Consider the following 72,089-nt stretch of genomic DNA (forward strand, 5'->3'; position numbering starts at 1 on the left):
TACATACCTTCTTCCCCTTCTTAGTTCTGATCTAACTCACCTTTGAGAGTTATTAGAGACCATTGATAAGGATGACGAGCTTCCTCTTGAAGTCTGAGCGAGTAATTAAGCGTCTTTTGGAAAAGGAGAACTCTCTTCATCTTTTACCCTTATGGTTGTGATATTATCGCTACAGCGAGACTACACCTAGAAATGCATCATCCTCTGTTGTCCTTTCGCTGTAGTGAGGAGCCTTTTATTATAGTGAGAATGCAACAGAGTCATACCATTCGCCTAGGACCTTCTTGCCACTGTGAAAATCCTTTCGCTACAGTGAGAATGCCCCTGCAGCACACACTTAGCCTATTTTTCCAACCAATCTTGTCCAATTCACAAATCAATATTCACATTTCAAATTATCACACACTTACATATTCACGTATACTCATATTCATACACATATACACATCCACGTCATCACACAAATCAAAACCATGTATCCAAACACCATATATACTCATATATACACATCCAAACAACAACTCACGTATTTATATTAATGACACATATTATTACAAAATCTACCCTTTTGAGAATGAGAACTCTTTTCGTCTTTTATCCTTTTGGGTTTCTTTTGTTTGAGTTTTCCTTTGTGGGTATGAGTTTATTTATTACGTTTGTCGTAGTTTATTTTGTTATGAGTAGCTAAATTCATTGCTAGAGCTATGACAAATCCTATTACAGACTTTGTGTGATTTTTACTTTTAATGTCGGTATTGGTTTTCCTTTAATGTTTGGCTTTTATCTTATTAAATCACATTGTGCATGTTAAGAATTGATCACCCTTAGCATCCCATAATTAGTTGCATTGTAGGGTCTTTATACTTTCTTGATCATATATCTTGCATGGTCATTGGGTGTTAATAGAACTAGTATGAGTGGGTTGCAAATATTTGGATACCAATACCGAGGTTAAACTAATTAGAATAGAAAGAAGTGTAATAGGTAAAACCATAAGTCTTGGGCTCATCTCATCCAATTTCTCTCATATGTTGCATTATTGTTAACATTAAGTCTTGCATTTAATCCATCATAATTCCTTTGTATTTAAACAATCAAATCAAGGTATTCTAGGTACTTGAAAATAATCTTTGTGGGATGATAACTTAGGAAATTTTTTTGCAAACCCTTTTATTACTTTTCAGTAGTTGGAGACATCCAGTCAATGACATAATCACCCATTAAATTTCCAAGTTGTCATCCTTGAAGAATATTATGCTGCGTAAGCCAAATATAGTGTTAGTCATCAAGTTGGGGTATATCTGAACATGGGATATGGATTAATATATTAGCATGTATATAGGATATTGATAATAATGGTTATTACCAAAAAGGTGGAAAGAACCACGCCATCATAGGTTCGCGACGGTGGGTGGTTTTTATTAACGTATATACGTGATTAAATGGTGCTTTATACCTTGTTAGTAATTATTTTATAGACAGAGGCAATCGAATTCTTCTCTTCTCATCAGCGTCATACCATGTCATAAAATTATCTCACTACAAAGGTATTGAACCGACCATACATTAAACTAGTCGTATTTGTCGTTTACGATTTAAATTACGTACATTGAATATCACTGATAAAGTAAAAAATTTATAGTGTGACCTGTTGTCTAAATCGTTGTCAAACACAAATGCAAATACTTGCATCTCTAACTTTGTCGTCGTTTACGATCTAAATTACATACATTGAATAGCATTGATAAAGTAAAAAATTTATATTGTGACCTGTTGTCTAAATAGTTCTTAAACGCAAATGCAAATACTTGCATCTCCAACTTTGTCAATCCCATATCTCTGGAGGGTATGAATCTAGACTTTACAAACTGTTAAATTTGACAACGATCTCACATTACAAAGTCATCCTTAAATGATGCATCATATAAATGTCATTTATATGATGTGTCAAAATATCAAACTATAATGTGATGTGAAATTTTACTCGTGACAGAATAAACCCATTAGGTCTATATATGACACTCATTTCTTTCATGTTTTCTCAGTCACTATTTTGGCCATAACCAATTTGACTTGTTGGACAACCCTTTTTGGGGGGGCCTTGGTGATAGGGAAGTGCTTGTCAGCATACAATTTGGATCAAAGGTCTTAACAACATACATACAAGAGACAATCAAATATGCATAAGCTAGTGATAATGCATGTCGTAAAGAGAAACATTGAAATTTTTTAATAGTGTATTAACAAACCTTGCCAAAATGTGAAGATGTGAAACCAATATTTTATGAGACTTCATTCCTTGATGAATTATACATGTTCCTTGTGTTGTCATTCACGTCTCTACACGTGTGTGTGTTTTGCAAAATAGTCAAAAGTGAATAATCTTTGTCAGTATTATCTTTTTCATACAACATTAATAATATCTGTGTGTCATTATTGTCTTCCAAATGGACCAATTGCATAGGTTGAGTGTTAGATGCAATCACAAATGACGTTTCACATGGGCTAATGAGGGGGTAACATAGTCAATTTTTCTTTATCTATCGTGCTACCCACATTTGGGTTCTTACCCTTGTTTTAGGGTCATGTTGTGTATTAAGTAGATCAATGTCAGTGTATACACGACTACCATGTTGGATTATTATCTACATCATTGTCAGTCCAATTTCTATTGTTTAAATTTTTCTGTATTGCAGACATTTTCTTCTCTAAATTCTATATTATATAGGTTAGTATTTATGTTGAAACAAAATTATTAATATTCATAAATAAGATTCTCTTTTACATAACACTTTCTACTGCTAAAAGCACCACCAATTGATACCTTATCACAACATTTCTAAACAAATGCAATGTACATGTAGCATTTGAACAGTTTTTTTTCTATGAATTCGATTACAGATAAGTCTATAATTAGGCCTTATTTTACAGCCCATATATTCATATTTGACCTTTATTTTATTTAGATTTTACACTAATTTATATATTAATTGTGTAGTTTGGTATAAAGAAGCTGCAAGTAGATTTTGGGTGCATTTTGGGCCCAACTTGATAAAAGATTAGAGCTTCGCAACAGCCAGCACGCCTAGACCCTTCCAACAAGCACGGTGGTGCTTTAAGCCCATGCACGGTCGTGCTTAAGGCCTTGCACGGTCGTACTCATCTGCGAGAAGCCCAATTATGAAGAGTTTTTAGGGTTTTCAAACCCTATTAAAAGGAAGACCTGAGGCACCATTAAGACACTGTTTTTACATCTTGGCTTTGGCTCTAGAATACATTTGATCTCGTCTCTCTTTCACGGGATCCTTGGCACATGCTTGGAAAGACTTGGAGCTTTGAGCAATCGTACTTGAAGACCGGGAACACATCTCATACTCTAGTTTGCTATTTCTTTTGATTATGGCTTTGTTTATGATTGTTTTAGTTCTTTTCTTTAGCATGAGTAACTAAGTCCATAGCTAGGGCTATGGGAACTATTGTTCATGAATTTATGAAATTTTGATATTTGAATTTAAATTTGATTTCCGTTTTGTGATTAGATTTTATCCTATTGCGCTTCTTTCTTAATCCTATTGCGCTTCTTTCTTAATCCTAATTAATTATATCGTCAGGCGACCCTACCTCGGTTAATTAATAGATCTATAGGGTAAAACGAGACAAAGGATTAGGTGGACCAAATCAATCTTTCTCTTCTAATCGTTATTAAATTAACAACTTCATAGGTTCCTTAAGCTTTCTCAAATTGATGTCTTGCATGACCATTGAGGATATTAATTTAGAGAAAAGAATATTAATATTGCATGACCATTGAGGATATTAATTTAGAGAAAAGAATATTAATATTGCATGACCATTGGGTATTAATAGTATTTGTATGAATGATTGGTAATCACAAGGAAATCGAATTTAGAGTTAAATAGAAAAATAACATAAAGGATTCAATGAGAAAACCCATATGCCCTAGGTTCCTCTCCGATAAGTTTAACCAAGACGTGCATTGTATTCCTTACTCTTAGTTTTATAATTGATTTTATAAATTCTTGTTTTTAATTAATCTCGTATCTTTGAAGTTTAAATAATTGAATTAGAAAATTCTTAGTAATTGGAAATCAATCCTTGTAGGACGATATTTCGGAAACTTAATTTAAGAACCTTTTATTACTTCTCGATAGGTACACTTGCCCTCCGAACAAGTTTTTTTCAGTTACTGTCAAATATGCCATGTGTTCCATCTTCCTTAAAGGGATCTATATCTTCACATGTTAATGCGTTAACTGATAAGTAACGCTATTAAATTCATGGAATGATCTTATCCTTAGTCATTAATAAGAAATACATACGAAGATGGGTATTGCACGGAATGTATGCCTTCACTAAGTGAGTATTGACCTTAGTAGTTTCCATGGTTAGTTGTGAAGAAAGTAAGTGTAAAGTAACATAGTTTTCACTTTAAGTACCTTGTAACAATGATTGTTGAACTATATAATGGTATGATTGTATGTTGTGACAGTGTGTCTTTACTGTTTGCATTGTCATTTAGAAATTTAACTTAAATTTATGTTACTAATGATTATTGTAGATGAAACTGTTTATCATTACCAATGATGCACTGTATCTAATATGATATCAACAGCAAATATATTTCATTAATTGCAATTTCATTTGACATGAAAAATATGATGCTTAATTTCTAGTTATGTATATTCAAACTGTTGTAATTAGTATTATGTTATAGAACAAACTCCTTCATTTGTAGGGGTCAAAATTAACAAGTCTTTCCAATCTGCGATTTTTTAGAAAGTGGTATTATTGGCAGACACTGTTGCATTTACATTTGTCGCAAAACATTTTTTCTTTGGAGGAAATTGTAAGTCTTTCACAAAATCTACCATCGTCGTATGTTAATACATTTGTATTGGTTTCTTGAATACAATATTTACACACATAGTAGAACAAAATATAACTACTATAAATATGATAAATACAAGTTAATGCGTTCAATAACAACAACAACAAAGTTGATGAAGCCATATTCAAAATAACATATTGAACAACAACTAATTTGCTAATTTTGTGTACAGTGATTTGAATGCAGTATTGGTCTTCCATACTTACTTATTGGATGCTAACATCATACCTAATAACATCCCTTACACGAACTTCATGTCATGGGCAAATAGTCTTGTTATGTGTTAATTAACATCGACCAATGTTTCACTATAAAACTCTATCGCATTGGAAAAATAATTAGGTGAAATAGGGACTTCCCCTTCCAGTATGTTAGGATTTTGTTTTTTTACACCTTAAAAGAGTTGAGGTATGTTTTCAAGTGTTTTCTGCGTTGGATTAGCAAAAATGGAACTAGTTTTGCTTAGTAATGTCAACATTGGGGAATGACTTGAAGCAAGAGCCACTATAGCGTAGGACTTGTTGTTAACATTTAGCCCAAGTATCGTATATTCCTGATTTATGTCCTACTTATACAAAGTAGAATTTATTTCTTCTTTCTACATGACACCATGGTCCTTGGTGACTTCTTTCACCTTGTCTGTCATTAGAATGCTTTTGTGGTTCTATAACATACATTCAATTATGACGCCGGTTACATATTATTATTATTTTGTTTATATATTTTAACATTATAACTCATAATTGTACCAACTACACCATTTTCACAACCTAACATTTGCAGTCAGTGTTAATAGTAAAAATTAGAAAATTTGACTAAACTTTTTGTATTATTTCACTGTTTAAACCATTTTGCTAATATGTATACAAGGTAAAAATATGAAGAAATTACTATATCGAATATAAACACATATTTGTATTACTAAAACCAATAATAATATAAATAAATTTTTGTAACCCATTATCAAATAAACCCTACATAGTTATTAAATGAAGCAATATTAGCAGTCAGTTATAAATGTACGGAAAATATCTTACAAAATAAGGTACCAATATTAACCATTTGTTACGCGTAATGACAACATCACGACTCCCAACTTCTGAATGTCGCAGGTTGTTAAAATCATATTTAATTTGATTGGGAATGTGAAATAGATGAAATGTTGGTGTCGCAACTGGGTAGTCGTAACAGTACGATGAAAATATTTTAAGAAAAAAATCAAAGGAGTAGCCACTAAAGTTTATTTTAAGAAAACCTTAGAAAAATTTTAAAATAATATGATCTTTGGGGCCAAAAATGAGTTCGGGAGTCATTTATGTGTAAGGAAAGTATTAGCATCCTACAATGTCTGTTTAAAGACGGTTACCTTAAATTTATTATGTAATTTTTTTATTTTAAAAAATATTTATTTAACCCCTAAATTGTTATTACTTTTATTTTTATTGTAGAATAATAAAAATTATTTGTTCAAATATTAATTGATATCGTAAAAGAGAAAAAATTATTTTGAAAATTATTTTAACTTGACGGGTCTGGTTCCGCTTCTACGTATACCTAGGTGCAATGAAAAACCCAAAGCCACGTAGTTCTGTCATGAAAATTATAAAGTTGGTTGATTAAAATTAAATTTAGTAAAAAAAAGTTTATTTTAAGATTAAAATTAATTTCATAAAATTCTAATGTTTAGGATACAAGATAATGCGATTATACATTTATCCTATGATAAATAATATAAAAGGCGAAGGTAGATCACAACTCTACATTGCAAATCGTTAAACATAATTTAATAATTTTAATAGAATGTTATTATTTGTAAATGAAAAAGTTTGAATTTATATTTAATTTATTATTAATATTAAAAAAGAATTTAAGATAACATAAGCTATACATAAATCCCTTACAATTTAGTGGACAATTGAAGACAATGTAAATTATACATCGATATTGCAAAAATTTGTATGACAAAATGAAGAAATAATTGGTTACTTAATTTATCAAAATATAAAAATAATCTCATTTAATGAAAGAAATAAATATATTTAAATTGATTAAAGAAAATATTTATTTAATAAAAGATTAAAATTTTATTTAATAAATTTATATTACATAAAACTCAAGACAACATTAGTACACAAAAGCCTTAATGATTGAAAGTGTATAAAGGTAGAGACACTACACAATAATATTATAAATCGTTGCATTAATATAATTAAAATATTCTAAATAATAAACTTTAATTAAATAAATAAAAAACATATAATTAATTAATTTCAGAAGTCAAAAAAATGTATTTTATTTATTTAGTGTATAAACCTAAGGTAATGTTGGTACATATAGGTTTAGATAATTTATAATGCATAAAGGTAGAGATGCTACACATTAGTATTGTAAATTGTTGTATTTATTTTATGTATTTGTTTATCATATTTGCTATATAATTTTTAAAATAAAATATAAATTATCAATCAGGAAATAAAATAAAAATAAGATAAAATAAAATAAATTTATTATGACATAAATATCATAAATGAATATGATACTTAAAATTTATTTTTATTATTATTATTATTATTATTATTATTATTATTATTAATAATAATAATAATAATAATAAAAATAAAAATAAAAATAACAAAAATTAAATTTCACAAAAATAAATAAATTAAATATGAAAATAAAGAATAAACAGTGTAAGAAAGAAATGAAAGAAAAATAAAAAATATCCCATAATCATCTTTATTATTGTTATAATAATAGTATTTAATAGATTATGATTAAAATATGTTTGTAAAAGCTAGTCCCCAGCCCGTATTTGGATTATTACAAAATGCTATCTTTGAGAATCACTAAGAATGCTATTAAGTTTTAAAGTGGCAAGAGTCTACTGCGATTTCGCTACATCATCTAATAGTCCTATCAACATGTTTTCTATATTATAATAATAAAAAAAAAAGTAAAGAAACCAAAGATTTATCAAGTAATCCATCAAATCCTATGTCTATGTGCAACTTTATTAGCTAGGGCAACAGTTTTGGTATATACATAAAAGAATAAATGCGAAGCATTAGTTATATGAAGTTAGAAACGGAAGAAATTTTAAAATATCTTATGGATTGGACATCCAAAAAGAAGTTACAAAAGATCCACTATTTCCATATATTTTGTAAAGATTTTGAAACAAGGAAGGTAAGAGTGCAGCAACAAATGGAAGAAATATTTACTTGATCTTCATACAATGAGATTAGGTACATATTGTTAGCTTCTCTTAGATTTTTCTTCCTCACCCAACTTTTTTAAATCTTCAATCCTTCTCTTCTAACTTAACGAGCTCTTGTCTAGAAAAAAAATAAAAATAAAACTCTCTTTGGTTTGTTGGTTTAGTTAGTTTTCATTCTACTAGAGACTGGAGGCCTAGAGTGAAGCATTACATATTATGATAATGCAATATTATTCATACATCCAAGAAGGAACCTATGCTGACAACAATATATTCTGATATGAACTGAAGTCTTACTGGGTAAGTATGAATTTATCCATTTTGGTCATTTTGCTTGATATAATTACAATAAATCCATATATAAGAAACATAACATACCACACATTTATACAAATTATGACATTTGTGAAATTGTTGAAATAGTTTATTCTTTTTATTTATATTGACATTTACAAATGGCACAGTATTGAGTTTATATATTTTTTAATTTGTAAACTAATGTTATATATTTAAAATGGTATTCTAATTTTGTAAGATGTTATAATTATCAATGCTGAGTTTTATAAGAAATAGCATAATGATCTTTTGGACAAAGAGATAAAGCTTAAGATCCATTGGGGACTATAATTCATGTCACAGTTTATAAAGGAGGCACCGTCAGCTATATGAAAAATGAAAGAAGGTTAATAGGGAAAATGTATGGTCTTGATGGTGTATTTTTTGTGACATGTACTTACGTGGGTGATAACTTTTTGATATAATAATTACAACACTCAAGATATCCAAATTGAATATGATCACAATGTTCCCCCTATTGTTTCGGTTGAAGGTTCATATGTCTTGATGTGGCAACGAAAAGTTTCAAAATCTTTGACATCTGCCAATAATGTTCTAGTAAGTTTCCTTTTTCGTCATTCCAATTACATTTCGCTTATCATATTTTGATTAAATAAGTTTTGTCATCCACTAATTATATTTGTAACCTCTCCATGTTAAGTATATTTGTGAGGTGATGCTCCCAGAAGAAAAACACATTATTTTGAAATGTCAGGATAGTTTGGTGAGATATTGTGATGTATGTTTTTGGGAAGACAAGAAGCTTAAAAGTATTAGGGCATAGGTTGGTACAATTTTTGCAAAGCACTAAATTTTAAAATTAGAGATGAAATTTCATTTTGGTACTGTGGAGTCTAAGAAAATCGTTTCACATCATTAATTATTAAAATTGTAGCAATGTTTAAACAATATTAAAATCACTTCACATCATTAATTATTAAAATTGTTTCACATTTAAAATTATTAATTATACAAAAAAAAAAACTCATTAATAATAACTATAGCTATATTATTTAAAAAATTTGTATAAATTGCAAGTGCAAAATCGTTTCACATTTAAACACTAAAGCATTGTTAAATTTCCTAAACCAGTTCATTGTAAAAAAAAAATATGTAATTGTTTAAGTAAAAAAAAACCATTAAACAACAAAAATTTAAATCATGGATTTAGTACAACAGAGACATCAGGTACTTCAAGTTCATCTTGAACTTCATAGTGTCAAAATGAAATTTCATCTCCAATTTTAAAATTTAGTGCTTTGCAGAAATCATACTAACCTATGCCCTAATACCTTACGCTTCTTCTCTTCCCAAAAACATACATCATAAGATCTCACCAAACTATTTTGACCTTTCAAAATAATGTGTTTTTGTTCTGGGAACATCACCTCACGAACATACTTAACATGAAACGGCTACAAATATAATTACACAAATAAATTAAATTTAAAAGTCTATTAAAATATAATTAGTGGATGACAAAACTTATTTAATCAACATATGATAAGCGAAATGTGATAGACAAAAAAGGAGATGTACTAGAACATTATTGGCAGATGCCAAAGATTTTGAAACTTTTCATTGCCACATCAAGACATACAAAACTTCAACCGAAACAATAGGAGGACACTGTGATCATATTCAATTTGGACGTCCTGAGTGTTAGTGATTATTATATCAAACAGTTATCACCCACGTAAGTACATGTCACAAAAAATACACTATCAAGGCCATAGATTTTTCCTATCAACCTTTTTCTATTTTTCATATAACCGACGACGTCTTTTTCATAATGTATGGCATGAATTACAGTCTCCAATGAATCTTAAGTTTTATCTCTTTGTCCAAAAGATCATTACGTCATTTCTTATAAAACTCACCATTGATAATTATATCATCTTACAAAATTAGAATACCATTTTAAATATATAACATTGGTTTACAAATTAAAAAATATATAAACTCAATATTGTGTCATTTTTAAATGTCAATATAAATAAAAAGAATAAACTATTTCAACAATTTCACAAATGTCATAATTTGTATAAATGTGTAGTACGTTACGTTTCTTATATATGGATTTGCTGTAATTATATCAAGCAAAATGACCAAAATGAACAAATTCATACTTACTTGTAAGACTTCAATTCATATCAGAATGCATTGTTGTTCGCATTGATTCCTTCTTGGATGTATAAATAATATTGCATTATCATAATCTGTAATGCTTCACTCCAGTCTCTAGTAGAATGAAAATTGTTTCAAATATCTATTCATTTTTTCTAATGGTTCACCCTGTTAATGAACGCTTCAAATGTTGTTTTAATATTTTATGCGTTAGGGACTTAATGGAATCCCCTTCAATTATGCACTTTATCTAATATAATTAATTTACATGTATGAAAAGACACATTATGTAAATGCTTAAATGTAGACTTTACACTTTGCACAGTTTCCATGACTCGTCACTACATTATTTCACTTATTTATGTATAAGGAACAGAGATATTTGTCTGTCAATCATCATGACTCATGGAATTAGGCGCATACATGAACGGATTTACGATTTCAAACAATGATATGCCAACCCACTCAGTCACCATATTAAAGGCAATCAAGACAATCGTTTGGTCATTTTATGACTCACATGACATGTCACGTTGGTCATATCTTCCTCCAACAAACATCTTTCAAAGGCAATATTGCTTGGGGCACTAGGTCAGGCCCACTCCCCTTTCCCTTGAAAAAATATTATTGATATTCATAATTTGTATGAGTATATATATTACTGCTCAAAGGCTTATTAAGCCAATGCTTCCTTCATAACAACATGTCATTTGGGGTCATGGTTTGATGTATATTGGTGATTTTGACAACACAAATGGTCAACATTTTCATAATCATAATTTAGTATATTCACACTATTCCATATAAATAAATTACTTGACATATGGGATGAACAAATCTAAAACAAATTCAACAAGAAAAGATCATTACACATTAATCTCTTTTCAGGCCCACGCATAATGTTACACAATTTGTCCAATTACATCATTCTTGGACTAATGAATTATTTTAACATGCATAATTATGTTTCTTTACTTCTTCATGCCAAATCTTAGAACATTCCTAGCATTGATGCCAACCACTATGCAAAAATCATGCCATTTATACTTCAGATATCACTTTAGTCTTTCACTCCAATATACCTGAACTTCAAACAAACCCATATCTATATGCTGAAATGTGACCTTTTATAGCTTCTGAGGTAAAGTTTCAGAATAAAATTTGGTAAGGAAAACCTTTCCACAATAAATTTAGCTATTTGTCATTACAATAACATTAACACTAACATATTTTTATGCTAAAACATTTTTCAAACTAACATAAACAACTTACAAAAAAGTTGTTGCACTGAAATACAGAAACACGTTTCTAAAATAAAATTTGTTATCCCCAATTTTATCAACCAAAATATCACCAAAAGCACTCATTGCAAGTTCTGCTTCCTCTATACATTGAGATAAAGTTTCATAAAATACGTTTTGTTTTGGGCAATGTCTTTTAGTTAGGAAGCTATCATACACTCTCATTTGAAAGTGCACTCCTCCTATATAATAAAATTTCAACCAACCTCTATTCTCCAAATCATATACTCTACCCAATGTTTCCCATCCATGTCTAAGCCACAATTTTGTTCAGCTCTCATTACATCTACTTTTATACTTGTACCAATTAGGTCATTTAGAGAAATAATTTGAGGAATCTCATCAAACTCTGGAAAAAATGGCTGGAATTTTTGGAAGATACTATAACCAAAATTTATATTGCAAACTAGTCAAATACCTTTATTTTTCACATTGTATATTTAAAATGTACACCATTCATTACTTTTACCTAACCAACTAACCTCTCCCGAATGAAATGACAAATAAAACTATGGTGATTTAGGTCTTGATGTACCCTCACCAGCAGCAACATCCAATCTATCACATACTGGTCAAATGCTCTATAGACAGATGCCATTAAAATGCACTACACACAATATCCACAAAATAGTGTACAATAAATACATACATAGACATTAAAAAATATAATATAAGGTAAGTAAATATTACTTCAATACATCTCAATTAAATTAAACATTCGCAATTAACAACAATAACCTAAGTAAACCAATGTGCATATATGATCCTTGTCATTGCATAAACCAACAATTATCATTCTACTTTTACACTTGTAATAAAGCCCACAACCATACGCATAACATACAAGGTTTAGTCCCACTATTACATAAACTTAACAATTATGGTGATAATCAATAGTTAACATAAATGAATGTAACTACAAATATTACATTTAACACATACATGTCCAATATCAGTTCTTTACACAAAATCAACACTATAAACCATAACTGCATAAACATGGAACAAATATTTATGTTTTGCACCGGTTCAAATTTTTCTACAAAAAAGATAAACGAATGTTTAGTCATCCACATCAAATTTTTTCTTTACCCAATAACATAGTAACTAAAACAAAACAGAAGTCATTCAAACCAAACACCTATATTAGCAATTTTACAATGTTACGCCACATGTTATTATTGGAATATAATCGAATCATTAATTAGAATGCAAATGTCATACCTATATAACATATCATACATTTCACAAAGTGTTAATCAAATTAACCCCAAAATATGTTAACATATGTAACAAAACCATCCCAATGGTTATGTGCACAATGATTTATGTACAATACAAACCAACTTTACACACTTTTACAAAAACTTGGACTTTGGTTCTCCACGAGGAAGAACAAATTAACCAAACGTTGTAGCTAGGATGACAGACAGTAAAAAGAAAACATTGCCTGATTTTTTCGCTGCAGTGAGAAAATGACTCGCTGTAGCGAGAATATCGCAAGTTAAGGATATTTAAGGATTTTTAACCTAGAAAACTTATATTACTATCCAAGTTTTGATCTCTCCTCCGTTCTCTCTGATCTTTCATCCTCTTTTCTAAAAAAAAACCTCTGCTAAACTTTAATCTTTTTTCGAATTCGAGCTTGGAAGTTCAACCAATCGACCCCAAGTAAGTTCTTAGAGCTTAATTCTCCCATTTTGTTTGTTTTTTTTGTTTCTCACTTCTCAAAATGATCTCTTCTGTGATACCTATGATAAGCTTAGTTCTTTCACCAAAATCTCTCATAACTCGTCTCTCAAAACTTCATTTTAAGGTAAAGAGAGTTATATTTTGTCATTTTAAGTATAGTTGATATTTGTACTCATGAGAGTACTTTTGTATGTTTTCTTGTATGTAAATGTATGATTGAATGATATGTAGGTATTGTGAAAAGTTATAATGATGCATATATGGTTGATTTGGGATGATTGTATTATATGTTTGTTGTATATGATAAGGACTTAGTCTAGAAATATTTTGAGCAAGTATGATTCTTTAGTGGAATGATATTAGATTGTTGTGAAAGGTCAATGAAGTATGTTTGGCTAACCTTGTGTGTTAGTACTATATTCTAGTAGTATACGTGTTTTGGACTTGACACGAAAAAGAGTATGGAATAAGTATAAAGTGCTAAATGGATCTAGTGTGAATAGTTATAGAGATACATTAGAAGTATAGAGGCCAGAGATGATGGGAAATATGGAAAAACGTAGGGTTGTGAGCAACATTTGCGTATGTGTACACACTCTTTCTGAGATGGCTCCATACTCATTTTCTTACTATACTTCTTACTATACCTTTGCTAAGGGGCCATTATTGTATATATTGTATCTATGTGCATAGACTAATCAACGACTATTTACCTAGCTGTGTAAGACCTCAAGAAGTGCTGAAGGCATATCTGTGATCACAGTATACTGAGAGTGCATATTTAGAAGGAGAGTATGATAGAATATGTACATGATTGTGTAAAAATTGCTAATGTATTACTTTTGTGGTTAGTGTGGTTATGTTTTCTTTTATTCCATAATTACAAGTATGTTGTAATTTAATAATGTAATTTTGTTATGTTTGATGATAAGCCAAATGCTCATCCTTACTAAATATTTTAGGGAACAAAGATGACGGCACCACAAAGACAACTTAGATTAGTAGATTATCTTGTTAGTGGTAGAATGAATTATGAATTTAGGGAGTACCATAGTTAGCACAGCCTTTCTTGGAAATTCCATGATGCCCGATTCGGGTAGTTCACAAGGGTTGTGTATTTTAACTTTAATATGGATTGTAAGGATAATAATATATGAACTGTAGAGATAAATTTAAATTATGATGTCCCTTTCGAGTTCACTTTAAATAGTCATATTTATCACATCCTTAGTTTTTATATCTATCGAGGAACAGTTAGATCCCAAAGAGTTGTAAATAATGTCTTTACTTTTCACGATCATGACCTTTTTAGGAGACTCACTCAGCATACTTTTTAGAGATTTTCAAGTATAAAAGTCGTGGGGAATCCTAGTGATACCTACCTCATAGAGAATGAAGAATTGACTACTGAGGATCTGACAAAGATAAATGGCTGGCACGATATTGATGACTAGGACCGAATCTTCAGTGTATGGGATCGGGACTACTCTTAGGACTTAGTTTATTTTGGTTATGTAAATATTTATTCTAAGCCCTACAACTTTTTTATTAACAACTTGTAAATTATTATACTATTTTTATGTAAATAGAATTTAGTATTTGTATATTCTTTAAATATCTCAGTATAATGTAATTATTAAGTCACGGTTTACTTTTTACATTTTACTCCCTTGGTTAATTTTGTGAGTGAATTCATCCACCAAAAAGTTTTAATCTCTTCTCAATTTTATATTGTCTATTTTGATTGAAATTTATTTTATGTCCTCCTAAAATACGTAATTTATAATGTATTTGAGAAGTCAAAATTTATGGTGTTACTTTCCTCCTTCTACTTCTTCCACACAATATGCAATAACTATCAAGAAGGTGGACAATTTTATGCAACTTATTTATACTGCATGTCAGCTGAAACACCATGCACATATAAAACAAATAAATCTAAATCCCACTATAGCAATTTTGTATCAAATTACATTGATGTTCTTTACTAAATACATTCTCAAATCGAGAGACAAGACTATCAACATCGGTTCGTTTCACCATTTTATCTCCTAGATCCCAAAAAAAAATATGTCATTTAATTTCTATTAGTTTTAAAGCAAACTTACGTCTCAAAAAAAGAATAGTAATAGCTAAAGGAGAATAAGTATGCTTTCAAAGCTCAGTTGAAAATAATAAATTTAAAAAACTCCTACATAATCATAACGAGAAAACTTCCCGTTTCCCCGTTTTCTTCTTATTTTTCTTTCTTCTGCTCTATCTGAAATTCCTAAAGAAATCGTTGTTTTTCTCTCCCAAAAATTACATATTTTATAACCTTCAATATAGTAAACAATCAACATCTCTTGAATTACACGACCATCTAACAAAAAACAAAATCAAAGAATAAAAAAAGGTGAAAAATATTAAAAACGATATCAACCCTATTTTTACTTTGTCGCTAGAGTGAAAATGCATGACGTTAAAGCTGAGACACCTTATGTTGGGATAATGCCACTTCTGATTGTGATGCATTGTGAGAGTTGATTTTAATCGGTTTGATTTTTAGAACTTTAAAATTATGGTTTGAACCTTCAGAGAAAACTTAGAAATAAACTTTGCTGAAATTACAGTTGAATTTAATTTATATACCCAACGATCTAAAGATTCTTTTATATTATCCTCTAATTATAAATTGTCATGTGAGTATTTTTCTATTTTTATAATAATAGTTTCTATATTATAAATAGAGTCAACTATTTAAGAAATGAAACATTGATGAAAGGTACTTATTTTTATAGTTTATAATTAAAATTAACTAAAAATTATGTGTAAATTATAATTTTTCTTGCTACATTAATAATTTTACTTTTTACTTACACTTTTTTTATTTTGTTTTAAAATTTAGAAATTAAAATTATTATTTACGTTTCTCTTATTATTTTACATAAATTTTTATATTATTTATGATATTTATTTTTATATTTATAAAAATAATATTAAAATTTTCTAATTTTTTGAATTAAAAGTTTACTTTTAGGAATTTTGTCTTTTGAATTTATGGATATTGATATATTTTGATTATTGACATTTAATTTTAAAAAAATGACACTATACGATAAATATATTAGTTTAAAATAAATTATATTTTAAAATTATTTAATTTTATTATTTTAATATATATTATTTCTAGTTATATGGTTAAATCAAAATATAAATAAATATTATTTATATAGAATAAAAGTATATTTTAACCTTAATTTTAGGTGAATGGTATTATAAAAATGTATAAACACTATTGTAGTTTCGGTATAAAATCTGTATTTTTTTAATTTGGCCCTTATACAAAATTATAAATAAGTCTCTAAATGATTTTTTTTTTTTTTTTTGGAAATAAAAGGATGGTGTCTATCATCACTGTAGTTCATGATATATAGCAACACATATACGTATGTTTTTACATGTACATTAAAAAATTATTTCACATTCTCTTTCTTTAATTTTCCATAACAAGTAAAATTTAAAAAAATTTAATTGTGTAAACATCATATTCTTATAATAATCAACATTAAATTAATTATAATAACATTATTTTAAACCAACATATCACTCTTTATAAGTAGTTGTAAATCATTGTAATTTCTTTCAACTTATTTTGATGATAAATTTCACTTTAAAATTTATGTATAACACTTTTTTTTTTATTCAAACACGTAACATACTTTTTATATTACATAACACATTTATTTTGATTCTTATAATTTTTTAATAAATATTAAAATAAAATAATTTATTTATTATGATAAAAAAAATATGACATATTTGTTTGGGCTTTAAAGCCCTGTTTATTAAAAAAAAATTATGTCATATTTAGGAACTAAAATAAAAAAATTATAAATATGAGATAATAGTGTTACAATGAAAGAAATATAATAACAAAGACAATTTTTAAAATAAATCTTTTATTAGCTGATTTCTTCATAATATTTTTTGTTTTGATGAATATTTTTTATTTTATAATAATATTATTTCAAAGTGAAAAATCACATTTTTACTTACAAAACTGCAATATATGACCATTCAGGTACCCAACAAAAATAAAAATAATAATCAAAATTGTTACTTACGTAATTACAATTACAAATATAGATATAAATATCACCAAATACATAAATTGATTAGTAGAAGGTTTTCTAACTTAACCTATAAACTAACTTTCGAGTTCTAATAAACATAAAAGTAAATATTATATCTATCAGTAATCATCTTTAACCACAAACATCTTACGTTACATCTAATAAAATATTTAAACTTGCAAAATTAGTATTAAGTCATTATTTCCATTTTAAGTCAATATTTAAACTTACGTTAATACTTATTTTAATGTGGCAATTATGTTATATATTTAATTTTACATAAGAAAAAAGTTAATAATAACGGTATAGTGTTTACGATTCAGATTTTTGAATTTTTCTCAATTAAATGAGTTATTTTAAAATTTTAATAATTTGATTCTTTTGTTAATTATTTATTAGTTACAATTTCTCAAATTCTATTTCTATAGTAAAAATATTATAACTATTTTGTGTATTTACCCATCTTCATAGTAACTTGCATAGTTTTCATTTTAAAAATAAGAGTATATTGTGTATGAAAGAAGATAAGAAACGTAGGAGTAAATTCATTGAATAATGTTTTATTTTTTATTTTATGTGTAGATATCATTGTGTTGGAAATTTTAATTTTTGCAAACTGGCATGCATATATTTTTTTAGGAAAATAAATTTATCAATAATTATTTAATGTAGTTGACTTTTTTAGCATTTTTTAATTTGATTTTATAATATTTTTTCTAAAGGAAACATTTAACTTATGAAAAATTATGCAACAATATTAAAAATCTTGACAATCAATTTCACAAGCGTTAATAATTAAACAACAACCATATTATATCACACTCATATTTCATTAAGAAAAACAAAATAAATAGAAAGAATGGTGAGAGGAAAAATGAGTGGAAATTATCATATCGAATTAAATTAGTCAATACTCTAATTATATTCATAATTGTAAGGAGTCAGAATCTATTTTACACTAGGTATTAAAATTAAATATATTATTTAATAATTTTATGAAATACAAAATTAATCAATTTAGCTATTAAATTATTTTACATTATCTTTATGATTATGTATATTAAATTTTATATAATTTTGACATTTGTTATCTAAAATTAATAGTATATTTTTAAAATATATCTGATAAAATAAAGTAGTATGGTAAAATATTATTAATTTTGTTTTTATATGAAATTTTATAAAATTTATCTTTTTTAAGGAATTTTATAAATATTAAGTTTTGTAAATAAAGCATTTAAAAGATGATTTTTGGTATGAATTATTTGAATTAATTGCCCAAGCATGAGTCTGATTCTGATATGGCAATTGGGGCGCAGAAAATAGTAGAAATCCACGTGGAGGCATAGCATGATTGATATCGTCGGCGTCAAGAGAGTGGTGGAACACTCGATGAACATAAACATGTTGTAACCATAAACTCGATTCATGATTGGGACACAAACGCACTTTCATTCTCATTCAACGTTTCAGAGACGCATTGATAGTAAAAATGGGAGGACTCAGTGCACCCTCTGATTATTCCGAAGAGCCTCCTCGTCACCCTTCTCTTCTCATCAACGCCAAGGCAAGCCTCTCTATCTTTCTTCTCTCTTTCCCTTCCCCATTTCCCCTAAACGCTGCGTTTTATTCTCTCAGGAACCCTTCAATGCCGAGCCTCCTCGTTCTATCTTGACTCTCTCCTACGTTACTCCCTCCGATTTCTTCTATAAGAGGAATCACGGCCCAATTCCCATCGTTCAAGACATTAACAGGTCCCTCTCTTTCTCATCTTTCCCTGACAACGCTTTTATTCATCCTCATACAATCAAATAATTTAAGTTTCAAGTCATGAATATATTGAATCTTGTAGTGATGATGACGATGATGATGATAATAATAATGATGATTTTTAATAAGAAAAAAGGTTTAACTTGCTCTGTGTCGTGTTTGGTTGCGAGGAACAGATACTCCGTGTTCATATCCGGGTTGGTGGAGCATCCCAGACAGCTTTTCATGAAAGATATCTGGTTAGTGCTTGTTTGCAACTTTCCCAGATTGCCAATCGTTACTCTTGTGCACTAGTCCAATAATTCAGCTAGGTTTTGCTGATATTCAAGGGTGAATGTTGAGTTGAAGGGATAGTCGAATGAGTCCGTAATTATAAACTGTTAGTTAAACGACTCGTGGAGTGATGGAGACTATAATATACCCAAGGTTCATGATATGAATGTATTCCTTGGGTCAAGTTTGTCAGTATGGGTGATTTTTGATGAACAACTTAGGCATTTATTCAATAAACTCTTATTACCTAAGAATTTATGAAAAATTTGATCATGAAGCTTATTAGAATAAGCTAAAGAGATTTCTAAACACCCTCTATGTCATGAAACTTTAAATTAATTTGACCAACAAAATATGTGTTTGAGAACCAACTTGACAACTAAATTCTTATTCAGAGAACATGGGCGTAATCGTCAATTTGCCATCTTTTGGCAAGTATATGACATACGCATTATACTTGTTTAATTATTTTCTCATCGAGGTTGGATAAGTCAAAGTGGTAGCAAGAGTTAATTACAATGCCAACCTGTTCTGGAAAATAACTCTGGCTATTTAGTATTTTTCTTGTTATACAAGGGACACTGACTGTGTTATTTGGTGACAGGACGCTTCCAAAGTATAATGTCACTGCCACTTTGCAGGTGTGTTCTCTTGCAAAATTTGGACTTAATTGGAGCCAAGGTTGTTTTGGCTTTTTTCTGTTGATGATGGGATGGTTAAATTCTGCAAATGAATTATCTCAGTGTGCAGGTAATCGAAGGACTGCTATGAGCAAGACCAAAACGGTGAAGGGAGTTGGCTGGGATGTTTCTGCTATTGGAAATGGTTAGTATTGTCAATTTTGTTGGAATAATGTGATCAAGGACTGAAGGAGCTTTTGTTTTTTATGTTTCACCTTGAGTAGATGATGGACTTTACTTTTTTTTTGGGGGGGGGGGGGGAGAATTGAAGTACAAGTAACGAGAAATTTGGATGCCCCTTGATGCTTACCTACAAAATAAGATTTTTAATAGGTCTCATATTCTAATCACTGTTTCATTATATTTGCCTTTCTCAGCTGTTTGGGGTGGTGCCAAATTGTCTGATGTTCTTGAACTTGTTGGAATTCAAAAGTTGACTAGTGTCACTCAATTTGGTGGAAGACATGTTGAGTTTGTAAGCGTTGATAAGTGTAAGGTGATGATTGTGGCTTGTATTTTTATTTTAGAGATCTTGGATTCTTTTTGATTATTTGTAGCATATCCTTTGTTCAAAAGTATTCTGTTGATTCCTTTTAATGTTAAAAAAATAGGAGGAGAATGGAGGCCCATACAAGGCTTCAATACCACTTAGCCAGGCCACAAATCCTGAAGCAGATGTTCTACTTGCTTATGAAATGAATGGAGAAGTAAGTGAACTTGACTTCTTGTTTGCTATCTTCTTGCAGTGATAAACTTTCAAAGTTTTTCTATCTTGGTTTTCATTCATTTTATGTATTTTAATAAGGGTTAGGATCCATTGATACCAAATGTTAAGCTTGTATACTTACACCTCTTAAATAACTTTTTACGGAATACAAAATTAATCAATCCAACTATTGAATTATCTTATACTATTTTCATGGTCATATATATATATATATATAGGGAAGAATCTTCTCACACTGGTGTAACCCTAAAAACTCTTACACTCGATCTGAGCACTTCATTTAACTTATATCTAACGGTCAGTGAAGTAATAAATTATAACCCATTAGATGTAAGTTAACTGAAGGGCGTAGATTGAGTGTAAGAGTTTTTACACCGGTGTGAGAAGATCTTTCTCCATATATATGTGTGTGTGTGTGTAATGAAATTTCATGCAATTTGAACATTTGTAGGTATGTTATCCAAAAGAATTTCATGATCATAATATGCCATCAATCCTCACACATAACTTAGCTATAAAATGATCTATCAGAAAAATTCCAACCAATGTTCTATGACTGAATAATGACATAAGCATACATATATTATGGTTTTTAGTGATACCTTTTTCCTGTCTTCTTTCTACAAGCAAGATACTATAATTTCCAAATTAGCACCATTAGAACTGTTTTCAGAGTTGAATATGGGAATTTAGGTACTCAACTTGTATGGGGATAGAGATCAAAGTTGTTACCCAAGTATTAGGACACGGATGAGTGCTACAGTACCCTACTTAGATCCTATCCAATGTCATCACTATGCAAGAAGCTTGTAATTTAATAGCCTAGTTATTTTCATTTGCTGTTCTTGCAAATAATTATGAACATGTTAATATGTCACCTTGTTTTCACTTTGTTCTGTTTTCACTATTTTTTGTACAAAGATTTGAAACTAAGAAGCAAAGTGAAAACAAAATAGCATTCTTGGTAGTTATTTGTGAATATAGAAAACATTTTGTCAAATCTAACTGTCCCAAAAATTTTGGGTTTCTCTTCTTCTTGAGGCCCCTACATGAGTTGAAAATTTCATCAAAGGACTCTGGATAAACCCATTGCTTGTCGAAATTGCTAAAATGTAATCTCAAATCTGTTAAGTGACAAAAAAAATGGTTATTCCTGTTGAACTTTCAAAACACATGAACATCTGAAAAAAAAAAAAAAAAAATAGCCCATGAGGCTGCAATAGATAACTTATTTTAATTCTATTAAACATTACATGTGAAAGGTATGTACTTACTACAATGATTGATGTCGATAATGGTAGAACGAAAAGGACTTACATATGGTCTTTCCTGTTTGGGAAAAGGCACAAGATGGGGTGTATAGAGAGGTTTTATTGAAGGTCTTAGAGAAGAAAGGGTCTGTATTGCTTACATTTGAGCAATCAAGGGGGCTGTAACACCGTAATTTCATTATAAATAAATTCCTTGATTGTTTTGTTCCCAAATTCTAAATTCCAAATAGATAATTAAGTAGATAATTATTAAGTACATAATTTAGAACTTCCGAAACCAACCAAACACAAATGAATATTGGTAAATAAGCCCACACTGGAGCAAAGCAAGGATTTGAATCAATACCGATTACAGAGACCTTTGAGAACTTTGGGAAAACCCTTAAACCTCAAGACCATGATTCAATTAACTAAGTGAAGACCCCATTAGGCATTAGAATTTATTAGAACTCAAATACATTGATTAGAAGACCTTAACTAAAATCCATTACTAGAGAAACTCTGAAATAAGCCTATAGATGATCAAATTGCAAGGAAAGATTACTTGCAAGAAATTAACCTAAGTACTCATGCAAAGTTATCTCCTAATACTTAGAAAGCCTAGAAGAAATAAGCCATAATTAGACTCCAATTATATTAGACAAAAAATTAAGGAAAAGAGCCAATTGGAACTATAGAATCTTCCAAGAATTTTGGCAAAATTAGAATGACTAATTTACCTATGAAACCGCACGGTTTTTAGCCATAAAAAGGGGCTTGTTGGCCTGAATTTTCCTATTAGAGAGCACCTAGAAAATGGCCAAAAACCAGCAAAGAAAGACCATTGGAAAAGGAATCTTCTAAGTCACAAAAGTAAGGCTTAAAAACCATGGCCTCTCATGGTTAAATCTTTCCAGCCCAGAAAAAGTTAACCATGGTAGCCAAAAAGATGAACATCCAAGGAGATGCATGAGTAGTATTTATTATACCTTTGTCATCCAATCATAAACACTTTTAATCTCTATCATTCCTTTGTGCTAAAAACTATCCATTGTACTATTAGTGGGTATTTACAATTGGATGTCATTTTTTGGCTTTATTTGGTGAGATATATTATGATGTTATATTATTGTATTCAGTAATATTCCATTTCCTTTCTCCAGCCTCTTAATAGGGATCATGGATATCCATTACGTGTGGTTGTTCCTGGTGTCATTGGAGCCCGGTCTGTTAAATGGCTTGAAGATATCAATATCATTGCAGAAGAATGCCAGGTCTAATATATACTACTATAGAACGGTTTGAAATACCAAAATTTCCCTTTTCAAAACACCATAGAACTTCACATTGTCATGTATCAGGGTTTCTTCATGCAAAAGGACTATAAAATGTTTCCACCATCTGTGAATTGGGATAATATCGATTGGTCAACCAGGAGACCCCAAATGGATTTCCCTGTTCAGGTATTTTGATTATTGTACTCTTTCTGCCTTACCTAACTTTTGAGCAATATAGTTTTTTTAAAGAAATTTTTGAACATTTAATTTATTGTTAGCTGAGCACCAAGCAGAATAAGTTTATATTTTTTTTAAGCAAGCCTTTTGTCACTGATTTCTTCTTTGTGGCAGTGTGTTATATGTTCTCTGGAAGACGTGAGTACAATAAAGCCTGGGAAGGTTAGTTTTTTAACATGTGTGTAAGAGGGCTATTCATGAATGTGTGAATTACATGAATGTGTGCCTGTTATTCACTATGAAATGCAATAACATGTATATTTTGCTTTCATTTTCTTCTTATCTCGATCATCTTTACATGGCTTGCACGTTTGGAACTCTGACTAAGCTTTTCAAGTTTTTAATTGTCATTGTATGTGGGCATTTGCTTCAAAATATATTGATGTTCCCAAATCTATTTTCAGTACTGAGATAATTATTTTTATTTTCCTCAGAAGTATATTGAAATAACATTTAAGTTTTCTGAAATTGAATAGACATCCTTTCCGTGCAGAAATGAAATGTTCAATAGAAACCTATCGAAATTTTGCATTTGTTCTTACCAATTGATGGGTTGTCAGTCCTTTCTTTTTCTCAACTCTTTGTCCAAGTGCAAACCATTGATATTAGATTTCCAAATTTACTTGCCAGGGAAGTATACATTATGCCTTTGTTTACCAATATAAAACAAGCAACTGAAACAAAACTACCTTACATCTATCGAATGGGTAATTAACTTAAATCCTACTCTTCCATATCTTATGCAGGTAAAAATTAGTGGATATGCAGCATCTGGAGGGGGCAGAGGCATTGAGAGAGTAGATGTTTCTGTTGACGGAGGCAAAACTTGGATGGAAGCCTCAAGATTTCAGAAAAGCAATGTTCCCTATTTATCAGAGCATGCCAGCAGTGACAAATGGGCATGGGTGCTATTTGAGGTCGCAGCTGATATTCTTCACAGCACTGAGATTATTGCAAAAGCGGTATGTCATGTATTTTCTGGTCGTCATGATTCGAGTATCTTGCCTAATGAGCTCGTAAACCTGTTCTGATGGCTAGCATGTACTGATATATCATGCAAGATCATGATGATAAGATATGGGTCATTCAAATTATACAGTGGTTAACTTAAAAGTGTTACCAATTCCAGATTAACTGCATTGTGAATGGAATTGCTAAAAAAATATAATATGAAACCATTCATGTGTCTTCACCTAACAGCTTAAGATTTTGGATTGTTATTTTAAGACACAGTATCAAAAAGCCTCTATGACCAAATAGTTTAGAATTCAATCTTTTTAATTCTCATTCTTCTAATAAAAGTTGAATTTAAGCATAAGATAACTGAGCATATGTATTATCTACACTTCAAGCCCTAAAGGTTTTGGCATGAGGGGGCATCAGAAATACTATACAAAATCATTCATGTGTCTCTTTACCTAACAGTTTAAGCTTCTGAGATAGTTGGTTCATGACAATCCAATCTTGATGTTGGCGCTCTTGTAAATATCCATTCTTACACACTCCAAATGCTCAATCTTGAGCATAAAAAGGGGTTGTTCAGATGTGCATCAGCAAAGAATATGGCCAAAGTAGCCCTTAAAAGACTTGGATATCTCCTCCCTCCCACTCCTCTTTCCTGAGCTAACTTTTGAAGTGGAATCATACCCAATCTAATTCTAATTGGAATGAAATATTATGTCCACTTTTCGGTGAATGTGTAGCATCTAATGGCATTTGACCCTTGACAACCTTTTAAATCCATATATAGATCACATAATATATGAAAGCTAAAACATTTTGAGGAGAAGAAATTGACACGATAGGGAACTCAAATATGTTCCATTTGAGTTTGGAGAGCCTGATGCATAAACTGAATCCTTGTGATTTGGAACAAACAGTAGAAAAATGAAATTATTAAAGTAAGAATTGCTTCTTCTTTTTTCACGATTGTTATGATCAGAGAATGAGAAGAAATGACAATCTTATTCATTATTAATATATACTTAGCTTTGACATATTTTGGCTTAATTTCAGTTCATATGACTTGGTGAATTGGATAATTGACTTAAAGTCGATGTTACATGGCTTAAATTTCTTGCTGGAGACATTCTTAATTTTTCCACTTTCACTGCCTTAAAAATTATAAAACAACTTTTACTCAAATTTATTTCCTTTCAATCCTCCACCTATAATTATTTCATATCAAAAGAGCAATTTATATCCCAGTGGGTTCATTTACATCTCTTTATAATTAGTGCTTTTGACTAATTTGCAGGTAGATTCTGCTGCAAATGTCCAACCTGAAAAGGTTGAAGACATTTGGAACCTCAGAGGCATATTAAACACTTCGTGGCATAGAGTAAAAGTTCAAGCCAGTCACTCAAACTTATAAAAGTATACCAAATTTCCAGTCAAGTTTTGTGATTCTCCCCGTCCAACATAATGGTTGGGTGAATGTTGACGCTTCTCTTACTGAAGAGTGAACACGGAATAGGCACTGCGATTAGCTGTACAAAACGTCTTAATGAACATCAGAAGGGCTATAACTTGCAAGTTTCACACGAATTGTCTGTAACGTTGTATCTTCAAATAATTGCTTTCAGATATTAAACTCAAGTGTGTGGCACTTCCAATTTCACTAATCGTATCATTTTTATCCTCCCACCTTTAGCTGAAACATTTAGGCATTTTATTTTAAAAAAATGTCGACACCAGTTTCGTTAAAAATAAATAAAATGTTGATTTTTTAAAGAAAACTATATTTATTATATACAAATTGTAATAAATATTCAAGAAAAAAAAATATTGCTTTCAAGTATTTAAAATTACTCATAAATGAGTGAGGTTAATAAATTTGATTTATTTTTATTAGGGTAAAGTTTGAAGCATATAAAATTTAATTTTTGACTAAATTCAATGAAATCACGTAATTCACGTAGCTGACATTGCTGAGTGAGATAGTTTGGTTGTTGTAAAAGGAAGACAAGGAATGTTTTAATTTAACAAGTCTTGTTTGAATTCCATTATCAATTTCATGAGTTTTACCTATAATTTGGTAGTGTCTAAAAAATTACATAAAAATTCTTGTAGTATATTAAATAATATATTAGTAGAATTTTTTGGTTTTCGTGAGAAATAAGAGGAAAGTACTTTAAGTAAGGATGAAATCATTAGCAAACAATAAACTCATTGGGGGAGTCCACAAGAAAATTTATTGACAATGCAAATATTTAGATATAATGATAATAATCATTTGAGCAAGTAATTCCAAAACAAATGTATATTTTGGGAGCATAGAAGGGTCCGAAAAAGAAAGGTTAGATGGTGACTCTCCTGAAATGTAATCTTCAACATATGCTTCTATTGCATCATTAGCCATATCCGCACCTTGATAATCTCCTTTCTTTAACAATTCTCGATTGTATTTAAGATCACCAAGAGCATCCTCACTATAACTAAAATGTCTCAAATATGATTTGTAATGGTTTCGTGTTGTTTGATTATTTGCATTTTGAGAAATAAGCACATTAATTTTATTATATTGGTAATATTAAAACGTGCCACGTTAATGGTGTATTGCGTAAGGTCATAAAAGTTTGCATTAGGCTGTGAGCTTAGAAGAGTAATAAAATGAAGGATTATTGATTTGCTTACAAATAACAAATTCTTACTCTGGTGGGATTGCATAAGCTGATGCTACAAATAAAAACAACAGTGTCATAATTGTAACCTATTATTTCTCCTCCCTTTTTATAACTCTCATTTAAAATTCATAACATTAATACTATTTAATGTGCACATAGAATAAAATATTAAAAAAACTAATAACAAAACCCCATAATAATAATAAATTTGGATATTTTTATTAATTAGTTATATATATAAAACAAGTTTGGGCATATGATTTAAATGTCTCAACTTAAAAAAGAATGTTAAAAATACTAATAAACAAATAAAGAGCATTTATTTATTATTTACATAATGTTATTTGTAATAAATTGTAAAAAGAAAAATTTATAATTATTTTCTCGTCATTATAAATAGAATCCTCAACTCAACGGTGCATCATAGACGCACTGATTTCTCTCATCGTCTCTCGATTCCTTCTGTTTCAACAACTCTAATAACATGTTTTCCCTTCTTAACAACTACTCATCTAACAACTTCTTAGCCATGAACTTATTCACCCAATCCTCTGCAACAATATTAAAAAAACATCACTATGGCCATTTACTATATAACAAATAAGAGCTAGCAATTACAACTCAATGAACTGAAACATGCAAAATCCGACTGATATACGATCTTCCAAAAAAATGTTTTGAAGGATCAATTTCAAAAAACACCCCTGATGAAACAAGTTTTTGCCTTTCAAATCAAAACGTTTTATTTGCAAATGATATGATCTTCTAAAACTTGTATGAATTTTTTACTTTTGTACAAATATCATACATTAGTCTTAAAACAAAAAAATCAAAGCCATAATGTAGAAAACTCGATTGGTGCCTCCTTATTTATAATGCTAACAAAAATAATGGCAAAATGTAAAAGCAAACCTGAATTAAATTACTTTCTAGTGACAAGGAAATGAGAATCACACAACATACTTGTACACGTTAACTTAGATGAGACTAAAATAACAACCACCAAACTTTATCCTCCTGCTGTATAAGGACAATTAGAAGGCACAGGGAAGGGGAAAAAAAGAAAGAAAATCTCTACATAGAGGGATAGAAGCAAAGTTGTGGAAAATAAAACTCCACAAGATGTATTGCTTTACTTCATCGATTGGAGACATCTTACTTGAAAGAAAGACAGACACATAAACCCCCCCAACCCCTAAAAACAAAATGCTAATCACTCGAGTAATCATCATCATCCTCTTCATGATCGGCAACAACTTTCTCTATAAACCTCTTGCGGACTCCTTCAATGACAGCTTTTCTTGATTGCTCATCCCTATTGTGGCCATCATTAAGAACAGGGTCTGATTGGCACAGGACTAATGCAACACCTGATATTTAAGATAGGTAGAGTCATTAGATAACAAGGGAGCAGATTTAGAAAAGAGTTTCTATTACAACTTCCTAAGAATTAATCATAATTTTGAGGACTAAGGCTTGAGCAATATGCCCTTCATACTAAAACAATGCAAATAAGGGTGGCATTCTGAGGCATATTTACCTTCAGGAGTACATCTTCGCCCAAAACTATGCAAACCCACATAATTTCCTTTGACTGCTCCATTGTTGTACACCAACAAAGTGGGAAGATTACGATCCGGGTAGTTGGGAATGCAGTCAGTGGATATTATCTTGACAAATTTTGTTGCAGGATATCTTACAGCCAGTTCTTCAATGCTTTGCATCATTAGTGCACATTCAGGAATCCTGTCACAAAAATCACAATAGACATAATACATCACTAAGAAATTAAATAGATTTTGGAAAATTAAAGAAATTGCTAAAGCATACCCTTCTTTGTAAAGGATGACAACCACCCAAACATCAGATGGAGCCTGTGAAACCTCTCGAACGAAATCAGATCCCGATATGGGAATCACTGATCCAAACCTTATGACTTTAGCTGCCTCTTGCATCTCAGCTAACCTCTTCTTCCTATCATAAACAAGTGAAATAAATAGTATCTAATTTTGCTTTCCCTTAATCTTATAACTCATTTACTCCCTCTTCTCAAGCAAACTCACTAACTCAGAATGAACTAGTCATCAGAAATTGAATGGAACAAAAGGGCTTTTAAACATTAATTCGCTCCAAAACCTTAAAATTTACAACAAATCCCAACCAATCCGTGTTAAGAACAAAGAAAATGAACAAAAGAATACAGACAACTAACGACACAAAGTATACGACCCAGAACAATACATAGAGCCCCATGAGAAATGAACAAAGTTACAAAAAAATAATTAAAATTCACTTATTTTCAATCACCTTGGAGGCAAACAAAAACAACCCACAAAATACAAGGGTGAATTTCGAGGAACACCTGTATTCTTGGAGAAAACGATCATCGTCAAGGTCAAGATCGTCTTCTAGCTCCTCGAGTTCATCCGGGTTTTTGGAATCGAGCCAGGCTTTGTCTTTAGGTTGGGTATCGGAATCAGATGCAGGGGTGAAAGGAGGGGGCTTGAATGCGGCTTCCTTCGGAGGCAAATTTCCAAGCTTTCTTTGTATATCATCCCATTGAGTAGATGCTCCTTCTACATCTTTGTACACAAAGTGATAATCCCCCATTCTCCTCTTTCTTTCTCAACGAATCCAAAATTATGATCAAACAACCATCTCTTAACCATCCCACAAATAAAATCCTGGAGTAACATGCTATTTTTTAACTTTTTTAAAAAATAAATATTAACCGATGTATATACAGAGAACAAAAATTTATTTTGAAATGTCATTAATGCATTCTGATTATTTCAATACAACTTTAATGGAATATTTAATAAAAAACTATTTACTAATTTTTTTATAATGAAAAAAATAAAAGAAATGCATTTGAGTACTCGAAACATGTTAGTGTTGCTTTTTAATTTAATACTCGGTAAAGGAAGAAAATGTAGTATTTGGGTGATTCTAGAGATTTGCAATTGATGTAATATTAATATTTTCTCGTGCTTGGTTCCTTTGGGATTTGAATTCTCTCTGGTAGTATCTGAATTGGACATTCAATTTGATTTTTGATTAAGGAAAAATAGATTCACTTAAGAAAAAATAAAACTAAATTCTCTCACAACTGCAGAGAATCTGGATGGGTTTGCTGTGCTTAGATACTTTCACTTATGTTAAAAATACTCATATCATTACACTCTCTTCTTCAATCACAATCTTACCTTCACTTTACGTGGCTCCGTCTAAACTGTATAACGTCAAATCCTGCCACAACAAATAACATTGGATTCTTGAAATGAGGATTATAAAGGTGATGGCTAAAGGCTTCATTATCTGAATGATTTCTGCATTGGCATAGAGTGTTTTATTTTTTTTTATTGGGTAGGAAATGCGTAAGCTTGAATTTTAGGTTTCTCATTCTCTTTTATAAATTGCACAAATCTTTCTATTATGCTATAAATTATGCATTGGTATCTCCATGGATATGTTTGGTATAGATCCAAACTAAAGTCATTTATACACTGATATTATATAGGTTTCTTGTTGGAAAAAATATCAAATATAAGAGTAATACATAAAAGTGAAATGGATCTCTTTTTTACTTTAATTCTATGTAACTTTTTTACTATATAATTAGTGTCTCTCTGGTCATATGATAGATATATTGTTCATTAAAACTTATCATATTTTATATTTTGTAAATTTGGTAAAATGAGTCCTAATGTATTTTGATGTATATTTGATAAAATTAGTCCACTTTAAACTCTTCAAAACCATATATTTATTAATATTATTTCATGTTTCCTTTTTAACTTGTTTAATTTTCATGGATTTGTTTTCGAAATTTTTTTGTATAAAGTAAAATAAATGAAATGTTCTATAGTTACACGTTTTATACTCGACTAAAATAACTTATTTATTTTTAATTAATAATTTATTTTTTATGATTTTGAATAAAATAAGGACGTTACATTTGTTAAAGGTACAAAATATAAATTTATATATAGAAGGTGAGTTTTTATTTAATAAAATATATAAGATTTAGTTAAGTTTGACAGTGTTGTTTTTTTACTTGTAGCATCATCTTATGCAATCTGAGCAGAGCAAGTGAATGCTATTTGTAAGCAAACCAATAATCCTTCATTTTGTATCAGGCTTCTTAGTTCACAGCCTAATGCAGACTTCTATACCCTTACCCAGTACACCATTAACGTCGCATGCATCAACATTACCAACACAATAAAATTGATTAATGTGCTTATTTCTCAAAGTGCAAGCAATGAAACAGCACGAAACCATTACAAATCATGTTTGGAGCATTTTAGTTATGGTGAGGGTGCCCTTGATGATCTTGAGTATAGTCAAAAGTTGTTAAAGAAAGGAGATTATCAAGGTGTGAGTATTGTTGCTGATGCAATAGAAGCAGATGTTAAAGATTGCATTTTAGGTAGGGATGGCAATGGGTAAAGTACCCGATGGGCACCCGCAAAATTTACCCACAATGGGTAGGGTATTTACCCGCTTTACGGGTACGGGTATGGGTGTGGGTAAAAACCCGCAAATTTTAATGGGGATGGGTGCAGGTATGGGTATCTAAGTACCCACCCCGCCCCATACCCGCATATATATATATATGCTTGAACTTTATTCTACAATTATGAATTGAATTTTTGTATTATTATATTACTTATGTGAAGTTATATAAGATTAATATAAAAATATATTTAATAATAAAGTAAACCAAAAAATTTATTTTGGTTTATATTTTTAATAGAAAAATTTATTTACTATTTTATATCATTTAATTCGGCTAACACAATTTAATTATTACATAGTTAATATGAGATTGACTTTTTTTAAAATATTATTTATATATGACACACATAAAATATTTTTGTTAATAAAATTATATTGATGTTTTAATCATAAAGTGAATGATAAATAATAAATATATTATAAATATTTTATAAATTTTACAATCACCTACTATTACCGTAAACTTATTATTTATTAATAATATTTAAATTTTATTTTTATATTTTAATTTAAAATAATATTTTTCTATGTAACATATGTATTACAAGCACAACTATAATTTATTGAATCTAAATAATATTATTCTTACTATTTATTCACATTCAAAGAAGTTTTTGAAAAGATATAAATATAAAAAATTATTGTTAATTTTTATTTGTTAATTTTTTTAAGATAAAAAAGTATAATTTTTTTAATATACACGTATATTTCTTTATTATAAAATTTTATTGTAACTATTTATCTTTTATTCAAATTCTTTTTTTTTAAATTTATATACATTAGAAATATTTAATTCACTAAAATAATTTTTCAAAAATTTATATTTTTGATAAAATACTTTCGTATAGTATATGAGTTAAAAAATACTAGTATTAATATATATATATATATATATATATATATATATTATATTATATTATTTTAATTAAATCTATTATTTTTCTTACAATTTAAAATTCAAAAGTTAAAAAAAATATTTTATGTATCAACTTTCTATTGTTAGTATTGAACTTCTCTACTCTAACTCTATTTTCATTCTCAATGTCTGTCTCACTAAAACTTAATAACTATGAAATGTTATTCATTAGAGTTAGTTGTTAATGCCGTCACAAGAGGTTACTAAGTGATCCCACAGAAGGACAACCATTGTACAGATCTATTTTGTTATCGTTCTGACATTACTAAGCAATCAAATCTCACACAAGATAGGATTATCACTGACAAATAACTTGTGTGTTTAGTTTTGCTTATTATTTCTAAAAATTTTAATTTAGAAAATTATTATATTAAGATACATTTAACATTTATGATATTTAAATATTTGTTTTTTTATCTATATTTGTACTTTGTTCGACAACTACATATTGAATTTTTGTATTATTATGTTACTTATGTGAAATTATATAAACATATTTTTTTTTATAAATATTTTTTTCTCAAACAAACGCGGGTAATGGGTACAAGACGGGTATGCGGGTACCAAGAGGGTACGGGTATGAGGATTAATGTTCATACCCACGCGGGTATGGGGCTGGGTACGGGTATTTTTTTAAAACGCGGGTATGGGGATGGGTACTGTAGTACCCTACCCATACCCATCCCTAATTTCAGGAGTCACCATCTGACCCTCTGTTTCCATACTCTTCCATGCTCTCAAAATATGCATCTGTTGTGCAATTTTTTGTGTAACAGTTTTGATATATTCAAGAGGTGCATTATTTGTGATAACTTTGAATTTTAATATTAATGTTTATTTTTAATTTTATTATTAAAAATTGATAACTGATAGAATTAAGGAAAAGTCTTGAAATTTAAATAAAGTTTATTATAAAAATAAAAAATTTAATTTTAATTAATGTTAATATGAAAGAAAAATACGTTTATAAAGTTATTTCTTTGTTCAAATAATTAATAATTTTATTAGTAATAATATTAATATATACTAATTAATTTTAAAATTTAAATTAATTTAAACATTACCATCAAAGTTTTATAAAGTTTCTTTTCTTTATTTTATATTATTAGTAATAATATTAATTTATCCTAATTAATATTATACTTTAAATTAATTTAAACATTATCATAAAAATTTTATAAAGTTGTTTTTCTTTATTTTATATTATTAGTAATAATATTAATTTATACTAATTAATTTTAAACTTTAAATTAATTTAAATATTATCATAACAATTTTATAAAGTTATTTTTCTTTATTTTATATTATTAGTAATACTGTTAATTTATACTAATTAATTTTAAACTTTAAATTAATTTAAACATTATCATAAAAAATTTATAAAGTCATTATTCTTTATTTTATAATTAATAATTATAATATTATATTATGATATATTAACTTATCTATGTCTTTCATTGTATTTTTTAAATCTTAAAGAGAAAAAAATTGTATTTTATTTGATATATATATATAAGAAAAAGTATAGGTTGTTTGTTCAAAATAAAATTCTTCTAAAATAGTATCTACTATTTCAATGCTTTCTGAAATATGACCTAGAAAGATAGATTGAAAGATAATGATTACAAAACTTTTATTTAGAATACCATACAGTCATTCAATCTAAAAGAAAAATTATTCTCAGTGTTGTATCAAGTAGAATTGTTGTTTTATTAATAAAAAAATTTTGTTATATTTTTTATTTAATTTATTTTTTAAAATAAGTATTTTAATAACAATATAAATAAATTTGTGTAACACACAAATATATTTATTAATTTATAACTAAATTATTACTATTACTAAAATTTACAATATTTAAAGTCATATATAAATTAATTTTAACTATTATATTTATTTTTTATAAAATTTTTTAAAATAATTAAAATTTTTGTTTAATATTTTTTATATTAAAAATAATTATTATAGTGTATTCTATAATTCTTTTTGAAAACTTTACAATAATAATAAAAATTTTAAAATAGAGCTTTAATAAAAATAAAAAATAATTGTCGAGAGAAATTATAAAATAATAGTTTTTTGAAAATATTTTAATAATATAAAAAATCATCGAATTATATATACAATAAAAAATAATTTAAATAAAAAATAACAAATAATTTAAATTAAATATTAAATCATCTTTTATATTATATGCTTCTTAATTAAGCTTAACACAATTATTTCATATTTAATGTTTAGTTCAAATTATTTACTATTTTTATTTAAATTATTTTATTGTATATATAATTCAAAGATTTTCTTTATTATTAGAAAGTTTTCAAAATGAAATACTATCTATTACCTCAAAATTTTTATTTTATTATAACTCTTTCAAAAAAAAAATTATTATTATAAAGTTTTCAAAAAGAATTATAGATTATGCTCTAATAATTAGAAAATATTATTATTTTTGTTTAAAGTATTCTATTTTGATTTAATTTAATTTTTTATTTTATTTCTGATTATACATGGTTAGAGTAATTATAGAAAAATTTTCTCGTATTAAGCATAATTAGGATACATATAATATAAAATATGATTTAATATTTAATTTAAATTATTTTTTAATTTTTATTTAAATTATTTTATTGTATCTCTAATTCAAAGATTTTTTTATTATTAAAAAATTTTCAAAAAGAATTATAGAATATACTATGATAATTAGTAAATATTATTATTTTTGTTTAAAGTATTCTATTTTAATTTAATATTATTTTTATTTTATTTCTGATTATGTATTCGTATAGTAATTATAAGAAAAAACTCTCTCATCATAAACCTAATTAATATAATTAAACAATGAATCCCAAAACTCACTATTCTCACTATGCACTCTCAATGAATTCGACAACAACAAAAAATAAAAAAACTTTCTTGTTCAAGCTACATTTATTTCATTCCACCAGTAAGAATGTTCTCTTTTTTTTTCACACTTTTCAGTTGGTGTTGTTTCAAATTCCAACACAAAACCTTCTTTATTCTTTGATAATGTTGTTAAAATCTTCAATATTGCATTACCCACACCAACTGAGATTAGAGTTGGGTTAGGAAACAAGTAAGATAGGTGGTAGGGAGTCGTATGGAGGTTAGAGAAGAAGTGGATAGTAGAGAGAAAGGAGAGAAGAGAGACTTATTTGTAAATATATAAAATATATTTAGAAATTTATTTGTAAATATTAATAAAAATATTAAATAATTAAATAATTTAATAATATAGACTAAATCTTAATTTCTTAATATTTTAAGAATTAAATTCTAATAAAAGATTTTATAAGGACTAATCACATATTAAATTTATTAATGTCATGTTATAATTTTAATAAAAATACTATTAATTATTTTCCATCGTATTTTTCTAAGAACATATTAAACAATTGATACATTTATTATTTTAAAAAGATAAAAATCATTTAATATTTTTCATATAATCAATTGGAAAATCTGTAGTAAATAGTAAGATGAATTAAAAATATTCAAATTAATTATTATTATTATAATGGGATTTCGTTATTAATTTTTTTAAATAAACATTAAATAGCATTTATATGTATGAATTAGATCCAAATCCTATGTTTTCAATTGAGAGCTATAAAATGGGTTTAGTGTTGAATACATCAAACCAACCTTGAAACAAAACAAAAGAAGCAAAGGAAGAAGAATCAATGGGTTACAAATTCTCTTCCCTTGTAACAACGTTGTTTTTACTTGTAGCATCATCCTATGCAATCTCAAAAGAGGAAGTGAATGCTATTTGTAAGGAAACCAATAATCCTTCATTTTGTGTTACTCTTCTAAGCCCACATCTTAATGCGACCTTCTATGAACTTATAGAACACACCATTGATGGGGAACGTCTCAGCATTACCAACACAATAAAATTAATCAATGCTCTTATTTCTCAAAGTGCAAAGAATCCGACAGCTCAGAAACATTACAAAGTATGTTTAGAACATTTGAGTAAGGATGCCCTCAGCGATCTTGAGCGTAGCCAAGAGTTGTTAAAGAAGGGAGATTATCAAAATGTGGGTGTGGCTGCTCTTGCAATAGTATTAGATGTTGAAGATTGTCGCGTAGGAGGGTCACCTTTTCTAGACCCTTCCATGCTCCCAAAATATTTATCTGCTGTCGATCTCTTTGCTCAAATGATTATTTCTATATCTAAATATTTGCATCGTTAATAAATTTTCTTTAATTTTCTTGTGTACTCTCTCCCCAGTTTATTGTTTGCTAATGATTTCATTCTTGCTTAATTATAAACGTACCATCAATATATTATGTTTATATCAATATATTAATTTATATCTTTTATTTTATATAAATATCAATTTTAAATATATTTTTTAAAATATAAAATTTATCTTTCTTTTTCTTTCTTCCTTTAAAAACTTCCTATTTCTAAATAACCTCTTAGTTTTAACTTTGGGCTTACCTTAAAGTTGTGGTTAAGATATATAAAAATAATGCTCACAAAAAACTCTTTATAGTACACTTTTTATTATTAAATAAAATTTATTGTAAATTATAAAAATTATATAATTTTTTCTCTTTCTCATTTTTAAATTAATTTTTTTATTTTCAATCAATTTTAATCAACAATAAAAAGTATATTAAAAAATGCATTGATAGCCTTCTTAATTCTAATATTATAATATAAAGGATGTTAATTGTCATACTGTAATAGACAAAAATTTACTGTCGTATTCTTTTTCTACGACTATTATACAAAATTTAAAAGAAAACAATAAATATCAAGTAACATATAATAAAATAATGGAACAAAATATTTCATCATTAAATAATAAATATAAATTTTATTATTCTCTTTAACTTAAACAAATTACATTTGACTATTATTTGTGTTATTTAAATCTTTATCTATATAAAAGTAGATGAGTTTTGGAAAAAAATTTGTCTTCACAACTGTACTAATGTTAATATATTAATACATTTATTCTTATAATAACAAATATTAATGGTTTAATTTAAATAAGTTAAATGTATTTATTTCTAATTTGCAGTTTTAATATATTTAAAAGGTACAATGTTTAAGGCAGTTTTAAATTTTAATATTCACGGTTTAGTAGTCTTGCAATGTTTAAGGCAATTTTGAATTATTTATTCTTTATATATATAAAAATAGATGAGTTTTGGAGAAAAATTTGTTTCCACATTTATGTTAATATTAACATATTAATGCATTTATTTGTGCAATAATAAATATTAATAATCTAATTTAAATTAGTTAAATGTATTTATCTCTAATTTACAGTTTTAATATATATATATATATATATATATATAAATATATAAATAGATGAATTTTAGAAAAAAATTTGCGTTTACAATTACATTAATATTAACATATTAATGTGTTTATTCTTGCAATAAAAATATTAATAATTTAATTTAAATCATATTTTTATTTTCAATAAATTTTTGTCAACGGTAAATAGTGTGCTAGAGGTTGATTATCACACTCTAATATACAAAATTTTAAGGTCATATTTTTTTTACTCAACTGTTATAGAAAATTCATAAGAAAGCAATAAAATTTCTAAATGATTATATTTTTTATAATTTTTAAAATTATTAAAAAATAGTAATAAAATATAAAAATTAAAAAGTTAGAAATTAGATATTGTGTACATATATAATAATAGAACAAAATTTTTATCATTAAATAATAAATATAAATTTTATGATTCTCTTTAACTTTAATAAATATTATATTTGACTATTATTTATGTTTATTAAGTTATTATACTAAATAATTTTTAATCCTACAAAAATAAATTTGCGTGAAATACGCTTCACTTAACATTATGTAATATTTAATATTGTTTAGAAAGCGCATTTTCATTTTATATTTTACTTGTCTAGCATAATATATTAAAAATTTAAGTTTCTTAATTTATGCTTCAGGATACATATAAATAAATTTTAAAAAAATATTAAAAATAAAATATTTATTACTTAAAAATTATTAAATAATTTTTACAATAATTTAAATACTTTTAATAATTTATAATATTTCTTAATTCTTTATTATGAATGTATGTGTTAGAATCATTAAACTTTTTACTCAATTTTATCCAGGTTCTATTTAAATAAAATAAATAAAAAATAAATAAAATATCATAAAATAAAATAAAAAGTAGATAAAATTTTAAATTTTAGATCTATACAAGGTTAGGATTTTAAATTTTAAATATGTAAACATTTAGGTTAGTGGAGAGAAAAATGATTAGTGGGTAGATTTTAAGGGAAGTGGAGGAGACTGTTGAGAAAAATTTGAGATGTGGCTATCGAGAAATAAAGAATTATGGGAAGGTGGAACATTTTTTTTAAATAAAAAATAAATAAATAATCCTATTAAATAGGATCTAGGATTATGGAGTGTGGCTATAAATAGAAAGTTTAGGTTTTTAGAGGGGGAGACACTTTTGTTTTTTACGGGAACTAATAGATAGAATCAAACACTCTCGGAGAGCACAAGAAACAAAAAGAGAAAAAAAAGAGAGAATTTGAGAGACAAAAAGAGCACAATGAGACAAAGAGGAGAGGGAAGAAGCCGACAGAGTCAATAACATATTAGAGATTGAAGGAGGGAGCTCCAATAAAGAAACCCTAAGCCACTGTGAGAAAATCGACAAAATAAATAGAGACTTATTTCATCTTTTTCTTAATTCTTCTTCTTTGTATGCTTTTTTTCTTTTTTTGGCTTCCATGATTCTCACTCATACATACACAAAATAAATTAAAAATCTAATATTGTGAAATCTTAAAAAAATTTCTCCGTTTATTCCTTTCTTTTTAATAAATTTAATTTTATCATACTCTAAAAAATCTAATTTGTGAAAAAATTTACACTTTTTTGTCCCAAAAGTCATAAAATCTCTTATGCTAAATAGTCATTCTTTTTGCAAATTCAAAAAGAAGGCCTATTGTCACGACCCCCTTTTTATAAGGAACCGAGAACATTGTTTCTACATTACATACTTATTTAAGATAAATAAATAATAGAGAATATAAGTATAAAATTCACTTCTCATTCAAAATAAAATAAAGTTTCTTACAACAAATATCCAATAAAACAACATAATATTACATTTAGTTCATAATATTTAAAATACTCAAAATTATACTACGTAGCTCCCTCTATATAAGGTCTCAAAAGGAAAAAGGACTTTGATGCAACATTACTTGACTCCAGCTTCTAACATTTCTTCGCTGGCCCCTCAGCCTGTGAAGTAGATGCAACACCTGCTACATCTGCTCACGTACCACCGTACGATTATCGCAGTACACACACACAACGACAGAGAAAGAAATGCAAGGGTGAGCTTACAAAAATAAAATAAAATCATATATATATAGCAAAATATTTCTCACAGCAATAACCCCATGCATTTCCAGCCCATCTAATGCACAGCATGAAAATGGTTCCAACTGGTTTCACAGCCTAAGTAATCCAGAAGGAACCGAGCCAGTCCGGGAGCAACCCATTCCGGTATCTAGATCCAGACAGCACAGCACAGCACAGCACAGCAGCACAGCAGCTCAGCATGAACTTACCGTTACACGTCTACCCACCTAAACATGTAACTCAGCTCTATAATGATGCAAAATATATATCTCATCATGATGCACACCGCTAAAGTTATTTTAACAGCTCAACTAAGGCAACTTTATAATAGATCAGCCAAAATCTCAGCATTTTAAATCAATTAACAGCAGTTACAGCTGATAAAACGAATTTCACTACTCGTTATGCACAAAGATTGTCGTTAATCCTTATCAAATATGCAAAGAAATGAATGTAGTATTAGGGTGTTGTCCTAGGTCGTCTTCAAGAAATTTTTGGTTGGGAACATACATCGAACAAGTGTAAACATATATTTTAAAGTAAGTAAATTGGGGGGAGGTTTGTCAATTTCCAGATTTTAATCAAGAGCAAGATGTAAACTAGTGAAATTCAATCAATTAAGAAGAGTAATCCCTAGTCAATCAATGAGTTCTATCCCTATTCTTTCAAATGATTAAATAATCCCCTATTTTTCCCCTGAATTAAGTTAATCTATCAAGCGTAAATTAACTTTAGCATCCCAATTAAAATTAAGCATCTTAATGGGCTCCAATCTCTATCCCTAAGATTAAACAATCTCAAAGATTAATCAAAATTAAGCAATTTTCGATTAGAATTTCGTTGGGTAATTTAGGGTTCATTAAGCAATGTTCCCCTCATGTAAATTTCATTTCATTCAGAGATTGGGGCTAATAAATCTAAGGAAAGAAAGAGTAATATTGCCATTAAACCCAAGAATTCAAGAACCATGTGAATTAACTAGGAATTACAAGAGAATTTAGCCCTCCATATGGATGGGCTTCACAAATGAATGAAAGAAATACAGAAACGTAAGCAACATTAATGTAAATTCAATGAGAATCAAAGGAAAATTGGAAATTAAAACCTATAATGGATCCATGGCTGTCACCCAAGGCTCCAAAGCTCTGGAAAGAAAAATGTTCTAATTTGGCAAAGAGAATCCAAGAAAAATAAATGTTCCAGTCCCCGTACCCTAATTCCTAAAATCTATTTATAGTGGAGGACATGTTAGCAAAGTGTCAACTTTTGCCTTTGAAAGTGTCCACTTTGGGCCTTGAAAGTATCCACGCGCATATTTACCTAAACTTGCCAATTCTCTGGAGTTACCACTATTGGGCTTGAAAGTGGCTACTTTGGATGCGCGTAGCCACTATGAAAGGCAATAGTGGCCACGCACAACATGTTTCCAAAAGTGGCGTCCTAGAGCTTCTGGAGTTGTTACTATTGAACTTGAAAGTGGCTACTTTGGATGCGCGTAGCCACTTTGAAAGGCAATAGTGGCCACGCGCAAAATGCTTCCAAAGAGCTTTTGGAGTTGCCACTTTTTCACTTGAAAGTAGTTACTTTGGAACCTTTAATGCCCAGACTTGCTGTAGTTGCCACTTTTGCTCCTAAAAGTGGCTACTTTGGGGGCAACTTTCATCCAAGGGCCAAGATATCTCATAATTAACTTGGGGACTCTGCAAAATTATAAAGACAATTAAAATTGCAATCTATATCTATGTAATTAAATGCAAATTAACCAAAAATTAATAAATCTATGATATTTACTCAAAATGTGATTTCTATATTATTTGCACTATCTAAGTCCATTTTTTTCTACCAAGGAGCACCAAAAAGGCAAGTAAAAATATAATAAAAAGTGGATTCATCAACAGCTTAGAAAATAGCTTTTATTCAATAGATCTAACAAAATCATATCAAAACATCTTGAAATAGCATATTAAACCGTTCAAAACGTAGTTCATAGGTTAAAGTAAACTCCATTTACCTCAGAACGATGATTCATACTAGACCTACTGAATATTACTTGTTTTATAACAAGTTTCACCGAAGATTTGGCTTTAGGACGGAGTTTCTCCTAAAAACATCATAAACTTCTATGAGAAAGAGAAGGAGAAGAGAAACAAACGGTAAATCTAACTTCAAACTCAAAAAGAAACTTACTTCAAATCCCTCATAATAGACGTAGAATCTCAGATTTGGCAAGAAATCTAAGTTTATGAGGGTTTAATATGAGAGAAAATGGTAGTATACGACCTTAGAACCTTTGAGAATCTTGAAGAGAAATGAAGAAATGAAAATTTCATGTGAAGCTCCCTTTTTATAAAAAATTTTCAAAATTTACTGTTCATCGCGCGGAAACACTGTTCATCGTCTTACTGTTTACGCCAGAAATACTGTTCATAGGCAGTTTTACTATTCATTCAGCACTGTTCATACGGTACTGTTCACCTTTTTTTTTAATATAATTTCAAACTCCATCTATATCTATTCCAGTACCAAATAATCCTTCAAGTAACATTGAACAAGTATAAAATATTATAAATTACTCAATAATAAATCACTAGCCTGATACCTATTTCCTTTTTTTTTTTTTAATTCCCTTCTTGCAATGATAAACCCTACATTTTTTTTAAACAAAAAAAACCTAATTCTTCCCCTAAAATTCATTCTTTTTGAAAAAAAAAAATCCTAATTTTCCTCCCAAAATCCTTCCCCCCTTTCTTAAAAACCATTCTTTTTGAAAACTCTAATTTTTTCCTAATATCCTTTCTTTAAAAAAAAAAAATCATCCTTTTGCGAAACCATAACAAACCCTAATTTATTTTCCAACATCCTTTTCTTTTTTTTCCTAACAAAAAAAATCTTTTTTTCTTACTTTAAAAAATCTTTTTGAGAAATCCTAAACCCTAATTTTTTTTAAACGCTTGAAAATCATCATTTTTCACAAATCTTTTAAAAAAATAATTTCTTTGGAAACATTACAAAAAATAATCCCTAAATTAAGAGTTGTTTCCCCGTTACTTTTATTTGTGTTTGTTCTTTCTTTTTCATTTATTTCATGTGTTATTCTTTATTTCCTCTTTTCATGTAAAAAATTAAACCTTTGTATATTTTTAAATCCACACAACTGCCCCAAACAATTTTAATAGAATGATGGACCTATCTTCAACATTGTTTGGATCGTAAGAGTTTATTGAATAGCTTGTGCTAACTTGAACCCTGTGCAAGGGTATATTTAATAATAACAAAGTAAAAATTAAATTTTTAAAAAAAATCTTTGCAACTTACCCAAAATCCATTTCCAAAAAAGTTTCAATAAAAATAATAGTAATAAAAAATAAAAAATTTCAAAAAAATCCTTGCAACTTCTACAACTTATCTTAAACCTAATTTAAAAAAAAAACCAAAATTGTTATGTTTATTTAAAAAAATAAAATAAAATATCAAGATAAAATATTTTAAGATTGTTTTCTCTAATTTCAAAAAATATAAAAAAGAAAACAATAATATTCTATAATTAATCTTTTCTCTCAATTCAAATTAATTTTTTTAATTATGTTTTCTTTTTTAAAAATAAAAAATATAAAAAATAATTTTTACTTTAAGGAAAATAAAAAAATAAGTTTAATTTTATTTTAATTTATTTGATACGAAAATGCAAAAAGAGGCAATAATATTCTATAACTAATTCTCTCTCTCAATTCAATTTTTTTTTTATGTTTCTTTATTTAAAAATAAAAAAATATAAAAACTAATTTTTAATTTAAGGAAAATTTAAAAATAAATTTATTTTCTTAAATTTATTTAATATGAAAATGCAAAAAAAATATTCTATAAATAATCCTTTTTCTCAATTCAAATTAATTTTTTTTAATTATGTCTCTTTATTTAAATTTAAGAAAATATAAAAAATGAACTTTTAATTTATGGAAAATAAAAAAAATCAAGTCAAGTTTTATTTAATACAAAAATGCAAAAAAAAAAAAGGAAATAGTATTCTATAAATAATCCTTTCTCTCAATTCAAATTATTTTTTTAATTATGTTTCTTTATTTAAAAAATATAAAAATGAATTTTTACTTTAAGGAAAATAAAAAATAAGTTTATATTTTATTAAAATTTATTTAATATGAAAATGAAAAAAATAATAATATTTTATTAATAATCCATTCTTCCAATTCAAATTAAATTTTTTTATCTTTTTATTTAAAAAATATACAAAAATGAATTTTTACTTTAAAGAAATATGATATCAAGCTAGTTTTTGTTATAAATTTCTTTACTACAAAATATAAAAAAAAGAATAATATTTTATAAACAATTCATTTCTCAATTCAAATTAATTTTTATTTGTTTCTCTTAAAAAATAAGAAAAATGAAATTAATATGTTTCTTTTATAAAATACCAAGATAAATTCTTTTTAAACATATTTCTTTAATACAAAAATGCAAAAAAAAAAACATTTTCATAAATAATTCATTCCTTTAATTTAAAACATTTTAATTGTATTTCTTTATAAAAAAATATAAAATTAAAGCCTTTTAAAATTTGTAAGAATTAGAGTGAAATAAATATTTTTAAAGAAAATAATTTTTGCACTATTAATTAAGGTAACTGTTTTAATCAACAGACATTATAGGGTGCTAACACCTTCTTTACGTGTAAATGACTCCTGAATCCAAATCGGGTTTCAAAGATTATTTCTATTAAAAGTTTTTTCAATATTTTCTTTAATAAACTTTGGTGGCGACTCTCTGTCATCGTTGTCCTGTTGTGTCCTCGGTTGCGATAAATGGCAACTCCACTAGGGAGTTTTTGAGAGTGAAGCTTAATTGTGCAATATTTTCAACTATTTTACATATTTATTTCACACATCATCTTGTTTGTATATTCCTTTTATTTCATTTATTGTTTAGTTTATTTTGTAAATATCTTGTTATCATTCATTCTCCTGATATATCATGAAATTAATAATAGATGACCCTTGTACACTTTGTTATTTGTTTGTTGATGTTCAATGGTTAATAGGGTAAAGGTTTGTATGCTCTTTACACACTAATGAATCCATATTTTATTAAATTTTTACTAGTATTTTTAGTGTTCTTTAATAGAAAAAAGCAAACTTAGAAATTATAAATAAGATGAAAATTCTATTTAGGTCAATTATCATAGGTTTTTTTTATTTTTGGTTAATTTACATTGATTTACATAGATATAATTTACAATTTTAATTATTTGAATAATTGTGTAGGAATTTCTAGACTTATTCCATGAATTTTTAGCCTTTAAGAAAATTTGAGTTGAAAGTGGTCATTTTTTGAAGTGATAGTGGACACTACAGCAAGCTAGATTCAAAGGGCAGACCAAAGTGATTACTTTCAGAAATGATAGTAGACACTTCAGAGAGCCCAAATTGCAACAATACTGTACGTAGCTACTTTCAAATCCATAGTAGCTACGCACGCTGCGCGTAGCCACTATCACCTGCCATAGTGACAACTCAAGAGAAGAATGACAGGACTGGGAGGTTATGCATAGTTACTATCGTTTTCATAGTAGCTACTATGGATGATGACCGCTTCTGTATAAATGAATTTTTGGAAATTAGGGTTAGAGTTTTTTACACTTTTAACTTTTTGTCATTTTGGGAATACTTGGAGAGCTTAAGTCGGCCTTGGATGACAGTCAAGGGTCTAACCTAGTGTTTAAAAGTACAAAAAGAGAAAACTAGTGCTTGGTGGAATAGTTATTACATCTATTTTTACCTATATTGTGTACTTTTAAGTTTATATTTTAGATTTTAAGAATTGTACTATTTTATGTTTTAAGGATGATATTTTTAATTTAAATTATATATTTTGAGAATTAAATTTTTTTTGTTAGTATTCGTTTGTTTTCATCTAATTTATGAAAAATAGTTCATAACATAATATTAAAGATGAATGATAAATTAAACATAAAAATAAATATACTGTGTCATAATTTTTAAAAAAATATTTAGTTATTATTTGATTATATAATCTTTAAAAATTTATTTAATAATTATTTTTATATTTTTAGTTAACACAATTATTTTTAAAAAATTATTAAATAAAATTTTAAATTATTTTTTAAAAATTTAAATCTTACATCTACCCTGTAAACTTTAATTTCAACTTAGAATTCTAATTCTTTGAATAGGCCAAACATTAAATTATAATTTTGAAACAACTTCAATTATAATAAAACTAGAATTAAAATTTTAAATTTTAATTCTAATTTTATACACCAAACAAACCCTTAAAATTTTCATTATCTTCTAATAAACTAAACTCAATTTCACTTATTAAATCTATATTATTTTCTATTAAATTAGATCATTTTTATTAAATTCATAAAATAATATAAATAATTTATACAAGTGTTATTATAAATATAAAATTTCTAATAGATATAGAAGACATGAATTGTTACAAGTGCATGTCTCTGCGATAAAATACTAATTGGAGTAGCCTCGCGGTTGTTGAAAGATGTGGTAGGATGAGATGTGAGGAGGGATAGTTTAGGAATTTTGTTTGCTAGGTATGCGTTTTCAACAAAATTCATTAGCGATTCGATGATAAATTAATGGAACAAAATAAAAATAGAAAAATAAAATTACACAAATAAAAATTAGGAAATAAAATCAAACAATCCTATAAATAAAGGAAAAAATAGTAATTAAACCAAAATAAAATTTAATCATAACAGATAAATCAATTTGTACATATCACCGAACCTTTAAAAATTATATTGAGTTGTGACAGATTTTCTTATAAGAAATTGCAAAAAAAATGTACATTTTTATAGCGTATGGCTTTGGACACATTAAAAATATACATTCAGTTTTGCTATATCTTATTACCTTTTCCATTATCCAAACTTTTTATTACTAAATAAAGTTGATATTAAATAAAAAAATGTGTTTATATTTTTTTTAAAGAATTTATTAATCTCAACTTTTAAGACTGGGTTTAATCATTTAAAAATAAAAAAATATTAAAAAATACATTTATTTTACTAAAATTATGAAAGTATAATAAATATTTTTAATAAAATTTTATTATTATTAATTAATTATCCTCAATTTTAAAGATTAAGATTAATATTTTTTTTATGTACGCCAAGGATACAAAATAAGAATATATATATATATATATATATATAATATTTTACAAAATTTATATATTAATATCATAAAATGTTGTAATTATAAATAAAATTATTATTTATCAAATTTATTGTGTACTCTAAACACGTTTACACACGTTAGGAAAACGGATACACTTATTGTATTGAAAATATAAAACTATTAAATAATTTATTTATTTAATAAATAAGAAAAATTATCAAAATAAAAAAACAAGAGGATTTATAATTATTTAAATAAGTTTTTATTATGGAATTCAATATTAGTATTTTAATATTTTATTCTATGAGAGCATTGAATACCATTAAATAATATTAAATATATTTTAAAAATAAAAAGAAAAAATATTAAATTATTTCTATACAATAAATATTTTCCTTTGCTAAAAACTTATTTTTTTTATTCCTTTAATTTATAAGATAGGTAAACAATTATTTTTTACTTCTCTAAATAAATATGCATTGATTATAATTGTTTTGACGGTGGTCAAACATGCAAGTGTCTATTTTTGCAAATAAACAAGCTATTCAAACATAACATAATTTAATTTATGAGAATGAATTAAATTTTTACTTCAAATTAATCAATTGATCAAAACTATATAATGGATCCATTTGTCGTTGAATATATCAAAACCAACCATAAAAAATAGAGAAGAAGGTCAAAGAAGGAGTTAGAGATAATGAGTTACAATTTCTCTTCTCTTGTGATAGTGTTTCTTTTATTTGTAGTATCTTCGTACGCAATCCCAGCACAACAAGTGAATGATATTTGTAGGCAAAGTAAAAATCCTTCATTTTGTGTTACTTTTCTTAACTCAAAGCCTAATGCAAACTTGTATACCCTTACCCAATACACCATTGAGGTGGTAAGTGTTAATGTTACCAACACAATCAAATTAATCAACAAGCTTATCTCTCAAAGTGCAAATGATTCAGAGGCCAAAAGGCATTACCAATCATGTTTAGTACATTTTGGTTATAATGAGGGTGCTCTTGGTGATGTTGATACAGCTCAAGAATTGTTGAAGAAGAAAGATTATAGAGGCGTGAATGTGGCTGCTTCTTCTATATTGACAGATGTTGAAGATTGTATTTCAGGAGAGTCACCATCTGATCCTCCTTTTCCAGACCCTTCCATACTTCCAAAATATGCATATGTTGTTGACTTGTTTGCTGAGATTATTCTTATTTTATGTAAATATTTAATTCGTTGATAAATCTTCTATAATTTTTACCTATATAAAAAAATTTCTTATTAATGTTCTTTATTCTGATTTGCTCTAATTTTCCTATATATTATTTCATACACTTTTAAATACATTTTTTTATAAAATTATGAAATAATAAGTAAAATCAATTAAATAGGTAGTACAATTTGTGCAAGTAAAACTTATTAAATAAAAATAAGATTCACATAATTTCAAGATTCTTAATTAATTTTTTATTATATATTAAAAATAAATTTAATCAATCTAAACATTATGAAGATCATTTGAGTATATATAATACAACAATAACTATTTACTTATATTTTAGTTTATACGTCATTTTATTTTTATTTTTTTAATTTTAATTACTTATATTTAATCTTTTAAAATTTTTAAATTTTTAAATCTTGTCTCTCATATTTAGGAATAAAAATAGGATGAGTTAAGTTAAGCTTTGCATAAATAAGTACGGTCTATTTAATAATTTTGAAGCCTAAACTTGGTCTATTACCTGTTATAGGCTTTTTATTAAGTCTAACCTTTTTAAAAGCTTGATATTAACTTTTTTTAGTTGTCTATTTTGTATTGAAACATTCAATAAGCCATTAAAGTTATTTATAAATAAGTTGTTAAATCATGTAAATAAGTATGTCATATTGAAACATTTAATATGACTCTCTCTCTCTTTTTTATAAGATATATAGTAAAGACATTCTTTGACTCTAACAAAAAAGATTAGAATTTTAATTTAAGATTTTATTATTTTAAAATTTAATTAATTTAATATATTATTATAAATTTTAAATAGGCTTAATAGGATTTTTTTTAAGCTCAAAACTGATCTATTTAATTAATTAAACTTTTTAAAAAGCTTAAATTAAGTCTAGTAATTAAATAGGCTAAATTGAAATAGACTTTAAAAAGGTTAGGCCAGAGGCCCTACCAGGTAGCTTGATTTATTTCTATCCCTACTCACACCACAATTTTATAGATTCAATAATTAATAAAAATATAATAATCATATAATATATCATTAATTTTTATAAATTTAATATATATATATATATTAATTAAATCAAATAAAAAATATTTATTAATTTATATAAACTAATAACATATCAAATTTCCATTATATTTTTGTTAATTATAAGATAAATTTTGGAATGTAAAATTTAATTTGAACAATTAAAAATTAAAAGGATTAAATGCAAGTAATTAAATTACAAGAACTAAAAATATACATAAATTTAAATATAGAAATCAAAAGTACAATTGAGTAACACGTGGATCATGATCAATTATTAAGAAGTTGTTTCACTGTATCTTTTGTGAATGTATCTTTATAAAAAATTGAATTATTAATTATTATTTAAACAGTATGAAATTTTGTAAACCTATAATACACTTCATAAGAATTTTAACTCGGACAATTTACTTGATAAAATTTATTTTTGGTAAATATTTAGTGAATGTATCTTTATACTAAGTTTTACGTCTATTATCATTTGATCTCATCATCATGTATGTATGAAATAATCGTTAGTGACTCCTTGAAACTAGAGCCGTCAACTAAAACCCCAGCCCATAATAGACTCCATTCAACCCACATAGCCTCACACATTGTAACATGATCTTCTTCTTTTTTTTCTTTTTTCGCAAAATTTAAAGAACCTGGTTCACAAAAATTGGTTCATCTTTTTCATTGAAAAATTAATCTTATTGTTTGGAATCTTCATTGAGTCACTTTCTTTTGCCATTCAATTTACTCATATACAAATGAGTGTGAAAATATACACATGTTAAATTTTATTGTTACCCTGTCAAACAATCATTGAAATTGAGATACACGCATGTACCTAGAGTCACCCAAGTCTCATAAAAAAAAAAAAAAAAAAGGTCATCAAAATCCATCATTGAAAAATTTGTCTTAGTTTAAATAATTAACCTTGTAACATTATTGTTCATCTCCACATTCTTAACTAGTTTTAGTGATTTTTGAAATCCAAGAGTGTGTTGTGGGTATCCTTTTATCACTTCACGAAAGTGTCAAGCTCTAACTTTATGCATCAGTGATTGAGATGTTTACTTTGGTAATAAATTCAAACTTTGATTTGTTTTTATTCTTGGATCTAAATGTTTAACGTGAAATTAGATGATTGAAGGATATTGTTATTGTTAGATGGCTTTGATGGAGAAAAGCAAAGGATTTATATGCAGTTATATTTCCCAGTTGGCCCCCAAAGGTTAGCATAAGGTGCTAGAAATAGGGGTAATATTCTTATTCCAAATTCATGTTAATTGGCAAGGAATTTTTCTTCATCTAGAATAAACATAAATGAACATGAAACTAAGTCCTTTAAGTTGCATTTACGTGGCTAAAATAATGAGAAGTATGGAAAAGGAGATATAAGATAGAATTACCCTATCATATTTTTCTCTGAAAATTACATAAAATATCAAGAATAAAAGCTCAACTCTTAGCTCCAACTTAGGACCCCTAGGATTTAATTGAGGTTAAGTTCAATATATAAATGCGAATTTATAAAGCGTGAGAAGTAAAAAAGGGAAAATATATGAGCAAGAATTGAAAGGCATTTTACTATAAAACAAGAGAAAGAAAAATACAAATTAACAAAGTATAAAAGAAAGAATTTTCTTTCGTCTTTTGATAAGAAAAACTTGATGCATATATAGAGATTACTACATATTAGGCCCTTAGTGTTAAACTGCTAATTGTGATATTGAGTGTAATTACTATGATTAATTACCGTGATTGTGATTAACTACAGTAATTACAGTGACTATGATTACAATATATTCTGAAATATCATAAATATATTTCACATTATCCCTGTTGTGTGTACAAGTTTTGGATACCCAACTTGCTAAGTATTGAAACAAATGGTGGACGATTCAAAACTTTGCTAAAGATGTCTTGCTAGTTGTGTACGAGTAGGAAGGAATATATAAATGTTATAAGCTCCCATGGAGAATTTCACTCTGAATAAAATACAATCGACCTTGATATGTTTGTGTACATTCATGGAATACTAGGTTCCTTGAAATGTATAGCACAACCTGCATTGATCATCACGGTAATTAAAGATGCAAGGTCAAAGACTCAGACAATGTCATTTACCCACTGTCGCGTGAGTTTTAAATGAATTGTGAAAGAATATGAACTAAATAGGATAATTTGCATGAGAGATGTGAATGATGCAAAGATAAATAAGCAAACACACTTGCATCACCAGGATTCTAATTATCTTGTTAAAAGACAAAGAATAGTTTCCACAACTTGACTCACTATATACAATTTTATTAGGTTACAACACAGCTCTAAAAAAGATTTGACTGTGAATGAACAAGGCTTGTGTGAAAATTCACAAGATAACACATATTAAAGCTCCTTCCCATGCCACATGTCATTTTTTTTTCTAAGTTTTTATTTTTAAATTTTTTTAAAAATTATTACTTTACCTTTTGTATGCCTATCTTTTAAATTTATTTGTATATTTCTATATTTACTGTTATTTTTTTAAAATATAGATAATAAAATAATTTTTAATAAATAAAATTCTTATTACAGATATTAAATAGAAAATTTTTGAAAATATATTAATATAATACCTATTGAATACTTTTTTACTTTGATATAAAATTTTCCTTCTAAGTCGTAAAAAAATTATATTAATATAATATTTATTTAATATCATTTCGTGTATTTAGATGAAAAAATGAAAATTTTATGAAAAAAAAATGTTAATAGCTACACTTAATAATAAAAACTATTTATTTTCATAATTGTAATTAATGAATAGAAGAAAAATTATTTTATAAATAAATATTTATTCAATTTAAATTTTAAAACCTATTTAAATCATTATTTTTTTATGACGAAGATAGCTCTGATTACATTCTTTGGCAGGTTTTTCTTGGAATCCTACCAAACATCTTCATTTTAGTGTTGAAAAAAAATTATTTTGCTAATTAGACTTTCAAATGTCAATATATAATTGAAATGATGAAGGACAATCAAAATGCATTATTTTTATTTCAATTTCAAATTTCAATAAGGTTGACATGCTTAAATTTGTGTATAATTTTTTTAATTTTAATTTTTATTATTTTTAATGAGCTGTAACTGGGAGTTTTGAATTGTTACAGTGAGTTATAAATTATTATATATGTGATTTTTAAAAAGCTGAAAAGATAATTTTCTCCTATGCAACAGGTAATATCTTATATTTTGTATTCATACATTATAATAATAGAAATCTCTCAATCTACCCATAGATATAGGTTACACTAACTGAACTATGTTAATATTTGAGTGTTTCGTTTCTTCTTTCTAATACTTTTTTTTTTCATTTATGTCATTGCAATTGGTATTAATAGTGTACTTTTTCAAGGACCAGTTTTAATAATTGTATTATTTTTACATAAATTCAGTATTGAAAAATTCAATAGGTGAATGATTTTGCTCTATGGAAATTGAAGATGAATGTGATTTTGGTGCATTAGGATGGGTAGAGGCATTTAATGGTGAAGAAGGTTCTACGAGAAGTGGTTGATGAAAAGACACTTTGAGAATGTGAAATAAACTTGAAGAAAGATTATAAAAGAATCTTTAATCAATTAATTGCATCAAAAGTAGTATCTATATATCTTGGAGATGTCTAACAATGTGTCAGGAAAGATCATCTTGATAATTGTAATTGAATTATCATGGACCTTTAAGGTATCAGGGTTAAAATTGATGATGAAGACTAAACTATTATCCTATTATGCTTTTTGTCAAAATTGTTTGAGAACTTTATTGATACTATGTTGTATGACAAATATAATATAGTTGTTAATGATTTGAAAGACTATATTTAGTTAAGGAACAAAATTGAAGGAACAAAATTGGAGAATCTTTAGTTTTATCATAGATGATAGAGATCTATTGAAAGTTAACGCGAAAGATGGTATACAGTCTAATGAATTGAAGAACGAAGTCTCTAGTTCTAATATAAATGGTGCAAGTCTTATAGTTAGTAGAAACAAAATCATGAAAAGACAAAATAGTAAATAATTTGGAAAATTTTAAATCAAGGTGAAAAATTATACATATGTCTTGAATTTGTATATAACTTTTTTTTTGTTGAATATTGAATTTCAACCATGATTGTTTTAACGAGTTGTAATAGAGAGTTATAGGTTGTTATAGTGAGTTTTGAATCATTATATTAATGAGCTTTAAAATTTTGAAAATGTACTTTTCTCTTAAAAATCTTTAACACACATGTATACGTAGGTTACATTCACCGAACCATATTAATATTTGTGTATTTCACTTCTTCTTCCTATTACTTTTCTTTTCCATTTTTATCATAACAAATAACTTTGAATTATTAGGAACATTGTTTAATGTAACTTTTTTAGTTGTATATTTACATTATATGTATATGTATGACTTGTATTGATTTTCTAAAGTTTCATAACAATTCAAAATCATTTAGTTTGACACATATAGTCTAATACCAAATGCTTAAAAAAAAATGTTCATTGATGAATTTAACTAAAATTATAGTTTTCGAATCTTGATTCTCTTTGTAGCAGCTTAAATGAACTTAGTCTGTTCAGCAATGAGTATTCTGAAATTAAAACGCATCTATCTTAATTTATGACATAGAAAGGAACTCAAGTAACTAAATGCAAAGCCTAAACAAAATAAGGCATAGACTTTAATGGACTAATTTTTTGGATTGAACTCTCTTCATGTGCTTAGGAAAGTGGACGAAAGTCTTGTATTATTTAGACATTAAATGAAAGACTTAATATTAAAATAAATTAAATGGTTAGAATATATATTAAATGACATCTAGTGTTAATGAATCTTTTATATATATATATATATATAAACAAAATTTAATATTTATATCACTTAATAAATTTTTATAATATAAAATTTATCATTTTCACCGTTAAATCATTCTATATTTTTTATTATGTGTATCACGTAATTTTGAACATTTATAAAGATGGTGTTTAATATGTGATATTTGCTTTTATTTTAAAAATATATTATTTATTAAAATAAATAATACAATAAAATGTTTGATAATTTGATTTCATTATTTTTTAAAAATTAATATACTTTAGCAGAATTTTTAAAATAATAGTTAAATTATTTAAAATATTTTATAAAAAATTATTAAGTGACATAAATATAAAATTTGACAAGTAATGTCAATAAATTCTTTTTTTTGTTATACTAAATAGGGCTTAACAGCCCAAAAAACCAAACAAGATTACAGTCCGAGGATGTCAAAGACAGACATATAATCTTAACAAAGGAATTAAGGTAGAAGGAGCCTTATCAAAATAGGGAAAAAAACTTCCCCATAATCTACCTTAACTTTTGCCAACCAGTCAGCAAATTGATTGATTTCTCTAAGGACATGGTTAAACCTAATGAATTTGATGCCTTTTAGCATTTACCTAATCTCCCTTACTATAGAGAAACACAAATGATTGTTATTGGAGTAATTTACAATTAAAGAAATTGTCTCTCTAGAATCACATTCAACCTAAATTAGCTGAATATTCTGCGAAATAACAAGCTTGAGGCCCCAGTAGATACCCCAGAGTTTACAATTAAAGAGATATAAAAAGCTAAGGAATTATAGAAACCAGCCACAAAACTGCCCTGACTATCACTAATGAGCCCACCATAGCTAACTAATCCAAAAGAAAAGGAGACAGCTTCATCCATATTAACCTTAAGTTGATTGTTAATAGGAGGGTGCCATTTAACAAAACTTTAGGTGTCCATAATATTTGCACTAGCTTTTTTATGTTCCCTGTCACAAGAAAGATAAAATTCAAAATCATATAGAATTTTATAGACTAATGAAACAATATTAATAGGAGAATTTTGGAAAATATAGTTATTCCTATTTCTCCATAAATTCCAAATTACAAAACCAAACAGATTATTCCAAAGAGGATAAGAGGAAAAATTTTGTTTAGTCAAGTCGAAACCCAACCAGCTATTTAGGCGGCTTGTGCTAAAGAAGGGGATCCAAAAATTAGAGGGAGAAGTTGGTCCTATACTTTTTTTAGCAAAACTACAGTCCCGAAGGACATGGATAACAGTTTCAGCATCCTTCCTACATCTAGAACAGAGAGAGGAATCAGCCATGCCTCGTAGGCACCTCTCATCATTAGTTAAAAGCTTTCCATGGCCTACTTTTCACAAAAAAAATAGAAACTTTAGGTAGACCTTTCTAGTCCCAGATAAGTTTAAAAATATCATTATGTCTTTCCCTAGGTTCCTTAGCATTATTTATTGAGTGATAAGTAGATTTTATAGAAAAAAATGCCATTGCTTGAGAGTTTCTAGAAAAAGAGGTCCTGAACTCCTATCCAAACAAGGAGAAAGCTGAGCAATAGAATCACAGATAGAAGTAGGAAGGATAGATCTAATATTAGGCCAATTCCACTTCCCTTAGGTGGTAATCATGGCCAGAGGCTCATTCAAAACCTGCTCGGCAATGAGTTTTAAAGCATAATTGGAGAGATTGTGATGATCTTGAACCCAATTATCCTCCCAAAACCAAATGGTCATCTGATCCCCAATAATTCATCTGAGACTTTTAGAAAAAAAAAAAAAAAAGAGGCCAAATTGAAAGCACACTCTTCCATAAATGAGAATGGTTTTAAGAATTTCCATAAATGAACCTTCAACCTCAATGACTTTGGTGTGGACCTTGATGCTCACCCTACTGGGGATGTTCATGGTCTCCGATGATAGAATAGTCTTAATGATTCCTTATCTTTTTCTCTCTCCCACACACACACAATTTCAAGTTTTGTGCGTTCCCCCTCCCTTTTCCCATAACCACTCTACCTCCACCCCTTCCCTTCCTCCTCCTCACATCCCTCCCCCTCCACCCCACACCCACAACCACAACCATAACCTCTTCCCTTCCTCCTCTTTATACTCCTACTTCTTCCCTTTTTCCCTTTCTCTTCTCCCACCCCACACTCCTACACTCTCATCTTTACCACCCTTTCTCCTAAACCGCAACCCCTCCCCCTCCCCTAAACTGTTACCCCACCTCGCAACCTCTCTTTTCAAGCTATCTCACCTTACCACACCACTCGACCCAATCCTAACTCCAACTCCCACCCTCACACAATACTTATTATTAAGATGGAGATAAAGATTTAAAGTGGTTAAATAATGTTGGCATGGGGAATGCCAAGAAGCAAGTGTAAGGAAATAAGAAGTCGGTCAAATAATGATAATATTGTGAAGAATGATGATGGCATGCCACATAGGCCTCGAGATAGACACGTTGAGTGTTGAGCTGACTTTCTGTCAGCTAGCTCATCACTTAACAAAGAAAGAGTTAAGGGTATGGACTAAATTCTAATTTTTCAATTTTACAGGAACTAAATCCGAATAAAATTTTTATAAAGACTTATCACAAAATAATCAACATTTATAGCGACAAAAAATATAATTAAGTCATATATATGTATATATATAAAGATTATTTTGATTTATAACTTAATTAAATGACTGTTTAGATGTAATTTAAAGAATTTATTATATATTGTAATTTTTTAATATTTAAATTGATATAAAATTATTTTTCAAATTACTAAATCCATGTCTTTATATTTCTTTTATAGATTTCATTATAATTTATTTTCTAAAATAAAAAATAAATAAAAAATATTTCAAATTATCATTAAACTATTTTAAATTATTAAAAATATTTGAATAAAATAGTATATAGTTTATAAGCTTTATATCAATTTATAATAATATAATTTGTAAATCCAATCAACTGGAATAAAGAGAATAAAGTACAAGTTGATTCACTTAATTTAAATTGAATAAATTGATGTTGAGTCCTTCTTTACTTAAGTTGTTGATTTATTAGAGTTTTTATAAAAAAAAATATTGCATTTAAAGTTTTGTTAGTCACACACTTTATTTAATATTTTATCATTATTTTAATTATCTTAATTAAACTTGTATTAAATTTAACTAAACCTAGATCTATTAATGAAATTTTTTTTTAAATGTATGATTATTCATATAATTTTTTTATATACTCAATCATGTATCAAATTTCTATCGTTATGCTTAAGAGCCGTAACTATTTTATAAATTAAATCATTTTTAAAATTATTTAAATCTTACACAAAATTACATTAAAGAAAGTATTATTTTTTTAAAAAGAAAATATTAATACCAACTATCTTATACTACTATAAACACACTGTTTATAAACAAATTTTACACATAGTAAGTTAAAAAATTTAAAATTTTTTATTTTCTCAAAAAATCCATTTGCAAACGGCCTGTCATTTGACTCGTAACATCACAAATTGACATTATAGAGGGAAAACATGTCTATAATTTGAAATTGAGGCTCAAAATATTGAGTAAGAATTATATATAAAAAAATTTGTCTATATTTTAGAACATATTTCTAACCTTTCATATAGTTATTTACAGACTACAGAAGTTTCATTAAACCAGTTTTACAAATAGAAAAATTCATCTATAAGGTGACAAATAGATCGAAATCACGTCTTCCCTTCTTCTTCCTCCTTATTTTCCATTATTCCATGTCTCTCTCTCATCTCTCCCTCTCTCTATCATCAATTCTTTGCTCATTTTTAGTGGTTGAAGCATCCATTTAAAAAACAAATTGCACCCTTGTGTTCCTAGTTCGATACTCTAACTTTTAATTGATTTAATTTTTAATGTAAAATAAAGATTTATGATTTCTAAGATAGAATTGTAGAATTGGAGATTGTATGACTGGGAGATGGGCGTAAAGATCCTTCTCTGAACCTAATTATTATTTGTTGTGTGACTGTTTGTGTTTGCAGAAATTGTAAAATATATATGTTGTGGAGTTATAAGGAGATGCATTCTAGAACTGTTTTAGGATTGTGATGCGTATATTTATGATTTATTTATTAATATATTTTTATATAATATAGATTATATGTGAAAGAAATGCTTACTTTTTGTATTAGGTGTTAACATACGTAATTAAGGAAATATTTATACATTATGGGAGATTCTGCTAAAATTTATATTAGAAATTTATTTAATATAAAATAAAATATGTTCATATAGTAGTATGTATTTGTATTTAGTTTGATTAAAGTATGGTAGGTAAAGGTAAGAAAGGTATTGCTCAACGTCCTGCTCATAGTAGCACTTCTTTGCAATGCGAACCTCCCAGGTTGGGGGGAGGGAAGAACAATTCATCATTGTGCCTAACCCTAGGTATGTGCCTCCTTGCATCAAATACAATGAGTTTCACAATATCCATCGTTGACTATGTCTGCCTCACTATCTCCTTTACATAGCGCACATAGTCCATATAGTATGACTATGTTCAAAGGTTGGAGGCTGCATCTATTGAGAATCCAGAGTTTATTAATGATGACACAATGTGGTCAGAGACAGTAGGTAGCTTTTATAAAGACCGTATTATGGCATGGGGAGCCACTTTGTGGACTCGATGTCGCTTGCATCTATCACTAGAGATACCCCTTTTCTTGCACCTAAGGTAGTTGAGGACATGGTTCACACTTAAGTCCATGCTCTTAATAAAGACTCCAGAAGCAAAATGAGGAGACATGGAAGACCAAGAGAGTACATGAAAAAAGAAGTAAACAAAAAAAATAGAGAAGAAGATAGAGAAAAAGGTAGCATCAATGATGCAGAGGGATTTGCAGCATATCCAAATGCAACAGATGCATGCATGCTTCGAGCTCATGAGAGCGAGCAACTCCACATCTCTTCCTCCTCCTCGACCAACTTTAGCACCATCAGTATTTGGACTGATGTGACATTCATCCTCCTCCTCTAGTGATGATGATGACATTGTTCTTGACGATGATCACACTAAGTATTTGTGATAGATATTGTTATTTTATTTTTTACTTTATTACTTTGGATGTTTACTTCTTGAATTGTAATGATATTTTAATTTAACATTTTTAAAATAAATTTTTAAATTTTAATTTTTGATTTTATAATTTTCTTTATGCTTACAAATTATTATGATAATTAGGAATAATTATACAAGTAAGCAAAAGAAAAAAAAACAAAATTAAATATTACAAATAGAAAAAAAATTATCTATAAGTTACAGATGAAAAAATTCACTTGTAAATTACAAACAGAAAAATTTATTTGTATTGATTTACTAAAAAAAAAATTACAAACAAGTCTATTCTATTTGTAAATATGAAATTTGTTGGTAATCTTTCAAAAATTTTCCAATAAATCCTTCTATAATTTACATGTTTTTGGTAATGTTATTCTCTTCCATTCCTTTTTATTTTTACATAATTTTAAAAAAGCAACATTTTAAGTTTTATAATTAATACTAGTCTCTTTTAAAATATGTTCTACATATTTATCATCTTATATAAAATTTTTCTCATATTATTTTATTTGTAAGGTTAAATTAGCGTATTTAATATTTTTATTAAAAATATTATTTAAACTCTAAATAATTGATCAAATTTTTAATTCTAAATAATTTACATACATTATAATTTATTTATTTTTTTCTCTTTACAAAAAAAAAAGCAATGTTATTTAATTTTAATTTTTTCCTTTTTCTAACTAATTTACCTCTTTTTACATTTATTAATATTATTAATTTTTAACTCTTAATATTAAAAAAAAGTTTCTTATAAATTAATGTGAAGGTAGGTTATGAATTTTTTTATTTAATTTCATTATTTTTTGAATTTTGCAAATAATTAATTATTCATCTTATAATAAATGTGCAAAATAATTTTAAATTTTATAAAAAATAAAAATATTAAATATTTTCTAAAATTTCTAAAATAAAAAAAACACTAAAATTTTCTAAAATAGTAACAAGTAAAAAAGAACATAAAAAATTAACTCATTGAAATCAAAGTGATATTTACTTAAAAATAAGTTTATTTTAACATATATAAAATGGAACATAATTTATTCATACTAATATAAGTCTAAAAACTCTTATATTTAATTTAAATTTTTTATTTTATTTACATATAATTAGTATTTTATATATTATTATATATAAATTAAATAAAAAAAATAAAAAATAAATCAAATATAAGAAATATTTAGATTTAAATTAGCATGAGAAAGATCTTTCCGTACAAAATTATTATTTTCACCCTAAGAAGAGCTTAACCTCTAATACCCTATTCCCTTTGTGTCTCCTCGTTGGTAAGTAGTCACGGAACTGAGAGGAAGGTAGATTTTACCTTCAAAAACCCAAAACCCTAAAACTAAAAAGCAAACAAAAATCTGAGAAAATCATGGACTTGCAACAGAGCGAGTTCGATCGCCTCGTGTTCTTCGAGCATGCTCGTAAGACTGCAGAAGCCGAATACGTCAAGAACCCTCTCGATGCCGATGTTCGTTTTCTTTTCTTCTCACTCTCAATACTTTCTTTCCTAGGATCGCTCCATTATTATTTTCCCAATTGATCTATTTTTATTATTTTACTTATGTTAATGTATATTGCAAATTTTGAAATAATTATACGTTTTATTATGTAATCTCTGCAGAACTTAACAAGATGGGGAGGAGCTTTATTGGAGTTGTCTCAGTTTCAGAGCTTTTCCGAATCAAAAAAGATGACTCAAGGTGCTACTAATTCTGTATGGTTTGGGGTTATTTGTTTGTTTGTTTAAAAAGTTTTTTTCTTTTTAAATAATGATTTCTGGGTTTTTTGTTTGAGCTTGGGATTGGTGAATTAGAGGTGATTATTTTTATTTATTTTTTAGACTCATGGAAGGTGTAGAGAATGGTGAGTTGATCATGTAATGATGTGGTGGTCATTCCTAAACATTTGATTTTGAATTTTCTTGTGTTCTGTGGATTTGAAGAGGCTGTTTCAAAGCTTGAGGAGGCGCTTGTGGTGAATCCCAAGAAGCATGACACACTTTGGTGCCTGGGAAATGCTTACACTTCGCAAGCGTTTTTGATTCCGGATCAGGAGGAGGCAAAAGTTTATTTTGATAAGGCAGCTGTTTACTTTCAGCAAGCTGTTGATGAGGTACAGTTTTTGGTTTGGAGTCAATGCAGTCATGGTGATTTGTTGTGGGAAGTATTGTAAGACAAATGTGTAACAGAGTAGTTTTGTTTTATATAGGATCCTTCAAATGAACTTTACCGCAAATCATTGGAAGTGACTGCCAAGGTATGTTATGCATTGTAATGGTTTTGTATCATATTGTGTAAATGACCCCTTGTTATCTGTTTTTTTTATTTTTATTTTTTTTGTTAGGAAGCTACAATATAGAAACGGCTGTTGCAATTATGTTTGGTATGGTCATCATATGCTTTTTCTTCTGTTTTGTGTATCAGTTGGGAAAACTACAAGTGATATTTGGATTTTCAAATTTTTCTTGTACTTTATCTTTTTTTTATCTCAATGCTTTTACAACACTGAGTTTTGAGCCCTGCAAATTCTGTGCGGTGATTTGTAAAATGGTTCTGATATCTGTATTTTTGTACGGATTATGAAACTGCCTTCACTTGTGGATTGCGAATACCACCTTGCTAGTCAGAATTGCATCAATTTTGATTCTATTCATGCAATTTGATCTGCTTCAAAAAGCTGCCATTATAGATCACACAGAATTGTTTTGGGATGAGAGTCATATCAACATTGTAATCACAGTTTTCCTGTTATATGCACAAATCTTGAACAACAGGGTTGTGTCTCTTACACAAGTTGGGTCCTTAGCATCCAAATTTTGAAAACTGACCGTTATATACATATACATGCACAAGGAAAGAATGTGTGTCAAACTTTTTGATCGGCCTCCATGTTAAGAAGGTTGCCTTATTCTCTGTCATGGTGAATCATGCCCATGGCCACGATTACAGTCAATAGCAGACCATTATGTGGTTTTGGTGGCTGCTATCTCACTCTGCCTGAAAAACCTCAAAATGCCCCTAATTTTTATTGTTCCCTTCCATTTTCTTAGTTTTTTGGTTATTTTGGTCTCAAAATAGGGTTTGAAGAACTCAGACCATCCTCTCCCTTGTATCATTTTTACTTCCTCTGTTTGCCTCTTTCTTCTGCCTTCTGGGCATTTTCTGGCCAAGGTCACCACTTCTTATTCTTTATCACTTTCTTTGAATACTTTTAACGTGTTGAAATTGTTGCTAATGTTATTGGAGCTGGTGAACCTGCAACCTTCACTAGGCAGCAAACAAGATTGAAAAAAGCTGCTGCTAGCACTAGGAAGGGAAAGGGAGTTGTACAAGATGAAGAGGAAGATGATGTAGAAAACTAGAAACTTTGAGGAGGAAGAACGCATCTACAAATCTAGTTGTGAGGGAATGACAATGAAAAGACTGAGAATTATCTTGAAGATACATATTCTGATTAGAGAAATACTTTTATTGAATGTTTAAGATATGGAAAGTTTGAACGTTTAGTTGTTACAATGACTTTGGAATTTTGATTACTAAGTATGAAATATGAATTTTTTTTTTCTTGGGTATTTTAAATATTTTCTCATTTGTATCTTATAACCTTTTAAACACTCTTCTGAAATTTTGATAACGTTTATCTGTCCCGTTTCTGCTATTCTGGTATAGCATTTCTTAGGCTGACTACTACACATGTATGAAATTGATAATTATGATCCTTTTGGTGCTGCTGGTCAACTGATTTCTGTGCGTGGCCTTGCCATGGGTCAAGAATTGGGGTTTGTTTCACAAAGGACTTAGGCTATTCTTTGAAGCTGATCTGTTCCTTTTTCATATTTCTTTCTATTCCTGTCGTTTGCTGTTTTTGGATGGTACCTTATCCTCTCCCCTTGTGTTCTCTTTCTTGCTAGAGTAATTTTTCTTGTTACATATAAAGAATGTTGATCTATTTGTTCTGAAAATGGCTACTGGGAAAATTACTAATATCATTTTTTCAGGCTCCTGAGCTGCATGTAGAAATTCATAAGCATGGATTTGGTCAGCAGCAGCAGTCAGCAGCGACAGCTGGGCCTTCTACTTCTTCGGGTACAAAGGTAATTTGTAGTTTGTCTTTACCTTGGTATTATTTTGTACAGCTTTTTGTAGTTAATCATTTGTATAACTTCCTCTTGACTATATGCACACATAGTATATATGTTAAGTCGTGGTTAATGAATTGTTTTTACCCTGAGATTTAGTAATTTAAGTTTAAATCATCTTCCATACATGCGATGTTCTCTGATTGAGGACACATTCAGGGAGTGTTCTTGCCGTGAAACAAAGGAGTGAGTTTATACGTTGTTGACTGTAATGTGTTGTGTCTTTAATGGTTTTAAATGTTATTTTTCTTCTATGATAAATTCATTTTTTGTTGTGAAGAAACAAATGTCATCAGGTGAACTCAGGTTCTACCATGAGTCCTGGACTCTGCCAAGTTGACTTTGTATATCTTAGAACAGTGGCTTTGAGAAAGATTGGATTAATTTCTTGCAGAATTTTCCCTTTGAAGGAGATAATATGTTTATTCGTATAATAAAAAAAGAAAAAAGAACTAATCTTTCTGCTTTGTTGGTTTGTTATTGAGATAAATGCTTCTTCTGTCTGTTTAGGGTTAAATCTTGGACTGTTAAGTTATTTATAATATCTGTTTTATATATAAGCATGTCTTCGTCTGTTCTACAAAAATCTCGTTGAAGATATACTAAAACGTAGATGTAGATTCGGATTTCCCAACTGCAGTTGTGTTCATTTTTTTTCACCTAATTTATGTGCTTAATTTTCAGACTCAAAAGAAAAAGAAGAGCAGTGACCTTAAGTATGACATATTTGGATGGATAATTCTGGCTGTTGGCATTGTTGCATGGGTAGGATTTGCAAAATCAAACCTGCCACCACCTCCTCCTCCACCTCCGCGATAAGTGAAGTCATTTGATTTGATCTGGTACATTGATTATTGAGAATGATATTTGATTTGGGTCAGTGCCTTTTATTTAGTTTTTGACAGTAGTAATGTTTTTCATGGTGTAACCATTGACTTATCCATCATATGAAATTTTATCCGATTACGGGTTGAGCAGTTAAACATGCCAGGCTTAGATCTTTGCTAGTATTGTAAAACCAAGAGTATTGTCATCAATCAAGTATTGAATATAATAAGATTTTTTCCTAAAGGTTTCGGTTACAACCTTCAATTATGGTTAAACGTAATTAAGCTTTTGATCTTGCAAGTGTTGTAAGCAGTTTATATTCTATCATATCAAACACTGTTGCTAGAATAAATTAGTTTTAAGCGATTTTTTAGGGTTTTTTTTTATATATTATTAGAATAGTTATCTTCTAAATATGTCAACTTATCTTTTAATGGGACAAATTTTGCGATGAAAACTAAGATAATTTAGTTTAAGAAAGAATTTTTTTTTATTAATTATAAAAACGTCATTGTTCTTATTTTGTTTATCGTTTTTGAAATTTTGTATTGGAAACAGTAAAAATAATTCAAAAATTTATTGTTTTTCTATATAAACTTTTGAAAATAAAAAATAAAAAGAAAACCCATTAAAATGTATTTCCAAACATAATAGTCCCCAAGCAATTTCTTGATTTCAAGAAATCGTTAAGAGTCTTATAATTTAGCACTGTGTTTCCATAACGTGTGTTATGATCGCTACACTCTACTCTACATGTTTTTTTTGTTTGAATCTTAAATTCATTATTTGGATAAAATTACTAGAGAAAAAAAAAAAGATTTGTTTTTGCCTGCATTGTAATTCTTATCATACGAGAAATTGAATAAGTTTAATCAAGTTGAATTTTAAATGTTGCTGGTTGGATTTTGGAAGGGTACTGATTTATATTGGTTATGCAAGAGGGGGAATCTACTTAATTTGACATAGCTTAAGCTTCTGAAGAATGAAAATAAGAATTTATGCACGCATCATTTATTTACTTAATTCCAGGTGCAATTTTAATCTTCTTATTTTAGCTTAGTTGTGATTTTAGTCCCTCCAATTTTAATGTTCTCATTATAATCATCATAGTTTTATTGTTACAATTAAGTCTACATCAAACTTTTATTTGATAATTAACAAAATATAACAAAGATGTGATATATCATTGTTTTGTATAAAGTACTATAAAAATTATGATAAAAATAATATTATTATATTTTATACATTTTATTTATTATTTTTTAAAATTATTTTATTTTTTCTTTATTAATTTATACTAATCAATAATATGTTATGTCTTTATTATATTTTTAATTACTATATAAGATTTTTTGGTAATGAAATTAGTTGAACAATTTGAAAACTGGAAAAATTAAATATGGATAATTAAAATTATGCATACATTAAAGTATGAGAAAAAAATACAAAGCCAATAAAATAAAGAAAGAAAGTAAAATAAATAAATCATACGATTTTGCTCTTGGTGTGCGCATATTTATGCGGTGCATTAATGCTCTCATAGAATTCATATATTTAGATACACTAGCCACATTAGCTAACGTGCATTAATGCTCTCATAGAATTCATATATTTTCTTTATTAGAATTCTCTCTGGTTAAAGCGGAATTTAGATATCTAATTTTATTAAGAAAAAAATATAAAGGTTCAATGTTATAAAAATGTTGAGTTGCACACTTACATTTGCTTAATTAAATATTTTAAGCAATTTTTTAAAGTAAATTAAAATTTATTTAAACAAAAATAAAATTAGATATCCAAGTTGAGCGTTAACCGAAGATGATCCAATCCATTTTTCTCTCCTAAATGACTAGCAAGAAGAGGATACAAAGAGTGAATGTTTGATTTCTTTAATGCTAGAAAAATAAAGATTAATCTCATCGTTAGGCTTTTTCTTACATGTTTGTTAACTTTTGATTTCACTCATCCATGGGTAAGTGAAATGACTTGCAAGCACAAGTGGTAAAAATTATAATATTTATATTTTATTTTTTTAATTATTTTAAAAGTTAAAATATTAAATTATTAGATATTTACAATAAATTCTTTCTCTGTTGTCAAAATCCTATTTTATAAAAAAACTTAAAAAATTCAGTATTTAAGATTCTGAAGAAAAAGAAAAAGAAACAAAATAGCATGTAAAATTATAATTACAGAGAAAAAATGTGATGTAAGAAACAATCTCCTAACAATGCTACAACCCGAGATCTAGAGCAAAAGCTCACTCCCATTGGACAGGAGTTAATTTAATAATTAAAAAAAATTATAGATATAAAAATAAGATAATTTAAAAATATTTAATTAATTGTTTCATTTTATTTTTGTTGCATCAGTAATTCATTAGTGTTTTGCATGTCAAGAGTGTAACACTCTTAATTTTATTATCTTTATTTTTAGAAAAAATAGAGATTTTATACAGAGTTTCTCACTCAAGCGAGATATGTCTCTCTCAGACGAGAGAGAGTTTTTTTAGACCAAACATTCTGAAACACTCTCTCTCAAGCAAGATGAGTCTTGCTCAAGAGAAAGAAAATAATATCTTTCCAATTGTCCTCTTGCCCAAGTAAGAAATCTTAGAAAAATGGAGAGTTCTCTAGATTCATTCTCGCTTAGGTGATAACATAAAAAAACTGGGTAAAATCATTGTCTGATTTTCTTGCCTAAGCAAGGAGAGTCTCGCCCAAGCGAGAGTTGACCTTGTGCAAGCAAGAATACACAGGTTTAAAGGGACATTTAAGGGACTTCACATTTAAAAAAAATTATTTAGAATCAAATAACCTCTCTTCTCATTTCTCTTTGTTCTCTCACCTCCCTTTTCTAGAGAAAACTCTCCTAAACCCAAACTTCTTCTAGATTCAGAATGCCTATTCTACTCAATTCCAAGTAAGTTTCTCAGAGTTTAGTTATCAAACTTTCCTCACATCTCCTTTGTTTTCTCTTTGTCTAAAGTTTCCTACTTTGTAGTACTCAAGGAAATCTCAATCTTTAAGACAAAATCTTCAATCAGAAGCATTGTACCTCTTCTTTGGATCTCAAGGAGAACGTAATCTCAGAGACCTATTTCCAGGTAAAGAGAGTTGATCCCAAACCCTAACTCCTATTTATGTGTTTTGCTTTAAAACCTCCACTTGTTTCTTATTTTGAATCATAGAACTCTAATATTTTCTTAAAACCTCAGTGTTATGAATGGGATTTTAAGCATGAAAACCTGATGATCTATTTCCAAAATTACCTAGATGATATTTTTATAGCAGAAGTTATGAGCAACCCAAGTTTTTAAGAAAGTTTATGATTTTAATATTAATATATTTACAGTTAATGTTGGATTATGATTCTGAACAATATATGATTGAAGATGCTAAACTCTAGGATAGACAATTTGTATAAAAAGATCGAGAGAGTGTGATCTCCGGAAATGTATCTGTGGTTTAGTTCAATGTATGTTAAACAGCGCGACTAATTTGAGTTCGAAGGTGTCTAACATTTGACATATTTTAATGATTTGTATGCTGTGAATTTGATGAATGATTTATTTGTACTGTAATGATATTTTACAATGAGTATGAATTTTGTCTGATAGTTAATGTGTGTTGAAATTGGCGAATTCATATTATTGATAAAAAGTGTTTGACTGCCCTCAAATGATAAAATATTTTATAATTAAAAATTTATGAATAAAGGACTGATGTGAATGGGTATGTATGAGAAATTAAAGTTGTTTATGTTATCAAAATAAAAAGAGAAATATTGATAAATTGTATGTAATGTGAAAATGCTAAGTAAGTGAATGTCATGAGAAATGTTGAGACTGTGTATAGATAATTACATAGACATATTGGGGGTATAAAGTTCAAAGACGATTTAGGAAATCTTGGAGAAATGAGGAAGGTGATTACTATTCTTAAGTGGGTGCACAAGGATTTGCTGAAAGTGAAAATATCATAGGCCACACACTCTTTTCCTGACTATACTCCTTACTATACCTTTGTTGAAAGGGACCGAGGGCACACATTATATTTGTGTTGTTTGGGCTAACTGACAACTATTTATACTTATATAAGACTTCAAGGAATCTTAGAGGCAATGATTAAGAAATTGTGAGATTTGTGATTGTAATAGATGAGTTATAACAGATTGATTAATGTGATTATAATACAAGTATTGTTTAATGTCCCTAATTTCCTTATGAAATTTAAGAACTTGACCAAATTAAAACTTTTCTTTCATTATTCAATTCACAAAAATACAAAAGCATATAAAGTAATAAAAGAATAACCATGATTTGTTAAATAAATTTACATTGGAACAATAGTTAAATAAGTGCATATATTTATCATTTAAATACAAAGGTTTATATGTACAAATATTGATCCAAAATACATTAGGACTTAATTTATAAATTTACAAAATCAAAATACACTAAGATCTAATGAGCATATCACCCGTATCCAAATTATTGAGACTATGACCCTAGTCTTCATCATTGTGCTAGCTTTCTATCTCAACTAGCTCCTCCACAGTCAGGTCTTCATCCTCTCCAAGATCTCTGGTGTCGGCCACAACCTCAGTGCTAGTCACCCGTGCTGAGGTAAACTAGATTGTTCTTCTATGGTAGTCATTATCCAAGAAAGTATAAACATAATTCATTGTATCTGGTGTCCTGACCAAACCTCTGTATATGTATAAACAAAAGGTATGGTGGATCCTACCATTAATAGGATACTCAAAAGGGACATTATACTCTATTGTCATTTTTAGAGTAAATACGTAACCAATTCAATCAATACTATTTACAACAAATTTACAACGGCAAAGCCGCTGTCAATCCTTGAATACATAATTAAGTCTACTACTAATTATCAACTCAGGCAACTTAACAAGTCTTTGAGGGTCTGTTATCCTTGTTTCTTGAAAATATTAATAAGGATAAATTCCTTCCTCATAACTAAAAACATATGCACTTTTCAATATCACTATACTAACCAAGTAATAATTATATCAACAAATCAAAGCACATATACTTAAGTCACCTAATTAATAAATTTCTCTCTCAAATAAGCACTTCCTTGTTCACTGTAATCATAGTTATTAGTTACCTCCAGAATTTCATAAGATCTTACATAGATAGTGAATAGTCGTCAGTTAGCCCTTGTACAGGGATACACAATAGAGGGTCCCTTAGCAAAAGTATAGGCAGAGGTGCTAGTCAGGAAATGAGTGTGAAGTCATGTGATGCAATTGCTCTCAAATATATTGTGTGCACTTAGGTAAATGTCATTCACCACCTACATTTGTCCTATATTACTATAATTGGCATCATATTTCATACCTCTAGAGTATCTTTGTAACTATTCACACCAATTCCTTCATCACTTATTATCCATAATATCCCTTCATTCATTTCGTTCTCATCATAATACAATTTCACCATTTTTAATCATACTCAACTTCTAAACCAAGATACATAATCACATTAACATGTCATTCATATATAATCAATTCATCAATCAATTTGTCGGAGGTCGAACACCTCTAGACTCAACCCAAATCGTATATTACAATAGTTATATTCCATATCATACAGAGAATAATCAAGTATACATCATCAACTTTTCTTATAATTTAAAAATATCATTCAAACACACGTTTACAACAAGAAAAACACATTATCATGCTCTCAAAAGTACAAAATATCTGCTATATTCTAATGATAGTATAAAACTATCCTTACCTTAAAAAGACGATTTTGTAAAAGGTTTTGAGGAGAAATTTGTCTAAAGACCAAGCTCTTCCTATATATCACAAGGTAAAGAGCACTTTGAAAGAGAAGAAAGATAGAAATATAAAATGAGATTGAAGGATTGAGCTCCAAAGAACTTACTTGGGGTTGAGAAGAAAAGAAATCTAAGTTCAGATTAGGAAGGAATTTGGAGCTTTAGAGGAGTTTCTCTAAGTTAAGGAACTGGGAGAATACAGAAAGAAGTGAGTGAGAGGTTCCTTGGATTAAATACAAGGTTCATAGTCAAAATTTCTTAAATACCCTTCAAAACTCACGAATTCTAGTTTAAGCGAGAAAATCAGACAAAAATTATAACTCTCTTGCAGATATTTTTGCTCAAGTGAGACAATTTTTGGTTGAGCAAAAACATGGCAAAGAACTACCCACTTTTATCGTGAGTTTTCGCTTGAGTGAGAGATTTTTTGCTTGAGCAAGAATACAATTGAGAAAATCTATTCCATTCTCGCTTGAGCGAAAAATTTTTGCTTGAGCTAAAAGGAATATTCTTTTTTTTAAACTCTTCCATTTTCAAAACAAGAAAATGCAAATGAAAATTAGGGTGTTAGATATTGTAAAACATCAACGAAGTAATCATAATGTATGTATTGTAATGCATTGATTAATATGGTTATAACACATATATTATGACATACTGCTCGATGTAAGAATATATGAAATGATATGAGTATAGTGTATGTTTGCAAGTACTCATTATATGATTGCTATTATGCTTAATCCGCTACCAAATTTGTTAATGCAATATGAGTTAGTTTTATCTTAGCACATACTGTATTAGGAGATATTTTTGTGTTGCATGGTTTATTGGTAAAATAGAGGTTTTAGTGGAGCGGGAATACTCACCCTTATGAATTATTTTCCAAGAAATGAAATCAAAGAACAAAGGAATGTTGATTCAATCTAGAATAATACTCTTAATGAGATTGTAAGGAAAAGTTGCTCTGGTAATGTTTAGATTAATTCGAGAACTATAATAATTTTGATCAAGTTTTATTTTTTTATTTGATAAGAGTATGTAAATATTTTTAAGGTCAATTAATTTTAAAATTATGATACTTAGTTAAATTTTGTTATAATAAGTAATTCAAAATGTTTGTAATATTGATAGTTAGTTACTTTAATTATAATTTATATTACATTCTAGATAGAAATTTTACTTATTGAATGACAGTTATTTATGTTTCAAATTTATAAGTATGTACCATGGATCAAATAAATTGTTAAGATGAAATTTTTAGTTTGTTTTATTTAAAAATTTAAATTTTTAAATTATTTCTATTAAAAGTTTTGAAATATCTCTGTCTTTTCATTAATTTGGATTATAGGAAAAGCAAGTTTGATTTTTCTTCATTCTTAACTATAAACATAAAAGAAAATTCACTTAATTTTTCCTTTCTCATTATAAAATTTTATCTATTATAGATTATAAAATTAAAGATGTTACAAAGGGTAAAATGGCCAAAGAAAGACCTAAATCCCTTTTCAATCCTATTTCTTAGTCTTATTGTAGT

At 27.8% G+C, this 72,089-nt stretch overlaps 6 protein-coding genes across 9 annotated transcripts; 5 read left to right on the forward strand and 1 right to left on the reverse strand.

The window, feature by feature from the left end:
- The first annotated feature begins 19,131 nt into the window (after positions 1–19,131).
- On the forward strand, positions 19,132–26,554 carry LOC113867262 (sulfite oxidase). Of its 2 annotated transcripts, none has more exons than XM_027502454.1 (12): positions 19,132–19,264; positions 19,336–19,451; positions 19,644–19,706; positions 20,345–20,381; positions 20,484–20,565; positions 20,798–20,916; positions 21,032–21,127; positions 23,561–23,671; positions 23,759–23,860; positions 24,026–24,073; positions 24,658–24,873; positions 26,169–26,554. In XM_027502454.1, exons 1-12 carry the CDS (start codon positions 19,190–19,192, stop codon positions 26,283–26,285), a joined length of 1,182 nt encoding a protein of 393 aa, XP_027358255.1. In that variant the 5' UTR covers positions 19,132–19,189; the 3' UTR covers positions 26,286–26,554. The 2 variants fall into 2 exon arrangements, with proteins under 2 accessions (XP_027358255.1, XP_027358256.1); XM_027502455.1 differs by having other exon boundaries at positions 19,161–19,264; positions 24,658–24,877; positions 26,169–26,427.
- A 1,885-nt stretch (positions 26,555–28,439) lies between these two features.
- On the reverse strand, positions 28,440–30,537 carry LOC113867835 (phosducin-like protein 3). 2 transcript variants are annotated; one of them, XM_027503331.1, is made up of 5 exons: positions 30,482–30,537; positions 29,900–30,176; positions 29,368–29,511; positions 29,078–29,283; positions 28,440–28,907 (listed from the first exon to the last, which is right to left on the reverse strand). In XM_027503331.1, exons 2-5 carry the CDS (start codon positions 30,145–30,147, stop codon positions 28,747–28,749), a joined length of 759 nt encoding a protein of 252 aa, XP_027359132.1. In that variant the 5' UTR covers positions 30,148–30,176; positions 30,482–30,537; the 3' UTR covers positions 28,440–28,746. The 2 variants fall into 2 exon arrangements, with proteins under 2 accessions (XP_027359132.1, XP_027359131.1); XM_027503330.1 differs by lacking the exon at positions 30,482–30,537 and having other exon boundaries at positions 29,900–30,189.
- Positions 30,538–31,000: 463 nt separating this feature from the next.
- LOC113866559 lies at positions 31,001–31,989 on the forward strand. The gene is made up of 2 exons (XM_027501385.1): positions 31,001–31,008; positions 31,677–31,989. The coding sequence occupies exons 1-2, from the start codon at positions 31,001–31,003 to the stop codon at positions 31,987–31,989; spliced, it is 321 nt and encodes a 106-aa protein (XP_027357186.1).
- A 4,689-nt stretch (positions 31,990–36,678) lies between these two features.
- On the forward strand, positions 36,679–37,194 carry LOC113866560 (pectinesterase inhibitor 1-like). Its single transcript, XM_027501386.1, has one exon. The coding sequence runs from the start codon at positions 36,679–36,681 to the stop codon at positions 37,192–37,194; it is 516 nt and encodes a 171-aa protein (XP_027357187.1).
- Positions 37,195–48,260: 11,066 nt separating this feature from the next.
- On the forward strand, positions 48,261–53,362 carry LOC113866562 (pectinesterase inhibitor 1-like). Its single transcript, XM_027501387.1, has 2 exons — positions 48,261–48,774; positions 53,289–53,362. The coding sequence occupies exons 1-2, from the start codon at positions 48,261–48,263 to the stop codon at positions 53,360–53,362; spliced, it is 588 nt and encodes a 195-aa protein (XP_027357188.1).
- Positions 53,363–61,062: 7,700 nt separating this feature from the next.
- LOC113867185 (mitochondrial import receptor subunit TOM20-like) lies at positions 61,063–64,906 on the forward strand. Of its 2 annotated transcripts, XM_027502299.1 has the most exons (7): positions 61,063–61,244; positions 61,398–61,476; positions 61,719–61,888; positions 61,985–62,032; positions 63,774–63,788; positions 63,828–63,869; positions 64,599–64,906. In XM_027502299.1, exons 1-7 carry the CDS (start codon positions 61,146–61,148, stop codon positions 64,731–64,733), a joined length of 588 nt encoding a protein of 195 aa, XP_027358100.1. In that variant the 5' UTR covers positions 61,063–61,145; the 3' UTR covers positions 64,734–64,906. The 2 variants fall into 2 exon arrangements, with proteins under 2 accessions (XP_027358100.1, XP_027358099.1); XM_027502298.1 differs by having other exon boundaries at positions 63,774–63,869.
- Positions 64,907–72,089: the final 7,183 nt, after the last annotated feature.

The sequence above is a fragment of the Abrus precatorius genome, unplaced genomic scaffold (genome assembly GCF_003935025.1).
Source record: "Abrus precatorius isolate BTA unplaced genomic scaffold, Abrus_2018 Scaffold5, whole genome shotgun sequence".
Classification (NCBI taxonomy): domain Eukaryota; kingdom Viridiplantae; phylum Streptophyta; class Magnoliopsida; order Fabales; family Fabaceae; genus Abrus; species Abrus precatorius.

Bases quoted from the DNA above. Each gene is read 5' to 3' on its own strand.
- LOC113867835 (XM_027503331.1), bottom strand. From the start codon at position 30,147: ATGGGGGATTATCACTTTGTGTACAAAGATGTAGAAGGAGCATCTACT. The intron at 29,512-29,899 runs GTGTTCCTCGAA...TGTTTATGATAG, and splicing joins CGTTTTCTCCAAGAATACAG to GAAGAAGAGGTTAGCTGAGA. The intron at 29,284-29,367 runs GTATGCTTTAGC...TTTTTGTGACAG, and splicing joins GTCATCCTTTACAAAGAAGG to GATTCCTGAATGTGCACTAA.
- LOC113867185 (XM_027502298.1), top strand. From the start codon at position 61,146: ATGGACTTGCAACAGAGCGAGTTCGATCGCCTCGTGTTCTTCGAGCAT. The intron at 62,033-63,773 runs GTATGTTATGCA...TCATTTTTTCAG, and splicing joins CATTGGAAGTGACTGCCAAG to GCTCCTGAGCTGCATGTAGA. The intron at 63,870-64,598 runs GTAATTTGTAGT...CTTAATTTTCAG, and splicing joins CTACTTCTTCGGGTACAAAG to ACTCAAAAGAAAAAGAAGAG.
- LOC113866562 (XM_027501387.1), top strand. From the start codon at position 48,261: ATGAGTTACAATTTCTCTTCTCTTGTGATAGTGTTTCTTTTATTTGTA. The intron at 48,775-53,288 runs GTAAATATTTAA...TGGAAATTGAAG, and splicing joins TGAGATTATTCTTATTTTAT to ATGAATGTGATTTTGGTGCA.
- LOC113866560 (XM_027501386.1), top strand. From the start codon at position 36,679: ATGGGTTACAAATTCTCTTCCCTTGTAACAACGTTGTTTTTACTTGTA.
- LOC113867262 (XM_027502454.1), top strand. From the start codon at position 19,190: ATGGGAGGACTCAGTGCACCCTCTGATTATTCCGAAGAGCCTCCTCGT. The intron at 21,128-23,560 runs GTAAGTGAACTT...TCCTTTCTCCAG, and splicing joins CTTATGAAATGAATGGAGAA to CCTCTTAATAGGGATCATGG. The intron at 24,074-24,657 runs GTTAGTTTTTTA...TATCTTATGCAG, and splicing joins GTACAATAAAGCCTGGGAAG to GTAAAAATTAGTGGATATGC.